This window comes from Triticum aestivum, chromosome 3A, assembly GCF_018294505.1.
Source record: "Triticum aestivum cultivar Chinese Spring chromosome 3A, IWGSC CS RefSeq v2.1, whole genome shotgun sequence".
Classification (NCBI taxonomy): domain Eukaryota; kingdom Viridiplantae; phylum Streptophyta; class Magnoliopsida; order Poales; family Poaceae; genus Triticum; species Triticum aestivum.
Window position 1 is genome coordinate 66,181,718 of NC_057800.1, and position 72,089 is coordinate 66,253,806.

The 72,089-nt window shown below is 44.2% G+C and overlaps 1 protein-coding gene, 1 long non-coding RNA gene and 1 pseudogene across 5 annotated transcripts; 1 reads left to right on the forward strand and 2 right to left on the reverse strand.

The window, feature by feature from the left end:
* Positions 1-21,949: 21,949 nt before the first annotated feature.
* LOC123057934 (uncharacterized) lies at positions 21,950-22,624 on the reverse strand. Its single transcript, XM_044480796.1, has one exon. It carries the CDS (start codon positions 22,544-22,546, stop codon positions 21,950-21,952), a length of 597 nt encoding a protein of 198 aa, XP_044336731.1. The 5' UTR covers positions 22,547-22,624.
* A 37,189-nt stretch (positions 22,625-59,813) lies between these two features.
* LOC123057935 (uncharacterized) lies at positions 59,814-60,437 on the forward strand (annotated as a pseudogene).
* A 6,567-nt stretch (positions 60,438-67,004) lies between these two features.
* LOC123060334 (uncharacterized) lies at positions 67,005-71,623 on the reverse strand. 4 transcript variants are annotated; one of them, XR_006427901.1, is made up of 5 exons: positions 71,076-71,623; positions 70,913-70,949; positions 70,446-70,518; positions 68,632-68,707; positions 67,005-68,005 (listed from the first exon to the last, which is right to left on the reverse strand). It is a non-coding gene; the product is annotated as an uncharacterized lncRNA (long non-coding RNA). The 4 variants fall into 4 exon arrangements; XR_006427902.1 differs by having other exon boundaries at positions 67,005-68,039; XR_006427900.1 differs by having other exon boundaries at positions 67,005-67,308; positions 71,076-71,622.
* Between the last annotated feature and the right edge of the window lie 466 nt (positions 71,624-72,089).

A 72,089-nucleotide genomic window follows, 5' to 3' on the forward strand; every position in this document is an offset into this window, starting at 1 on the left:
CTTTTGGGTTATGAAGAAATGAAACGTATAACTAAGGATATTCCAAAATTTGCCCTTGATAAAGTTCTTGATTTTGATCTAGAAAATATTTATATGTATTGTGCGGTGAATTGCATTGAAAATCCTTATATTGCCATTTACATAAAGAAAAGAAAATAAATAGAGGATGAAGAGAATACTAATGAAAGGGAAGAGACTTCCCAATATCCTCCTATTATTTCTTATGATGAATCAGGTAACAAGAAGGAGCCTCCTATTCAACCAATCTCATTAATAAGGAGCTCCAAAAAGAGAATTGAACCCACGCATGATGTGGTGAAGAAGAAGAAAAGAAAAAGGAAGAGAGGTAAAAAGATATCTCTCCCAAATAATGTTGCTCCTATTACTATTGTGCCTCATGAAAATATAATTGTGGAAGATAATGATACTTCTTATGATCTTGAAAATCTTTTTGGCACTTTCTTGGAAGAATATAATAATTGCTATACTATTGGTGCTATCCATGCTATTAATGATGAGAGTGATTATTCTTATGATACGAAAAGGCCCAAGCTTGGGGAAGCTATGTTTGATGAAGATGATATTTTTTGTCCCCCAAGTTTTGATGAGCAAATTTATTATGATAAAGCATGCCTCCTATTTATGATGATTATATTGATGAAAGTGGATTTGGAGAGGTCATGACTTTATTTTGTGATGAATCCACTATTCCGGAAGAGGTCCCAATTGATTATGAGAACAAAGTTGCTATCTATGATGATTATTGTCATGACTTGTATGCTATAAAGAGTAATAATATCTATGAAACTTGTCATCATGATTTTAGTTTTCAATTGGATTATGCCTCACATGATAATTATTTTGTTGAGTTTGCTCCCACTATTATTCATGAGAAGAATTTTGCCTATGTGGAGAGTAGTAAATTTTCTATGCTGGTAGATCATGAAAAGAATGCTTTAGGTGCTGGTTATATTGTTTAATTCATTAATGATGCTACTGAAAATTATTATGAGGGAGGAACATATGCTTGTAGGAATTGCAATAATATCAAGTTTCCTCTCTATGTGCTTAAAATTTTGAAGTTATGCTTGTTTTACCTTCCTATGCTAGTTGATTATTGTTCCCACAATTTGTTTGCTCACAAAATCCCTATGCATAGGAAGTATGTTAGACTTAAATGTGCTAGTCATATTCTTCATGATGCTCTCTTTATGTTTCAATTCTTATCTTTTATGTGAGCATCATTGACATCATCATGTCTAGCTAGGGGCATTAAACGATAGCGCTTGTTGGGAGGCAACCCAATTTTATTTTAGTTCCTTGCTTTTTGTTCCTGTTTAGTAATAAATAAATCATCTAGCCTCTTCTTAGATGTGGTTTTATGTGTTTAATTAGTGTTTGTGCCAAGTAGAACCTTTGGGAAGACTTGGGGAAAATCTTGTTGATCATGCTGTCAAAAACAGAAACTTTAGTGCTCACGAGAACTGCTGCCATTTTTATTTGGAGAGTGCTATTTAGTTAATTCTTTTTGAAGATAATTAATAGATAAATTCCTGAGGTCCAGCAATTTATTTGGGAATTTATGAGTTCCAGAAGTATACGTTTTATTCAGATTACTACAGACTGTTCTGTTTTTGACAGATTCTGTTTTTCATGTGTTGTTTACTTATTTTGATGAATCTATGGCTAGTAAAAGAGTTTATAAACCATATAGAAGTTGGAATACAGTAGGTTTAACACCAATATAAATAAATAATGAGTTCATTACAGTACCTTGAAGTGGTGATTTATTTTCTTATACTAACGGAGCTTACGAGTTTTCTGTTAAGTTTTGTGTTGTGAAGTTTCAAGTTTTGGGTAAGGATTCGATGGACTATGGAATAAGGAGTGGCAAGAGCCTAAGCTTGGGGATACCCGAGGCACCCCAAGGTAATATTCACGGACAACCAAAAGCCTAAGCTTGGGGATGCCCCGGAAGGCATCCCCTCTTTTGTCTTCGTTCATCGGTAACTTTACTTGGAACTATATTTTTATTCGCCACATGATATGTGTTTTGCTTGGAGCGTCAATTTATTTTGTTAGGATTTGCTTGTTGTTATTTATAACAATGGTTTGCATCTTTTATTTCAATAAAAATGGCATTGATAGCCTTTACTATGCCTATGTTACAAGTATACATGTTGCTGTTTGAAAACAGAAAGTTTACCGCTGTTGCAATAATTCCCTAGAAAAGTCAGAATGTGATAAAATGTTGAAACCTTTTGCATATTAAGCTCTGATAAATTTACTACAGTGGGAATTTTCTTTCATAATTTTTGGATCTAGGGAAGTATGGATGTTGCATCATTCTTTACAGACTATCCTGTTTAGGCAGATTGCTGTTATGTTTGCATTGTTTGCATATGTTTGCTTCTTTAATGATTGTATTTGAGGATAGGACTATTAAATATGTAGAGGAATTTAGTATGCAATTTTGAATAATAATTTTAGTGATTTGCTACAGTAGAGTATGATAAGGTTTTTGCAATGGTTTATACTAACCTATCTCACGAGTCCTTGTTGAGTTTTGTGTGGATGAAGCTTTTGAGATTTAGGAAGACCGTGATATGAGAGGAATTAAGGAGACACAAAAGCTCAAGCTTGGGGATGCCCAAGGCACCCCAAGATAATATTTCAAGAAGTGTCAAGAATCTAAGCTTGGGGATGCCCCGGTTGGCATCCCACCTTTCTTCTTCAACTATCGGTTAGTATCGGTTGATCCTAAGTTTTTGCTTCTTCACATGATGTTTGCTATTCTTAGAATGTCATTTTCTTTTGCTTTGCTTTCTGTTTGAATAGAATACCAAGATACGAAATTATTAAATCTTAGAGAGTCTTCACATAGCTAAATAATTTTTTAACTACTCATTGATCTTCACTTAAATCTTTCGGAGTAGTTTGTCATTTGCTCTAGTGCTTCACTTATACCTTTTAGAGCATGGTGGTAGTTTTATTTTGAAGAAATAGATGAACTCTCAAGCTTCACTTAGATTATTTTGAGAGTCTTGATAGCATGGTAATTTGCTTAAAATCCTAATATGCTAGGTATTCAAGAATAATAAAATTCTCTTATGAGTGTGTTGAATACTAAGAGAAGTTTGATGCTTGATGACTGTTTTGAGATATGGAGATGGTGATATTAGAGTCATGCTAGTTGAGTAGTTGTGAATTTGAGAAATACTTGTGTTGAAGTTTGTGATACCTGTAGCATGCACGTATGGTGAACCGTTATGTGATGAAGTCGGAGCATGATTTATTTATTGATTGTCCTCCTTATGAGTGGCGGTCGGGGACGAGCGATGGTATTTTCCTACCAATCTATCCCCCTAGGAGCATGCGTGTAGTACTTTGTTTTGATAACTAATAGATTTTTGCAATAAGTATGTGAGTTCTTTATGACTAATGTTGAGTCCATGGATTATACGCACTCTCACCCTTCCACCTTTGCTAGCCTCTCTAATACCGTGCACCTTTCGCCGGTATCATACACCTACCATATACCTTCCTCAAAACAGCCACCATACCTACCTATTATGGCATTTCCATAGCCATTCCGAGAAATATTGCCATGCAACTTTCCACCGTTCCGTCATTATGACACGCTTCATCATTGTCGTATTGCTTTGCATGATCATGTAGTTGACATAGTATTTGTGGCAAAGCCACCGTTCATAATTCTTTCATACTTGTCACTCTTGATTCATTGCATATCCCGGTACACCGCCGGAGGCATTCATATAGAGTCATAATTTGTTCTAGTATCGAGTTGTAAATAAATAGAAGTGTGATGATCATCATTAATAGAGCATTGTCCCAAAAAAAGGGAAGGCCAAAAAAAAGAAAGGCCAAATAAAAAAATAAAAAAAAGAGAAAGACCATAAAAAAGAGAAAGGCCAAATAAAAAAATAAAAAAGGGGGACAATGCTACTATCCTTTTTCCACACGTGTGCTTCAAAGTAGCACCATGATATAGCGAGTCTCATATTTTGTGCTTCAAAGTAGCACCATGTTCTTCATATAGAGAGTCTCATATGTTGTCACTTTCATATACTAGTGGGAATTTTTCATTATAGAACTTGGCTTGTATATTCCAATGATGGGCTTCCTCAAAATGCCCTAGGTCTTCGTGAGCAAGCGAGTTGGATGCACACCCACTAGTTTCTTTTGTTGAGCTTTAATACATTTATAGCTCCAGTGCATCCGTTGCATGGCAATCCCTACTCATTCACATTGATATCTATTGATGGGCATCTCCATAGCCCGTTGATACGCCTAGTTGATGTGAGACTATCTTCCCCTCTTTTTGTCCTCTCCACAACCACCATTCTATTTCACCTATAGTGCTATGTCCATGGCTCATGCTCATGTATTGCGTGAAGATTGAAAAAGTTTGAGAACATCAAAAGTATGAAACAATTGCTTGGCTTGTCATCTGGGTTGTGCATGATTTAAATACTTTGTGTGGTGAAGATGGAGCATAGCCAGACTATATGATTTTGTAGGGATAACTTTCTTTGGCCATGTTATTTTGAGAAGACATGATTGCTTTGTTAGTATGCTTGAAGTATTATTATTTTTATGTCAATATGAACTTTTGTCTTGAATCTTATGGATCTGAATATTCATGCCACAATTAAGAAGAATTACATTAAAATTATGCCAAGTAGCACTCTGCATCAAAAATTCTTTTTTATCATTTACCTACTCGAGGACGAGCATGAATTAAGCTTGGGGATGCTTGATACGTCTCCAACGTATCTATAATTTTTGATTGCTCCATGCTATATTATCTACTGTTTTGGGCAATATTGGGCTTTATTATCCACTTTTATATTACTTTTGGGACTAACCTATTAACCGGAGGCCCAACCCAGATTTGCTGTTTTATGCCTATTTCAGTGTTTCAAAGAAAAGGAATATCAGACGGAGTCAAAACGGAACGAAATCAACTGGAGAAGTTATTTTTGGAAGGAAACACACCTGATGAACTTGGACCCCACGTTACGGGAGACACGAGGTGCTCACGAGGGTGGGGGCGCCCCCCCCTAGGGCACGCCCCCTGTCTCATGGGACCCCCGTGGCTCCTCCGACGTCCTCCCTGCACCCATATATACCCACGTGACCTAAAACTTCTAGAACACACAATAGATCGGGAGTTCCGCCGCTAGAAGCCTCCGTAGCCACCGAAAACCAATCTAGACCCGTTCCGGCACCCTGCCGGAGGGGCCAATCCTTCTCCGGTGGCCATCTTCATCATCCCGGTGCTCTCCATGACGAGGAGGGAGTAGTACTCCCTCGGGGCTGAGGGTATGTACCAGTAGCTATGTGTTTGATCTCTCTCTCTCTCTCGTGTTCTTGATTTGGCACGATCTTGATGTATCGCGAGCTTTGCTATTATAGTTGGATCCTATGTTTCTCCTCCCCCTATTCTCTCTTGTAATGAATTGAGTTTCCGCTTTGAAGTAATCTTATCGGATTGAGTCTTTAAAGATTTGAGAACACTTGATGTATGTCTTGCCGTGGATATCTGTGGTGACAATGGGATATCACGTGATTCACTTGATGTATGTTTTGGTGATCAACTTGCGGGTTCCGCCCATGAACCTATGCATAGGGGTTGGCACACATTTTCGTCGTGATTCTCCGGTAGGAACTTTGGGGCACTCTTTGAGGTCCTTTGTGTTGGTTGAATAGATGAATCTGAGATTGTTTGACACATATCGTATAATCATACCCACGGATACTTGAGGTGACATTGGAGTATCTAGGTGACATTAGGGTTTTGATTGATTTGTGTCATAAGGTGTTATTCTAGTACGAACTCTAGGGCTGTTTGTGACACTTATAGGAATAGCTCAACGGATTGATTGGAAAGAATAACTTTGAGGTGGTTTCGTACCCTACCATAATCTCTTCGTTCGTTCTCCGCTATTAGTGACTTTGGAGTGACTCTTTGTTGCATGTTGAGGGATAGTTATGTGATCCAATTATGTTAGTATTGTCGAGGGAGCTTACACTAGCAAAAGTATGAACCCTAGGCCTTGTTTCAACACATTGCAATACCGTTCACGCTCACTTTTATCACTTGCTACCTTGCTGTTTTTATTATTTCAGATTACAAAAACTATTATCTACTATCCATATACCACTTGTTTCACCATCTCTTCGCCGAACTAGTGCACCTATACAATTTACCATTATATTAGATGTGTTGGGGACACAAGAGACTCTTTGTTATTTGGTTGCAGGGTTGCTTGAGAGAGACCATATTCATCCTACGCCTCCGACGGATTGATAAACCTTAGGTCATCCACTTGAAGGAAATTTGCTACTGTCCTACAAACTTCTGCACTTGGAGGCCAAACAACGTCTACAAGAAGAAGGTTGTGTAGTAGACATCATGTACCTGAGCATGAACAGGAACAAATCATACGCAAGTGTCACTCCGAAGCCTATGGAGGACACCATGCTGGAGATAGAACTGCACAAAAGGTATTGCAATCCGGTTTTTATTGGCCCACTCTCTTCAAGGATGCCCGTCAGTTTGTCTTGTCTTGTGATGAATGTCAAAGAACTGGTAATATTAGTAAACTTCAAGAAATTCCTATGAATTATTCACTTGTTATTGAACCATTTGATGTTTGGGGCTTTGATTATATGGGACCTTTTCCTTCCTCTAATGGGTATACACTTATTTTAGTTGCTATTGATTACATTACTAAGTGGGTAGAGGCTATTCCAACTAGTAGTGTTGGTCATAACACCTCTATTAAGATGCTTAAAGAAGTTATTTTTCTGAGGTTTGGAGTCCCTAGATATTTAATGACTGGTGGTGGTTCACATTTCATTCATGGTGCCTTTCGTAAAATGCTTGTAAGTATGTTGTTAATCATAGAATTGCATCTCCATATCACCCACAGTCTAGTGGTCAAGTAGAATTAAGTAATAGAGAGCTCAAATTAATTTTGCAAAAGACTATTAATAGATCTAGAAAGAATTGGTCCAAGAAACTTGATGATGCATTATGGGCTTATAGAACTGCATATAAAAATCCTATGGGTATGTCTCCGTATAAAATGGTTTATGGAAAAGCTTGTCACTTACCTCTCGAACTAGAACATAAGGCATATTGGGCCATTAAAGAGCTCAATTATGATTTCAAACTTGCCGATGAAAAGAGGCTACTTGACATTAGCTCACTTGATGAATGGAGAACCCAGGCCTATGAGAATGCCAAACTGTTTAAAGAAAATTTAAAAGATGGCATGACAAAAGGATACAAAAACGTGAATTCAATGTAGGTGATTACGTATTGCTATACAACTCTCGTTTAAGATTTTTTGCAGGGAAACTTCTCTCTAAATGGGAAGGTCCTTACGTTATCGAGGAGGTCTATCGTTCCGGTGCCATAAAAATCAACAACTTCGAAGGCACAAATCCGAGGGTGGTAAACGGTCAAAGAATCAAACATTATATCTCAGGTAATCCTATAAATATTGAAACTAACATTATTGAAACCGTGACCCCGGAGGAATACATAAGGGACACTTTACGGAACGTTTCAGACTCCGAAAAGGAATAGGTACGTGGTACGGTAAGTAAACCGACTCCAAAACAGTTCTAATGGCAATTTTTCTCCGTTTTGGAATATTTAAGAAAATAGGAAAATAAGAAGTAGTTCGGGAAGGACACGAGGCTTCCACGAGGGTGGAGGGCGCACCCCCTGCCTCGTGGGCACCTCATGTGCTCTTCGGACTCCGTTTTATTGCACGATACTTCTTTTGGTCGGTAAAAATTCATTATATAATCTCTCGAAGGTTTTGATCACCGTAACACGCAAAAATCCCATGTTCTTGTTTCAAGCTATTTTCTGCCAGGGTTGTCAAGGCCAAGCATCATGTCGTCTCCCTCCTCCTCCAACAATGAGGGCAATGATGCTTGGCTAATGAAGATAGAGCTGAAGAGAGAAGAACCCAGAGAGATCAACAAGGATGATGGGAGATCAAGTTCCGGCAGTAGTAGAAGAAGACATCTTTCAACCTCACCACAATCTCTTTACCCTAACGGAGATTGAAGCTTTCAAGATGATTGAGTTAGCTCGCATTCAAAACAAGTATCTCACAAGTGAAAATATTTTGTTGAAGGAGCATATCATCGCACTCAAGGGAATTATCCGCAAATTGGAGAATCTCTTACGCTCGATGTGCGACTACCCATCATCACCAACACCTTCACCAACAAAGAAGAACTGAGCATCGGGTATGGGCACTCCCCTTGGCAACTGCCAAGCTTGGAGGAGTGCCCCGGTATCGTATCACCATCACAACTTTTATCTTTACTGTTTTTCTTAGCTCGATCCTTTTGGTAATATCTTGATCTAGTAGAATAAAGTTTTAGTATGATCTAGTTGTGAGTTTTGCTTTATGATCCTTCTATGTAATTGAGTCCGTGAGCTATATATAATAAAGATTAGTGTTGAGTCAAGGGCTTGGTTACCTTGCTATGATCTTGAGGGGATAAAATAAAAGAGAAGAAATAAAAAGAAATAAAGAGATCATATAGATCTTATGGAGAGTAATGAGCTCACATATAAAGAGTATGATGAATAAAAGTTGTTGAGAGTTGACAAACATAGTTTTGGTCATTGTTGCAATTAATAGGAAGTAATAAAGAAAGAGAGGTTCACATATAAATATACTATCTTGGACATCTTTTATGATTGTGAGCATTCATTAAAGTATGACATGCTAAAGAGTTGACGTTGGACAAGGAAGACAACGTAACGGGTTATGTTTTCTTACATCTGAGATAAATTATATTGTCATGGATCATCCAACATGCTGAGCTTTCCTTTCCTTCTCATGCTAGCCAATTTCTTTGCACCAAGTAGAGATACTACTTGTGCTTCCAAATATCCCTAAACCCAGTTTTGCCATGAGAGTCCACCATACCTACCTATCGATTGAGTAAGATCCATTAAGTAAGTTGTCATCGGTGCAAGAAATAAAAATTGCTCTCTAAATATGTATGATTTATTAATGTGGAGAAAATAACATTTATACGATCTTGTGATGTGGAAGAAATAAAAGCGACAGAATGCATAATAAAGGTCCATATCACAAGTGGTAATACAAAGTGGCGTTTTTTTGCATTAAGATTTTGTGCATCCAACCATAAAAGCACATGACAACCTCTGTTGGCTAATTGTCATAGCTTGTTTCTGGTTCTTCTATGTTGTTCCTTATTCCTTCTTATGTGTGTTGGGTGCTACTTACTGTAGCCGTTGTGTTGTATCTCAGTCCCTTTTATGACTAGTAAGTGTGTACGTGCAACGCACGTCGCACGTCTCAATCAAACCATATCAAATTTTGTGGGTATAAAATTTTGAATTCAAACTTTAGGATGACACAAATCAATGGCAATAGACTGGCTGAACAACTTCTCCACAAAGAATGTAAGGGCGTAGCGTATTTAGTCTATTCCTACAAAGATTTCAGAATGTTTATTTTCTTGGGCGAAAATCAAAGTAACATATGAACATTGTCCAAGTGGACATGGCGTCAATGCAAAGTTGGAACAAAGATGCACAAAAAATAGGAGTGTTGGCTGAACTAAATTAGTTTTGTTCTTGGATTCAAGCTGCTTGTTATCTTCAGAATTTGAAGGCTCAGCGGCTGCGGTAAAGCCACCCATGCCACATCGGGCACCGCCTGCGAGCAGGAAGAGTCGGATTTTTTTACCCCATTCTCAGTTTATCTCAGCTTTTCATGGAGTGGAACTACAGTTCAGACAAACAGTATCTATTGTGTATATAGTTTCAGAACATCTAGAAGCTAAAAACAGATCAATAAAGCGTTAGGTTCATTGTAAGGAATTGGAGAGAGGGAATATAACATTTTCTCTATGACATGAATGGCATGCAAGCAACCCTTTCTCTACCTAATGCTTAGTTCTGTCAATATTAAACATGAGTTAAAAATGTCGCCGTGCTTCAACATCTTAGCAGAGCAGAAAGGCTACTATTCTAGAATGGGACACTATACGGTATAAGAAAATTGGGCATGTGCAGATCAAGGATTATAATAATTATTGTTTCGCAAAGCTAGCCAGGACTAAAAAAAGAACCCACACAAAATTTAGGATGACCAAAGCCACCCTTCCTAACTAAGATGAATATACAAGAAATGATAAATTAACACCGGATACATAAGTAAGTTTAATGGCTAAAATGAAGGAAATGTGTAATGTCATGGCGCTTTTAGTTATTCATGTGCAAATTCAAAGCATGATTTGATGAAAGACGCAAAGATTCGAAGTTATCAGTTGATACAAAATGTGCTGAATTGTATCAACTATGCGAAAAAGAAATTAATACAATGTAGCCTTTCTGCACAATTCAACAGCAAGCAGGATGCACCTTATTAGAAGAAAAGCAACTACATAAAATCCTGGCAAATTTAAGAAGAGAGAGATGTCGCTAAGATCTGTTGAAAGATCTTACCAGTGCTTGGAAAGGAGCCAATTGTAGTAGCAGTTGGGATGATACACTAATCTCTTCAGAAGCTTTCTTGCTTATTCACACTTCTTGAGTTCAGTATAAAACACATGAGGATTTAACAATCTGGTTGGTTGTAGCTGATTTTCCATGTGATGTTTTACCGAAATGTTGAAGTTCAGCAATGTTGTTTCATGGTTCAATAGGTCAGTGTAAAATAATTATGTGGCGGTCAAGTCTCCATCCCATGTTATTTACAATCTCAAACAACGAAAGCTCACTTTCTACAGTTCACAAAAGGTTCTAAGTTACTACTTTTTACTCAAAGATCTAATGTCTGCTGATCTCTCTCAATCTTATGGCTGAGATTAACATAATTGCAAACGGCAACATCAACTCAAATTTTAGTCTGCATTGGAAACCATCAAACAGTTTCCAGCAAGATGTTTTTCGAAGGACAGAGGGAGTATATGACTTCCATTTGTCTAAGAATAATGCAGGTAAACCTACACAAAGAGCACACATACAAGCGTCCATACATGGTAATTTCTAACTGCTCAGGATGTGAAACCAGAGGCATAAAAAGGTATAATTTCCATATACGGATGAACTTCCCATCAAAGTCTAGTTTCAAAACGTGTCTGCAAGAAAAAAGAATAGATAGGAAATTAATACTAACTGAGCGACCAAGTGGAACATATATGTATATAATTGTCACAACAGTATTCTTCCTGTAGTGAGTGTGAAGTGATCCTTACTCTTTGTTGCCATGAGTTAAACATGACAAGTGATACTTACTCTTACCCCCACCTGCACATCATTCGCGTTGTTGCTCTTCCGTCGTGGCCGTGCAGCCGCTGCCGCTGCACGCTACACATGTATTGTTGTCCGCCGATGTGCCGCTGCTCCCTGCCGCAGTCGCCTCCCCAGGCGACCCCACAAGTCACAACCATTCAAATCCTCTGAAACATCATTCCGTTTATTCACAAATTTTACTTCAGAAAATATTTAATAATAAAATGGTGCTTCATCTTATGCGAAAAATGAAATATCCGTAAATATAACTTCATGGACTGTAGTGTTAATAAAAAAAATTACATCGCAATAACTTTTTAAAACACAGAACTGCACCGGAAAAACCGGATCCTTCCATCTAGGAAGGTGATCTTCGTGCCCTTCTTCCACCCCGGCTTGACATCGATAGTAAGGATCTCCTCCAGTCGGATGGTCTTTCTAAAAATAGTCGCCATCAGGAATTGGCGTTTAGTGTTTATTTTAGCACCTAAAATAAGTTTGTTGTTCTATTAAAGACATGCATCCAAAACTGAAACTACTCCAAAATGACCGAGCAGGCTAAAAATTGAAGGTGGCTTAAATATTAGTAAGAACCGACCAGGCTGAACTATTTGATTAAACCAACAGAGATGTTGCACTGCTAATAATCTATCTTTAGTATAGATCATGAACAATGGTGGTTGTCGCTGCATCTACTAAAGAAATCAAACGTACCCAAGTGGTCAACCACACATTTCTCAAGTTTAATCTTGGGAACACATGTACCTCATACTAACATTAAATAATTCAGAATGATTGAGGAAGCTAAAATCCAAAGACGGCTTAAAATTCCTGAAAACTGTCAAAATCAATAGTACAACTGAATTGTCAGATGAAAAAAAAGTAAATAGCATTTATCAAGTTTAACCTAAACCAACTAACACAGTCTCAATATTCAAGAATGTAGTGGCCCTTGATTCTCTTAATCAGAGATAACAAATAACCACATGTGTACAACAGAGGGAAGCAAAGCATACTCATATGTGTACCACACTTGAATTTCCTGTAAATATAAGAGGGGGTAGGGAAAAAAGATTACTTACAAATATTCATTCGGTAAGAACTGAGCGGTGAAAAGTTTCCACTTATTATCCCATATCTCACCATGAGCACCATACATCAGTGACGGACATGAAATTGCAACCACAAGCATCGGTCAATATCGATCTTGGTATATGTATGTATGTACCTTAGCATGGTCCTCGCGGTTGGTTCGGATGAAGCTGACCTTTCCGTGATTCCGTCCTTGGTGGTGAGGCTGAAGCTGTCTTCACCGGCGGCTTGCCTTTTCCATATGTGTGTGTGCTCCTGTAAGAAAAATCCATCCAGCTGTCTGCATGTCTACTTCTTGTGTATGCGCGTATCTTGACGAACTGGTTTTCTGGATCCGCCGCTCGTTCTGGGCGTCCGGGGGAAGAGGGTGTCGGATCTTTAACCTTTGAAGGGCGAGGGGCTAGCGAGGAGATGAATCGGCCACTCGCCGCTGCCGAGCCGTCATCGTCGCATAAATGTAATCGAGCCACCGCCGCCTCCGTCGCCTTCCGACTGCTTCTCCCTGTCAACCCCTGACTGTTGTGGGCGGCGGCAGGGCAACCCTAGCGTCCGATCCAACCCCGTGCCCTGTGCTGCCGCCGGGCCTCTCATTCTCCCCCCTCTCCTGAAGATGCGCCTCGGCAGACCGAACGAATGCATGCGAACGCCATAATGCTGAACGTGGGCCATGCCGCTGCATGCAGGCCTTTAATCACGCGAATCAGTTAAATTTTTGCTCGCAGCGGAACGTTTCGTCCTCTCCATGGGTAGATGGCAGAGTTTCGTCCGCTTCTCTAAATTGCTAAACGTACACAGATGAGGGTTATTAACGGTTAGATCTAATTAGGTGGATCGAATCGTGAGGTGGTATTTTGTCTTGGTTGTTTCGTGTACGTGTTTTTGGGTGCGTTTAGAGAAGCATATGTTTGTTTGTTTAATAGTAGTAGAGTAGATAGATTAATAGTAGTAGAATATGTTTCGTCCTCTCGATGGATAGATGGCAGAGTTTCGTCCGCTTCTCTAAATTGCTAAACGTACACAGATGAGGGTTATTAACGGTTAGATCTAATTAGGTGGATCGAATCGTGAGGTGGTATTTTTTCTTGGTTGTTTCGTGTACGTGTTTTTGGGTGCGTTTAGAGAAGAATATGTTTGCTTGTTTAATAGTAGTAGAGATAATGAAAATGGTCCAGACCGGCGTAAGCCCACCGTAGCACCGTCAAAAAAACATGTATACCTGTTTGGATCATCTCAACAATGCTTGCAGCAGTAATGAATTTTTTGTGTGTGCGTGTTGTTCGCTGGCCGGGTGAGCATGCGTGTGTGTTGTGTGCCGTCCGGGTGTGCGTGCATGCACCGGCCGGTTGTGCTGGTGCTAATCCTCTCTCCCAGTTGATTCCAAAGGCACTGTACCTGTACTAATCCTTCTCCTTTGATTGCAGGTGCACAAAAGTGAGGCCGCCACCAGGAGCTAGGCGGCGGTAGACTGGAGAATTTCTCTCTGTTAATTCCGTCTCTCTCAATATGTTTCTCTCTCTACTCTCTGTGTTAACTCTCTCCCTCTCTCTGTTAATCCTCTATGAAGAATCAACAAATTGTGAATTTCAGACTTTGTGTGAAAGCAACGGGTTCAGTGGGCATGCGTGACTGTATCCTACTGGTGCATTTAATCTATGTAATTGAGCTATTTTTGGCACTCGAAGTGAGTGATTGTTAAGAAGAAGTTGCATAATGACAATTTTTTTATTTTCCTTCTGTAGAGTTTTGTTATCCAATGCATAGAATTATTCAGAAGAGGGAGCTTTCTGATGCAGGTACAACTAAACACTATATGTATATTTAGAAGATCAAAGCCGTAAGGTTCTATCGGGACTAATGACATTTGTATGACATTTGTTTATCTCTTGTTGTGGGATTGATTAAAGTAAATGTACATGAGTGTTATGATGCAGATTGCGCACAATCAAGACTTGGGGTTGTAGCTAGGTGTTCAAGTTTTAGCTGCAGCTTGATAGTTTATTCCACTTGCAGAGATAATGGAGATGGTAGCATATATTGAAAACGTTTAACCATTCTCTTTAGGATTGGTCGTCTATTGTCCAAGCTTCGAATGATATAAGTTGGAGGTTTGATCTTACTTACCTATCTATCATTCTAAAGTGTGTTGAAATAAGAATCATTTATTCATCATTTTGTATTTTTAGGAAAGTCAGTTGATGAGTAAAACAAACTTTAGGCAATATTTCCCACACTAACGTGCAAGATATCATCTAGTTTATTTAATATCTAAGCTACTAGGAGCATTTGGCGGAAAGCTAGCCTACTCATAAGCATTTGGTGGAAAGCTAGCTTCGGCTAAATGCTGCTCATAAGCATTTGGCGGAAAGCTAGCTTCCGCCAAATGAAGCTACTAAGCTCCGCCTAATCTAGCAATGACCGCCTGTATTCAAGCATAATTAGCATCTTCCATCAAATACGCAAACGTCTTCCACACCACCTTCCGGCAAATGTAACGGAATTAACACAAAGTATTCCGCTAAATGCTAGCCATTTTGCATGGACACAGAGTAGAGATGGTATGTTGTGCCTTTTGATTCGCCAGAAGGATGTCCGGACTCGCGCAAAACCAACTCACGTTTGGTTCCAGTTTGCCGGGAAAATGTGTCCCGAACCGCTTGACGGACCGGTGCAGAACAATGTTGGATGATAAACTACGTCCGCATAGCGTGGTCCAGACCGCTCGGCAGACCGATGCAAAACCGCGTTGGATGAAAAACTGCATCCAAACATCATGGTTCGGACACTTGCGGGACGTTTGAAGGCCCGCCTTGAAGATGTCGTTAGGCCCTATATATATGGATAGAGGGAGTATTTAAGTTGCTTGTTCCTCTTGCCTCTTCAAGGTCGCCAATGGTCACTCGCAAAAAAAAGGACGCTGATATCCATCACACGTGTGGCATAATAAGCATTCGTCCACACACCGTGTGTGGCATGAGCAGGGAGCAGCCCACACGGGTTGTGTGTGGGCGCACAGTAGAATTGCTCACATGTGTGGGCGCAGTTACTTTGTGCCACACACACCCAACAAGTACTACTCATCCTCACCACGCGCGTGTGGCACGAAGCAAATATGCCCACACGTCCTGGCGCAGCTATAATAGGTACCTGCGGGATGACGATATAGTTGGCATCCGGGATGGCAAATGTAGTTATCTGGGATGGCAAATATGATTGTAAAAGCATGACAACTCTCTCTGTTTTGGTTAACTATAGTTGCCATGTCTAATTTAAGGTAGTTGCCGCGTGTAATCAAACCATAGTTGTCGTATGTGATTAACTACTTGTCACATGTGGTCAAACAATAGTTGCCATGTGTGTTTATCTAGTTGTCATGTGTGGTTACTCACAGTTGCCATGTATGCTTACCTGATTGCCACGTACGCGCAACTGCAGTTGCCGTCTAGCAAACGAATCATAGTTGCCATCTAACAACGTACGACTGTCATGTGGGCGAAAAGCAGTTCGCCCATACACGCGTGGACTAGGTGGTGGCTGTGTGGGTAGAAACTAGTTTGCCCACACAACACAGCTGGCAACCGCGTATTGTGCGGCGTGTGGGCGACCTCTCCAACGCTCACACACCGCCCTTGTCCTACGTGGCATGCGAAAACTGCCTCGATGTGTCAAGATTCATGCAAACTTAACTGGACAGTGATTCAGGGGTGTGGGCGAGTTGTAATGTTGCCATACGTCTGGGTGTTAGTGTTTTCGAAAAAGAAAAGGTCGCCAATGGTAACATATTCAAACTCAAAGCCACCATAAAGTAAAACATTACTTCGATGGAATGTGGTCCAAGAAATACTTATTGGTGCTTTTGGCCGAGACGCACACGCACACGTCCAAGGTCACTTCCAAGCAATCAGCTGATAGGATGATTGATTTGCCGACAAGCTCACGTACGAAATTAGCAATTACAGTAGATCTATTCCACTGGCAGACACAAGTATACGGTGCTAATCACTACTTCATTTTATAATTCTTGTTGCGGTTTTAGTTTAAATACTAGTGACAAATCACACAAGTACGCGCGCAAGCACGCACGCATGCGAACACAGGCTAAAGGACCGTGTCACTTCTGTCTTTTGCCTTGCTTCGATCTGAGTCGAATCTGCAACAGATCCACCATGTGGGATCTGCTTTCGCCCCTACGAACTACCGCGCGCAGTGTTATGTCAATATTCCAATTTTACTCCTCCAACCAAGAATACTACCATGGGTTAATCTAGTCCATCAGATGGATAAAATGGATGGCTCATATTAGTTTGACGTACGTACAAGAAACTCGTCCTCTCCCCTGGCTTGTTTCCTGCTCCCCTAGGGTTCAAGTTAGTTCATCGATGGGACTCACCACTTCACCTCATCTTCCTAAAACGGCAAGAACAAGTTAAACGGGAGCTGTGCCCGAACAATGGCGGGGATTCCATGGATGCTACAGCTGGAGCAGATCCATGGCGGTCTCTACAGCGGCCTCTCGCAGAACCTCGTTGGTCATTTTGCCGCATCTCCAGCTCCGTCCTCTCCTGCCCTGTGGTCGGCCGGACGTCCGCGAACTCACACCAAGGACCTGCGAAGCAGCCAGACGACACGGCAGGATTGACGAGGTCCCTATCCTCGGGCACCCGGTCCTTCCCTTCTGGTCCGGTGATGGCCCATGCACTCACCTACGTAGGTCGATCAAGAGAGAGAGAGAGAGAGAGAGGAGAAAACCGATGTGTTGAGAAGTGTTTCAAAAATATTTCGAATACACATCGAAAATTGGTGTAAATTTTACAGCCCAGAAACGACGATCCAAGCACATATTCGATGCCCTACCCAACTTTGTGTTTTACCGGGCTGTGTTTTACACGGGTAGTAGTACATTTGGAAACGACAACCCAGTCAGGCCATAATTCCGGCTTCAATAACACTTCGTCCTTGATTGTTGGCTGTACGCCTCTTTACATCAAAATGTAGCCGCTTCTCGCGTCGCCTTGCCCTACTTAGAGTATCTACAATCGGACCCATCAAACCCCATCTCATAGGTGAACTGTCCGGTCACTATCTGGTCATGATTTTTTGACCCAGACGGATCCCTCAAACAACCCACGAATGCCCGGACTGACCAGCATCCCCGCATATCCAGTCCAAATATGGGGTGAATATGGGGTGCCCTGGCACGCCCGCCACGTCGGGCTGACGAAGGGGTCCCAGCCGGAAACGCCCTCAAACCCGGCGGTCCGAAACTCGTCTCCTCCGTCGGACTGATAGCGGCGTGTGGCGCAGTTTCGGCGGGCCGCGTAGTGCATTGCCCGGCTATTTAAGTCGACCGGCTGCACCGAAACCCTACCATCGATCCACATTTTCCTCCTCCTATCCGTCGCCGCCGCCACTTTCCTCTCCACCCGTCCACCTAGTAGCCATGCCCCCACGCCGCCGGGTGAGGAGCAAGCCCTTTCTGACGCCGGAGTGCCGGCTCGAGCTCCTTGAGCAGATCCGGGCTAGACGCGAAGCCCGGATCACCCCTGTGCTACCTTCGGATGCAGTGGATCCAGAGGAGGAGTTGGAGGAGGATGTGGGGGATGCAGGCGACGGGGATCTGCAGACAGAGCAGCAGGCCATCCTCGATTTCCTCTAGTCGGAGTCAGCTGCGGAGGCAAGACGCCGTCACCGAAAGGAGATGTAGGTGCAAGAGGCCGCAAAGGAGGCGGAGATGTTCGCCTACATGGATGATGTCCGCGGGCGTTTGAGAGTCAGATTTGCAAAGAAGTCCGGCTGCAGATGCTCTTAGGGCATCTCCAATAGTTGATATAATGCAAAAAGAACTAACTTTTGCATCAAAAACCCCTCTCCAATACGTGATGTGGATGTAAAAAAACATTACTTCTCCATCTTTAGGAGATATAAAATACAACACCTGAAGATGCAAATTAACATCTCCACCTCCAGGAGATGTAAAACTGGCGGCCACGCGTTAACCGCCCAACCGCCTTCATTTCACTTCCGCCCGCCTGCATGCTACCCGCTCGTGCCCCCGGCAATTTCTTCCTGGAAACGCCGCCGCCGATCCGCCAATTTGAGTCCGCCCCACAGACGAACGTCCGCCTCCACCGCCGGCGATTTGTGCCTGGAAATGCCGCCGCCACCGCCCGTCCTCCATCCCCGCCCCCGCCGCAACCCCACGGCCTATCCCCCTCTGCCCTAGCCGCTGACGACCCGTCGATTTTAGTCCACCCCACCAATGACCGTGCGGCCGAGTCAGAGATTCGTCGGAGCTGCAGTGGCCGTACTGGACGTAGCAGCTCATGGCCGCCTTCCCTGGTAGCCGTTACCCGCCGCCGAAACTAGTAGGGCAGACGTACGACCACTGCAACCCGCTGAGCCGGCGGTTTCTCCGTCGTTGCCGCTGTCGTTGCGTCTCTTGTGAGCGGAGTCCTCCGGCAGCCCTGCCGTGTGGCCGTCCAGAGGCTGTTGAAGTAGCCGCCGCCCACCCAATACCCTTTGTGCTGCTCATCAATGCTCCGACCCGCCGCCAGCCAATTTCTTCCACCTCACACGCAACGTGTTTGCCAAAATTATTTGTTGGAGTAGGAGGTTTACATCGCCAAATATGCATTATCTATTGAAGTTGCACTTTTACATCATCAATATACATTATTTGTTGAAGTGGCCTCTTTTTTGAGATGTAAAGTGTATTTTTTGGAGTTGTAAATTTTTATATTTTCTGATTTACATCTTCAAATTTTCATCGTCTATTGGAGATGCTCTTACTAGTTACTATACCAAAGTACGTTTTGGAGTAGTGCATGCATGCACCTGCAAACAAGTTTTGCCATCTGTTCTGACTATGAATCAAAAAAGTTCTGAAGCTCACGGCAAGTCAATGATGATTCATCGATCATGCATGTAACTCACGAAAGGGATTGGGTTTAAAGAATATTGTAGAAATAAGTTACAGTTCTGCAAGTGCGTGCAAGTGCAGTTCTGCCAGCGTACGTCCAATCTTTGAGCACGTTCGTCTACGCCGTAATCACAGATCGACGTAGCATCTGAACCTTGATCGACGGAAAGCAGAGGCCGGGATGGAGTCAATTCGTGCATGCAGGTATCCAAGTACTTTTTGGTGCTTTTGGCCGAGACCCACACGCACACGTGCAAAGTGACTTCCAAGCAATCACATACTGAGATAGGATGATTGATTTTCCGACAAACTCCCGTACGAAATTAGCAATTGGATCTCTTCCACCGGCGGACGTACTACAGCATCTTTAGCAGACCCCTTATATCGCGAACTCTTATATCACTTTTACAGGTCACGGAAAATCGGTTTTACGGGTTGATGAGGGCGGTGGCCGAACAGACCCCGCATAATCAACCCGTAAAAAATATATTCTCTGAATATACATCTTTCTCTTCCTTTTCCTCACGCCAATTTGAAATCGATCATCGACCGACATGCGGACGAGGAAGACACGGCTAAAGTGGAGGCTGGCGGACGGACGGGCGGACGAGGGAGACACGGGACGGCTACAACGCGCAGGCAGAGGCCAGGGCGGCGCGGGCAGCGGCCGGATTCAGCTAGCTAGCTAGCTTGCTCGCATCGACGATTGGCGGCCGTGCGGACGGGCGGCATTCGGGCGGATGGGCGCGGCGTCCGGGCGGCCTGGCGGCGGCGGTGAGCTTCAAGGCGTTGACGGGAGCTGAAATTCCCCAATTGCTAACATTGACTGGTATTCGGGCCCTGGCAAAATTGCCTCCGAAACTGAGGACACACGAGTCTCGGGCATGTGTTTACAGGGGTCTGTAAATTTTTTTAAAGGTCGGACGATTTTAAAGGGTTTATTCGTGTTTGTTTTTCGACTAAAACTATAAAAAACGATTATTTTACGGGTTTAACCATTTATACAGAGTCTGCTAGAGATGCTCTTAGCATAGTATGCTAATCGCTGCATCTATTGTGGCAAGAAAACACACAAGTACCCACGCACGCATACGCTGCGAAAACAGGCTAAAGGACCGTGTCACTTTTATCTTTTTCCTTGCTTTGATCTGAGTTGGATGTTCGCCGGATGCACCATGTGGGATCTGCCTTTGCCCCTACACACCTTTTCTTCCTAAAACGGCAAGAGCAAGTCAACGGCAGCTGTGCCTGAACCATGGCAGGGATTCTACAAAAATGATGCAAGTGCAACAGGAACAGATCCATGGGGATCTCTACAACGGTCTCCCGCAGAACCCCATCGGCCGTCTTGATGCCCGTCTCCTCCGGGACAGAGCAGGACTGAGATCCCTACCGCTGGTGAGAGAGAGAGAGAGAGAGAGAGATCGAGATCGCGGAAAAACCAGTGTGTTGAGAAGTGTTTCAAAAACTGTTCGAATACACCAAAAGTTGGTGTAAACTTTACAGCTCGAAAACGACGATCCAAGGACCTATCGATGCCTGCCCGACATTGATTTTACCGGCCCGCGCTGTGTTTTACACGGGTAGTCTACTTGAAACGACATCCCAGTCAGGCCATAATTCCTGCTTCAATGACACTTTGTCCTTCATTGTTGGTTGGTATATATGCCTCTTTACAGCAAGTATAATAGGGTGATATAAACGGACTATAAGGGCATGTACAATGGTGCTATCTTAAGAGTGCCACGTAAGATAAACGATGAGGTGGAGGAGAGAGAACTCGTAAGAAAAGGCTTGCCTTCTCTTATTTAAGAGAAGACAAGAGATGATCCCTTATCACAATATGTCTCACCATGTTTTTAGGAATAAGGGCATGTACAATGGTGCTATCTTAGGAGTGCCACATAGGATAAATGATGAGGTGGAGGAGAGAGAATTCATAAAAGAAGGCTTGTCTTCTCTTATTTAAGAGAAGACAAGAGATGATCTCTTAGCACAATATGTCTCACCACATTTTTAAAAATTGCTAATTATTAAAGATAAGGCTAAGAGATGACCCATTGTAGACATTTTTCTTTGTCAATTCTAAATTACATGTAAAATTTAAGATAAAATTATCTTATCAACCATTGTACATGTCCTAACTAGTTATTGAAGATAAGGCTAAAAAATGACCCATTGTAGACATCTTTTTTTCTCATCTCTAAATTACATGCAAAACTTAAGATAAGATCATCTTATCAACCATTGTACATGCCCTAAGATTTTAAACATTGTATTTTCGCTGACTTAAAAGAGAGAGAAGATGAGAGAGAAAAGAAACGGGTTACTAATTAACAGCCGGCTACAACACGTGCTCCTAAACATGCCATCTTTTGTGACTATGAATCAAAAAGTTCTGAAGCTCACGGCACGTCAATGATGATTTATCGATCATGCACATGTAACTGACAAAAGGGATTGGGTTTAAAGAAGATTGTAGAAATAAGTTGCAGTAGTAGCCACATACTCCTACGTACAGACGGTACGTGCATGTAGGTATCGATGAACACAAACATACGAGAGAATGGTGATCGGACGACTGGTTGCTTGGCCGCCGCGCGCGCGCGCTATCAGCCATGCAGAAGCATCGAGGCGTCGAAGAACTGGGCGACAATGGCCGGGCGCATCCGCTCCACCGCGGCCTCCGCCATGGCCAGATCGTCCATCGCGCCGCGCAGGAGCTGCTCGGCCGCCGGTGCCCAGGCGTGGGCGACCGCTCGCGGCGATGGCGGCCTGAGCATGACGTGGAAGACGCCGAGCGCCGCATGGCCGTGCGACTTGGCGGAGTGTAGGCAGTGCAGCGCCGTCTCCGCGTGGCGGGCAGCGTCGGCGTGGTGGAGCTGCCACCTGTCGCGCCACAATGGCGCGTTGCCCTGGAGCCCGATGTGGTCAGCGCAGAGGGAGAAGACGTTGCCCATTACGGCGTGGAACCTGCTGAAGCGCTTGATCCGGCCGAGGGCGAGGTCGATGATGTCGCCGCCTGCTGAAGCGCCCTGGCCGGCGTTGGGCAGGGGATGCACGCCCGGGCGGAACATGCGGCAGTCCTCGGCGGCCAGGCGGTACTGCTGGCGGGCGCCAGTGATGGCGTCGACTATTGCATTCGTCCCGTTGATGTTGGTGAAGCTGCGAGACGACGCCTCCGCCGCTGTGCTCCTCCACTGCTCCATTGCCCGCGTCGGTAGGCTCTCTCTCTCTCTCTCTGTGTGTGTGTGTGTGTGTGTGTGTGTGTCGCTGTTAATAGGAGGGGACGTGAGGCCCACTGCAGGATGAACCACACGTGCAAGTGAAACTGTCGTTGCCACGCAGAATCATCTCGCTCCCACGTAAGAGTCTATCGCGGGGGCACGAGTAGCGAGCTAACCTAGCTTCTGACCCACTGAACCTCTGGTCCCATCTACACCGGGCCCACATGTCAGTGCACATGTTGTGTCATGGCACTGGCAGGTTGCTAAGTTGGGGGGCTGGCCATTTCAGCGAGAAGGGCCTCGAGGACGGAGAAGGGAAACAAGGGGGCGTCTATATGTCACTTTCCTTAATTATTTTCCTCGTACATGTGCTCCTCAAGTACATAGAAAAATCAACCCAACACCAGGACCCCGCTGTGCTGAGCTGATTTCAAAGGGCTCGTGTGACGCATCCATTGAAACAAAGCCTGGTGGCTGGCCCACCACTAGGCACAAGCCATGCACCCGCACGCTCGGCCTACACTCATTTTGCCCTGACTTTCATAATTGTACTACTTTGACTTAGTTAGAAATGAATTTGGAAACATGATAGATAATCACAAATATTAATTGACACTCGCTGCTGGCACAAATCTCCGTCTCCCTTTTCTACCTAACATAAAATGTATAACCGTATTTTCTGTTCCCGGCAAGAAAAGAACATACTTTATAATTCCAATAGAAATCATCTGGAATATGTGTAAGCACGTAATATATTTGCTGTTATCCGAGATGAATTTGTCTGCATTGTTCTTTCTAAGGAAAAGATTGACAGAAAAATGTCGTGATGCAAAACAACAAAAACAAAGAAAAACTGTTGCCATGACGAATGAACTACGGGAATAGTTTACCCCTTAAAGAAACAACAAGAAATTATTTTTAAAATATTGTACAGCTACGCCTAACATGTACAAATCATAAAGACCTATGTCAAAGTCTTCCCTTTTTATGGGAATTAGAATTTATTGCAAACTTGCACACAAAATATACAAAACTGGCACTCTTCTATACTGTGAAAATAATAATTGTGAAGTGTTGCAACTTCACTAATAGTTATTTTACAAATAAATTCAAGTTAAACTCTCAAACACCAAATTCTATAGTGTCACGCTATTGCAGCATCAACAATGCTGCATGAACAAATGTAAGGAGAATAAAATCCAATGACCAAAAAATCTACTAAGCAACAACTAAATAACACGAGCCAAAAAAAATAGATTTTTTCTTATTAATAAACAAAGATATATACTAAAACAAAACCAAAACAAAAGCATATGTTATTCTAAGGTAGAAAGAATTAAGGGTGCTGATATTACCGTAAAAGATGAAAGAAACCAAAAAACATACTTTTCCCTATTGTGCAAGACGAAATTTAGACTAGTGCAACTTTTATAATATTTTGTGATTTAAGTAAATTTAAAAAATAAGTTTTATTTTAAGAAAGAAGGGAGAATGAATTTTGTTCACCATGTTACCTGGCAGAAAAAAAGAACAACGACAAAAACAAAGGAACACTTTCTTTCTAAGGAAGAATGAATATAATTATGAGAATGGTTTACTTCTGAAAGAAACAACAAGAAACTACTTTCAGAAATATTGTACAGCTATACCTAACATGAACAAATCAGAAGGACTTATATCAAAGTCTTTTTCTTAATGCGTGAATTAGAATATGTTAACATGCATGCAAAATATACAAAACTTACACTATTTTATATTGTGAAGTAAAAAAATGAATTCAATTTAAAGTTTCAAACACCAAATTTAATAGTGCCCTACTGTGACATCAGGATAATTAAGCTACAGTGAACCTCTGCTAATGATGCCACGTCACCTCAGTTATTGTTGATAAACTCTCGTTAGTTCAAAACAGAAACAAATTCAAAATTTATTTAAAGGCAAACATCAAAAGTTTTCAAACTTCAAAACTAAAATGTTCAGGTTGTGCCAAATAATGCATAGGTAATTATGGTGGAGGAGCGAAACTTTGATAAAATGTTTCAAGTCTCTAAGATAATTAAAACAATAGTTAAAACAATTAAATAAATGCCTATTGGATTTTATAAACTATTAAACTATTTTATTTTGGGCTGAGAATTAATGTGGCAGTAGTATATTTATAAATACAAATTTAGGTGCTAGTGTTCATTTTTATAAAACTGAAATAAAAAGGGAACTTAAAATAAAATAGAAAAGAAATAGAAAACAAAAGGAAAAGATAAAATAAAAATAAAAACAAAACTAATCTACTTGGCCATGTGGCCCATTAGCCAAAAACGGCCCACTTAACCCCTTCCCCTTCTCCTATTCACCTCCCCATCGCGCTGGACGCGCGCACCGCGTCCATGGCCGAGGATGGCCACGTGGCAGCCATCCGGTGACCCCCGGCTCCTTTAGGTCGACGACGACCCCTCCCCGAACCCCCCTGACGAACCGTAGCTCAGTCTCCCATCCCCCTCATGCCGCTCTGTCCTTCCCCGCACGAACTCGAAGCACTGCCGCCATGCCCTCCGTCGATCCCGCGGCCACCGTTGCCCCCACGCCTCGAGACCGCGCCTAGGAAATGCACCGTCGTCCACTACGTCCTCTACGAGGACTCATTCGAGCTGTGTGCCTCTCCGTCGCTGGATTCGCATCGTCTTCTACCTCCAGCCACCGGAGCTCCGCCGCGTAGATTCTCCACCCCCATGCGCTCCGAGACCTCGTCGAGCCTCCTTGAGCTCCCCGGTGAGCACCCTATCCATCCCCATCGCTTTGCCCACCGCTGAGTCGCTCCTAGATGCCCCGACCACCATTGCCGAAAGCTTGCTCCGCCGCTCACCTCGCCGTCGCGACCACAGCTCACGCTGCTCGCGCCTAAGCACATAATCATGCTCAACGTCTCCGTGGGATGCCATAGCACCCACCGACTCTTTCCCTCGTGCCCCCCTGCATCTTCCCCGTCGGTGTCGTGCTTCAGCCGCCGCCTCGGCTCATCGCCAGTGCCGTTCCCGGCCACCTCGGCACCTGCAGCTTGCCCCACCAGACGCGCGCGAGCGTCAGCTCACCGTAGGACCTAACCGCACACCAAATGGGCCACTGTGGCCGATTTCCGCCGCTGTCCCCCGTCGCGCCGCCGTCGATCTGGTCACCGGCGCGCGCGTCGGCGTTTAAACGCCGGCAGGACCCACCCGTCAGGCCATTAGCCGCTAACTGCCGTCCATAACACCCACTGAACGGTAGGCCCACCTACTGTAGAGTTTAAGTTAATTAAACTAACCCTGTTATTGAACCGGGACACTGACAGCCGGGCCCCACCCTATTGACTAACTAATTAAATTAACTAAACCACTATTGTTTAGCTTACTCGCTGACTACTGGGCCCGACTGGTCAATTTGACTAGTCACTAGTAGAAAAAGGGCCTTTAGTCCCGGTTCGTAAGGGCCTTTAGTCCCTGGTACTAATGCCCTGACCCTTTAGTCCCGGTTCAAACCAGAACCGGGACTAAAGGCCCTCCACGTGGCCGGTCCACCTTTAGTCCCAGTTGGTAACACCAACCGGTACTAAAGGAAATTTTCTGATTATTTTTGAATTTTTTTTTGAAATTTTTTTATTTTCAAATTTCTGAATTATTTTAACCTCTAATCTCTAATCACCCCTCATCACTGCTCAATTTAATCTCTAATCACCCTTCATCATTCCAAATCATCTAACTTTCCGGACGGTCACCCATCCTCCCACTCCCCCAGCCTGAGCACGCTTAACTTCTGGGTTCTATTCTCCCTCGTTTCCAAGTCTGCACTCGTTGTTTTCCTGACAATAGTAAGATGTAAATCCTATTAACCCTCAGGAGTTTAGCTTGAGCATGAAGTCACACATTTCACTGTATGAGTTTGAAACTATTGTTCTAAAAAACAATAATTTTTTAGTAACATTAATATTTCTTGAATAAGTAGTTTGACCATAGTTTGACCAGATTTGACCAAAATTCAAAAAAACTGAAATAATTATTTAATAACACTAATATTCTTGAATAATTATTTAGTAACACTAATACTTCTTGAATAAGTAGTTTGACCATAGTTTGACCAGATTTAATGAAAATTTAAAAAAACTGAAATTTGAGCATAACTTCTTTTCCTTTTGGAATTTGAGGATTCTACAAATTTGCAAACAGGTAGTAGGCGGTCTTCATCGGATGTAACTTTTCGAGTAGATGATTTTTCATATAAAAAACTTTTTAATCCGAGTTCGTATGCAAAAGTTATGCCCATTTTACAAATTCCAGAGAGATTTTGTAAATAAAGTCGAAATTCATATTTGTAAATTTTCCCAACATCTAGACCACATATCACATGGGAAACTTATTTTATTTTATTTTATTTTGACATTTCCATCATTTTCTTTTGTTTTTTCTAAAACTGAAAAGGCGGTCCACCGGGGGGGGGGGGGAGTTTGAAAATGGGACCTTTAGTACCGGTTCGTGCCATGAACCGGTACTAATGCCTCAAAGCCCATTAGTCCCGATTGGTGGCACCAACCGGGACTAAAGGTCTAACCTTTAGTACCGGTTGGTGCCACCAGCCGGGACTAATGGCATCGCAGCCTTTAGTCCCGGGTCGTGGCACGAACCGGGACTAAAGGGCCCAGGTGAACCGGGACTAATGCCTTAGCCGCATGAACCGGGATAAATGCACCCATTGGTCCCGGTTCTGGACTGAACCGGGACTAATGGGCTTACCCGGCCTGGACCAAAGCCCCCTTTTCCATGAACCTGCTGACTGGGATAGTCCCAGTCTATGCCAGGTGGGCCCCATGTTGACCTGTTTACCAGTCAACTGGTCAACTATTGACCTGCTGACTCAGCAGGCTGGCCCCACCTGTCAGCCTATAATGCCACCACTGTGTACACTTCTCTGTGTACACCTAGCACTTACTATTTAATATATTTTTGAATTAAGTAAATTCTAGAAATTCAGAAAATGATTTAGAACTTTGAAAATTAATATAAAATAATTCATAACTCGGATGAAAATACTTTGTATATGAAAGTTGCTCAGAGCGACGAGACGAATTTGAATACACAGTCCGTTCGTTCACCACACGTCCCTAGCATAGCGAAAGTGCAACAATCCACCTTCGGTTCGTTTGTCCGAAAATGCGGAACACCGGGAATACTTTCCCGGATGTTTCCCCCCTCGCCGGTATCACCTATCCCTGCGTTAGATCACCCCTGGCACCGCGTATTGCCTTGTTATGCTTTGTGATGCTTTGATTGCTCTATTATTTATCGTGTTCCCCCTCCATTACTTCTTTCCAGTAGACCCCGAGATGTTGCCGATACCCCTGTGATCGACTACATCAACGACGACTCCTCCTTCTTGCTAGAGCAACTAGGCAAGCCCCCCCTTGATCACCAAATATCGTCTATTCTTCTCTCTACTGCTTGCATTAGAGTAGTGTAGCATGTTACTGCTTTCCATTAATCCTATCATGATGCATAGCCTGTCTTTTCTACTACTGTTGTTACCTTTACCTGCAATCCTAAATGCTTAGTATATGATACGTCTCCGTCGTATCTATAATTTTTGATTATTCCATGCCAATATTCTACAACTTTCATATACTTTTGGCAACTTTTTATACTATTTTTGGGACTAACATATTGATCCAGTGCTCAGTGCCAGTTCCTGTTTGTTGCATGTTTTTTGTTTCGCAGAATATCCATATCAAACGGAGTCCAAACGGGATAAAAACTGACGGAGATTTTTTTGGAATATATATGATTTTTGGGAAGAAAAATCCGCGCGAGATGGTGCCCGAGGAAGGCACGAGGCAGGGGGGCGCGCCCCTGACCCTCGTGGCCACCCGTAAGGCGGTTGATGCCCTTCTTTCGCCGCAAGAAAGCTAATATCCGGATAGAGATCGTGTTAAAATTTCAGCCCAATCGGAGTTACGGATCTCTGGGAATATAAGAGACGGTGAAATGGTAGAATCTGAGAACGCAGAAACAGAGAGAGACAGAGAGACAAATCCAATCTCGGAGGGGCTCTCGCGCCTCCCACACCATGGAGACCATGGACCAGAGGGGAAACCCTTCTCCCATCTAGGTATGAGGTCAAGGAAGAAGAAGAAGGAGGGGGACTCTCTCTCCCTCGCTTCCGGTGGCACCGGAGTGCCACCGGGGGCCATCATCATCACCGCAATCTTCACCAACAACTTCACCTCCATCATCACCAACTCTTCCCCCCTCTATGCAGCGGTGTAACCTCTCTATTACCCGCTATAATCTCTACTTAAACATGGTGCTCAACGCTATATATTATTTCCCAATGATGTATGGCTATCCTATAATGTTTGAGTAGATCCGTTTTGTCCTATGGGTTATTTGATGATCGTGATTGGTTTGAGTTGCATGTTTTATTGTTGGTGCTGTCCTATGGTGCTCTCCATGTTGCGCAAGCGTGAGGGATCCCCGCTGTAGGGTGTTGCAACACGTTTATGATTCTCTTATAGTGGGTTGCGTGAGTGACTGAAACACAAATCCGAGTAAGGGGGTTGTTGCGTATGGGATAAAGAGGACTTGATACTTTAATGCTATGGTTGGGTTTTACCTTAATGATCTTTAGTAGTTGCGGATGCTTGCTAGATTTCCAATCATAAGTGTATATGATCCAAGTAGAGAAAGTATGTTAGCTTATGCCTCTCCACTACTAGGAAAAGGCCTACTAGTGGTGCAGCTGTTTTGCCTACTAATGGCGCACTACAAGTGCGTCACTAGTATCACGCATTAGTATTATTTTACTAATGGCGCATCTGTGGTGCGCCATTAGTATCTGGTATACTAATGGCGCACCATGCAGTGCGCCATTAGTATAGCCTACGATGCGCCATTAGTATGCCTCCCAGGGGCCATATTTACCCATGTGCTTTGGCATACTAATGGCACACTAGTGGATGATGCGCCATTAGAGTCCTTTTTGCAGTGCGCCATTAGTGTGCTGAGTGGTGCGCCACTAGTATGAATATTAGGGATTTTTTCTTTTCTGATATTTGCACAGGTTACAAAACATATTACTGCACATAATATAGAGAGAACAACATATAAATAGCAGATTCATCGAATACAATAAAAGATTAGTTTGCGAATACAATTCATCATATTAGTCTCCGAATTCAAAAGACCGAACAAAGATAGAACATTACAAGTCTCGAGACCGCGAGCAGCGAGTTTTTCGGAAGTAATACTAATCCTAACAAGTCCTACTAATCATCATCATACAACTTCTACTCGTTATTAATAACAAGTCATATGATCATCATCCTCATAGTCATCGAACCAACCTACTTAATTGTTCTTAGCACATGATCATCAGTATTAGGTAGGGCCTAAATACCCTCTTTAAGGTAAAATAGCATAAAACAAAGTAGACCCTGACTCTCATTATGGAGAATGGAGATCATCATCTCTCCAATTCTTGCGCTCCGCATCCTTTTGCTTCCAAGAACCTCCTTACGACTGTCCATGCATTTTTTTCCATCCTTTGATTTGCATGTCTCCACTTCTTTTAGAAATCTGGTATGGACAGTTGAGATTCGTAGGATGACCTGGATATATGTTCAAAACATTAAGGCTACTTTTCTGATACATCAAATGAGGCACACAATTCTCTGGGATTATCTGTTGAAAAACATAGTAATAACTTCATGGTTACCAATGATGTACTACTTTTACAAGTATGCAAAAGATGCACGGATGTCGTAATAGTAAAAAATCTTACTAGGGTATCTCCATGGTAGTTACCATAGTTGAAGACATGCACTAGTGGGACGTATTGACCATAATGTTGAGGAGTTTGATTGTAGATATTGTAATTCTCAATGTCAGTACAAAATCCGACCAGATGATTTTTCTCCTTGTAAGTTAATTCGGAGTCATCGGTGTAGTGGGTTTGTCTACCATCTCCCGCACATTCTTTGAACAATGAAAATAAGCTGTCAATGGAAATAAGTTGTCAACTATTTTGAAATAAACAATATAAATTAGCTAATAACTATGTTTGAGAAACTCACATAGCGGTAGAATTGAAGGCGTATCAACAAGAACCCAAATGTCCATATTGTCTTGCTCGATTTTAGGATCACCAAGATCCATGGTGACAAGTATACCCTCATCAAAACCATACATCTTGCAAAATGCTTCCCAATTTTTGCAACCAAATGGGTTACGCTCCCAGAATTATACAGATTTACTTCAAAATCCACATCGTGATGAGTCCTTAGGTGAATTTTCTTTGTTTCAGAATTTTCATGATCTTCAAAATCCATCCTCTCCAAGACATAGCGTCTTGCATGGCATGGGATAAGCTATACTCGAATTGTAGAAGATGAAAATTACACGTTGAAATAGTTGAAGTCATGCTTAATTCTGAAAATAACACTTGTCGTCGTTGTGTACCGTTTCAACTTCGAAGGTCTCCTCGAGCTTAATGCTGAAGCGCCGATCATCGTCCAGGTGAGGCATGTCGCACAGACCTCGATCGTCGTGGCACTAGCCGCACTCCCCCGGGAGACTTTCATCATCCGATGACGACATATCCTATGTTCATAATTCAAAACTACATCATCTCTTGCGTTGGGTCCAATAAGATAATCCACAGTGTGGTGAAAACACGCCCTTCGAACTGGTTTGAACTATTGGTGAATGGAGATGGTCTAAGATTTTCAGTAGTAAGAAGTGAAAGTGGTAATTTTGAGAGCAAATGGTTAGGATGAGTGGTTCCTCTTTCCTGTTTAGCTTTACAATAGAATATTGTTAGTCATGCACACTTGTGCATTTTCAGCCAGGCCCAGTGGAGTTGGCCTAAAAAGAATTCTTTCTTTAAGCCTGCTACATCCATCTCAAGTATTTATGGTCAAGGGTTAGCAGGGCCATCCAAATAGAATATGTGGTATGGGCTTTTTTAGTAGGTCATCCTACCAGATTAGGGTTTATCGATGACGAGCAACTGACATTAGTAATAACTATGAGTTGATATCACACTTCTATATGTATAACAAAGAGGCAGTTGATCCTACTTAATTAAGTACTAAGATACCCCGGCCCATGCATTAGTCGCAAGTACCCCATATGTCCTATTTTTAGCGAAGTCATGCTAAAATTCACGGAAAAATTCAGCATGAGCTTTGCTCAAAATAGGACATATGGAGTCCCCGAATTTGCAGGAACGGAAGTTAATCGACATTCCAGCAAACTCAAGGGCCTCTCGGGGTACCTGCAAAATCATCACGACACGATGGTCGGAGACATGACCTTTGCTGAAAATTGTTTTCTGTAAAAGATGATCATGCCAGCCAGCCAGCCAGGTGATTGTCACTCAAATTAAGCTGGGCTTAGACTGACTGAAGCATCTGTCTTCCTCCCTTTCTTTTTCTCTCTTCCTTTCACATTAACTTTAATTTCCAAAGGAAATAAAAATACAATGCATACATACATACTAAAACAGGTAGATAGATAGTTAGATAGATGAGCATGTTCAGTTTACAAGAATGAATATAAACAAGCAAAGAGTGCATGCATGCATATCAAGCCTGCCTTGACAAATCTACCAAGCCTGCCTAAAGCATGTCTGCATGATGGGTATCACACTATCAGTTACTACCAGTTAATTACTAGTCATGGCAAATAAGATACTCCTCCTCATCATCATATAAAAAATGACCAATTAGCGCATGCATCAATATGCTCCTCTCCTCTGCTATTACTTCTCTGCTGCTACAAACATAACCACCACAACAATAACAACTAGTGACCACCAACCAATAGCAGTCTCATTCACCACACAATTCAACCAGACAACACAGACAGACTTTCAGGGATGGTTTGATTAGAAGAAAAAACAAGCTTGCAGATTTAAAATATGGTTTGACACAAGGCATGTTTGCTTATTTCAAGATATTGAACAACCTTCATTTGAGCCAAGGCAGATAACTATTAAGCTATGCCACTGAAGAACAAGGACGCCAAACAGAATATAGTCAGCACCATATTATATTATGCTCCAGTGCAGCAGAAAATTTACATCAGACCAATTAGGCTCATTTTTCAAACTCCTGAGCTTGCAACTTTGCACCCCCTGCCTAATAGACTAGACGTACTAATTAAATCTTACACCCTATCCATTGAGTTTCACACTGACAAAAAGAACATCACATTTATCATCAAATGCTAAGCTAACATCATTCAAGCGCTTCAATTGACAAATTTGCATAGCAAAGGAGCTCACCGTCCGGTGACGAGGCAGAGGCAGGTTGGCAGCAGCCGGCGTTGAAGAGGGGGGCGTCGTTGAGGAGGGCGGTGAAGAGGGGGGCGTCGGCGTCTCGCCTGGATGCTCTGCACGACGGGGGAGGGGGCGGCGTCCGAAGGCAGAGGAGATGGTGGGCATGTCGGCGGCGGGCGGAGTCGTCGGCGGCGGGGCTGGATTGGGGGGTGGGGGAGGAGGAAGGCGGTGGGGGGGCTGGATTGGGGGGGTGGGGAGGAGGAAGGCGGCGGCGGCGGTCTGGTGGGGGTCGGGGGTGTCGGGGGCGGTGGGGCGACGGGCAGCGAGGCACTGGGGCGTTGGGGCGGTGGTGGTCGGGTGCGGCGGGGGCAGCGAGCACGGCCGGGGACGGCGAGCACGGGGGCGCGTGGGCGGCTGCGGCGCAGTGGGTCAGAAAAGGGAAGAATTGAAAGGGGATTGGAGATTTTAGTGGGGGAGGCTTAGCAATGGCGCACCCCCTAGCGGTGCATCATTAGAAATTATTATTTTTGGATAGCAATGGCGCATCACCTAGAGGTGCACCGTTAGTAATCTTTTTTTGGATAGCAATGGCGCACCCCCTAGCAGTGCGCCATTAGTAATTTTTTTAGATAGCAATGGCACACCAGCCAGCGGTGCGCCATAAGTAATTTATTATTATTTTTTGTTGCATCTAATAATTTTTTAGAAAATGAATATGAATATGAAACAGTAATAACTTTTTATAAAAACAGTAGTAATTTTTTAAAAAATATCATCAAATTTGTTATTTGAAAATATTTATGAATATAAAAAAATATCATCAAATTTGTTATTTGAAAATATCATCAAATTTTTTATTTGAAAATATAATCAAATTTGTTTTTTATTTTTAGTTGCATTCATTTGTGACGCTGGAGCGGGGGAGGGTGCGGTGGATCGTCGGCGGTGGTGGAGCGGGGGAGGGTGCGGGAGGTTGGCGGCGGTGGTGGAGCGGGGGAGGGTGCGGGGGGTCCTCGGCGACGGTGGAGCGGGGGAGGGTGCGGTGGGTTGTCGGCGGCGGTGGAGCGGGGGAGGGTGCGGTGGGTCGTCGGCGGCAGTAGAGTGGAGGAGGGTGCGGTGGGTCATCGGCGGTGGAGTGGGGAGGGTGCGGGGGGTGCTTGTGGGGCGCCATTAGTAGTTTTGCAAAAAAAATATAGTAACGGCGCACTGTGTGGCAGATGCGCCATTACTAGTTAAAACTAGTAATGGCGCACTGTGCCCTGGTGCGCCATTAGTATTTTTGGAAAAAAAATGTTACTAGTGGCGCACAGTGGGTCTGGTGCGCCATTAGTGTCTATCACACTAATGGTGCACCAACACATGGTGCGCCACTGCTATATAGGAGTGGTGCACCACATGTCTGGTGCGTTATTAGTAGTCATATCATCTATAGCCCTTTTCCTGGTAGTGCTCCCTCAAATAAAATTGCAATAATAATTACCGGTCTAGTTATTGATTGTCTAGGGACAAATAACTTTCTCGTAACAAAAAGCTCTTTACTAAAACTAACTTAGTTGTGTCTTTACCTAAACAGCCCCTACTTTTATTTACTTGCTCTTTATTATCTTGTAAACCTATCCAAAAACACATACAAAATACTTCTAGTTTCATACTTGTTCTAGGTAAAGCGAACGTCAAACGTGCGTAGAGTTGTATCGGTGGTCGATAGAACTTGAGGGAATATTTGTTCTACCTTTAGCTCCTCGTTGGGTTCGACACTCTTAGTTATCGAAAATTGTTGCAATCCCTTATACTTGTGGGTTATCAGTATAGGATGCTAGTATTCTGTTAGTGGCCCTACATTCTTGTCCGTCTGCCATGCTATACTATCGGGCCGTGATCACTCGGGAGGTGATCACGGGTATATACTTATATACATAATATATGATACATGTGGTGGCTAAAGTCGGGTCGGCTCGTAGAGTACCCGCAAGTGATTCCGATGTGAGGGCCTGAAAGGACAGGTGGTTCCATCCCGATAGTGGTGGGCCTGGGTTCCCGATGGCCCTCGACTGTTACTTTGTGGTGGAGCGACAGGGATGGTTGAGACCACCTAGGTGAGAGGTGGGCCTGGCCCTGGTCGGCGTCCGCGGCTACTTCAAAATAACACGCTTAACGAGATCTTGGAATTTGATCTGAGTCTGGCCACTGACCTATACGCACTAACCAACTGCGCGGGAACAGTTATGGGCACTCGACGTCGTGGTATCAGCCGAAGCCTTCTTGACGTCAGCGACTGAGCGGTGCACGCCGGATTGGACTGGAACGCCTGCTCTTGTATTAGGGAGGCTAGGTCTGCTTACTGGTTGCGTTCAATGTGTAAGTGTGCAACGGGCGATGGGCCCAGACCCCTGCGCGCTTAGGATTTAGAACGGCGTGCTAACCTCTCTGTTGTGCCTAGGTAGGGCTGCGACGTGTTGATCTTTCAAGGTCGGGCATGACCCAGGAAAGTGTGCCCGGTGTAACGCCCGGATAATCTTGCTACACTAATCCCACGCTAATCATGGCACGTCATCCCGATTACTGTTGCTATCCTCGCAATAATTCGAAACCGTTCAAGTTCAAAATTCAAATTGATGAAAACAATAAAAGTTTTCAAAAATTTAAAATAAAATTGTTCGATGGTTGACGAATATTACAAAGGTAATTATAGTGCAACAGACATATTTTTATAAAATGGCTAAATGGATTAAATGATTTAAACAGAAAAGAAATAATAAAAGAAAATACAAAAGGAAAGAAAAACAGAAAACCAAAAAGAAAAAGAAGAAGAGAACCCCCCCGGGCTTCGGCCCAGCTGACCACAGGCCCCACTGGGCCACCACCAGGCCCCGGCCGACCCCCCCCACTCTCTCCTTATTCCGCCCACCGGTGAGACCCCGAAACCCTAACCACCCCGTCAGCCACACGCCCCTCCCACTCGCTCCCCCTCCTGATCCAGATCGGATCGGGACCGAACCACCCCGACCCCCCTGCCATCGCCGCCACACACCTCGCCGGCGTCGCCTGTCCCCGCCGCCACCAGATGACACCGCGTCGCCCCCCCCCCCCCTGCGCCCCTCGCCGCCGCCCGGATCGAACCCCATCGTCGCCCCGAGCACCGTCGTCGGCCGGCTCCCCGACACCGTCGCCCTGGACCCCGCCGTTCCTCGGAATCCCTCGCCGGATCTCGACTTCGCCGCCACCCGAAGGCCTTGCCGGACTGCTTCCTCGCCGGATCCCCTCCCCCGCATCGTTCGTCTCCGCCTCCTCCTCGACCCCCGCTGCCCGTGCCCTACAAACCCGCGGTGAGGCACCGACCTCCCCTCTCCCTCGTCCTGCGTACTCTCCGTGCGCCGTCCGCCCCGTCTCGGCTCCTGCGCCCCGCGGTGGCCATCGCCCACGCGCGCCCTGGCCGCACACCCGCGTCGACCAAGCCCGGCCTTGACCTCCACCGCACGCGCCGGTCGCGTCCCGCGCCATCGTGCGCGCGCTCGCACTGGCCGCGCTCCGCGCTCCCCGCTCCTGCTCGCCGTGGTGCCTCGCACCGGGCCGCACCGCACCGGCCTCTGCTGCCGCGCGCCGGTGCCCCGCGAGGCCACGATGTCGCCTAGTGGCCCTCCCGGCTCCGCCTCCTGACGCCGCCACCGGCCGTCGCCCACGGCGGCCGCCCGCACATCGGCCCCTGCATTCGGGCGGCGCCCAGCGCCCGTCAGCACCCATGGCCGATAAGGCCATTGGCCCTATGACAAGTTGGCCCCACCCCAGAACGGTTTTTTTTAAAAGGAGAATTAAAAAAATAAAATTATTAAATAAAAATAAAAATGATTAATAAAATTAATTATTAATTAATTAATTAACTAATGAATTAATTAAGTTAATTAATCCGGTTTAATTAATTTAATTAACTAGTTAATTTTAATTAAACTATAATTAGGATTAAACTAAACCCTAATTAAACCTAACAGTGTATGACAGGTGGGTCCCACGGGACCCACATGTCGGGTTGACCAGGTCAAACGGTCAATGCTGACTGCTGACATCAGCATGACATCATGCTGACGTCATAAATTCATATTTCGAATTAAATAATTAATTAACTAAATTCCAGAAATTAATATAATCTTTAGAAAATCATATCTTTTAATCCGTAACTCGGATTAAAATATTTTCAACATGAAAGTTGCTCAGAACGACGAGGCGAGCCCGGATACGCAGCCCGTTCGTCCACCACACACCTCTAACATACCAAACACGCAACTTTCCCCCTCCGGTTCATCTGTCCGAAAACGCGAAACACCGGGAATACTTTCCGGATGTTTCCCCCCCTTAACCGGTACCACCTCATACCACGTTAGGGCCCGCCTAGCATCGTTACTTGTCATGTCATGCATCGATATGCATTTGTTTGCATTGTATTCATTGTTTCTTCCCCCTCTTCTCTCCGGTAGACTACGAGACCGACGCTGCTGCTGCCCAGTTCGACTACGGAGTTGACGACCCCTCCTTGCCAGAGCAATCAGGCAAGCCCCCCCTTGATCACCAGATATCGCCTATTCTACTCTATACTGCTTGCATTAGAGTAGTGTAGCATGTTACTGCTTTCAGTTGATCCTATTCTGATGCATAGCCTGACATTGTTGCTACATCTATTGATACCTTATCTGCAATCCTAAATGCTTAGTATAGGATGCTAGTTTATCATCATTGGCCCTACATTCTTGTCAGTCTGCCTTGCTATACTATCGGTCCGTGATCACTTGGGAGGTGATCACGGGTATATACTATACATACATACATACTATACAGATGGTGACTAAAGTCGGGTCAGCTCGAAGAGTACCCGCGAGTGATTCACGGATTGGGGGCTGAAAGGACCTTTGTCCCGACGGCCCTCTGTGTGGATCTTTGTGGCGGAGCGACAGGGCAGGTTGAGACCACCTAGGAGACAGGTGGGCCTGGCCCTGTTCGGCGTTCGCGGATATTTAACGCGCTTAACGAGATCTTGGTATTTGATCTGAGTTGGCTACGAGCCTATACGCACTAACCATCTACGTGGGAGTAGTTATGGGTATCCCGATGTCGTGGTATCAGCCGAAGCACTTCAGACGTCAGCGACGGAGCGGCGCGCGCCGGATTGGAACGTAAGCCTGCTCTTGTATTAAGGGGGCTAGTTCTGCTTCCGGCCGCCCTCGCAACGTGCAGGTGTGCTATGGGCGATGGGCCCAGACCCCTGTGCGCTTAGGTTTAGACCGGCGTGCTGGCCTCTCTGTTTTGCCTAGGTGGGGCTGCGACATGTTGATCTTCCGCGGCCGGGCATGACCCAGGAAAGTGTGTCCGGCCAAATGGGATCAAGCGTGTTGGGTAAGTTGGTGCACCCCTGCAGGGAAGTTAATCTATTCGAATAGCCGTGATCTTCGGTAACAGGACGACTTGGAGTTGTACCTTGACCTTATGACAACTAGAACCGGATACTTAATAAAACACACCCTTCCAAGTGCCAGATACAACCGGTGGTCGCTCTACCTCAGGGATATGAGGAGGGGATCGCCGGGTAGGATTATGCTATGAGATGCTATTTGGAGATGTTACTTGGAGATGCTACTTGGAGGACTTCAATCTACTCTCTTCTTCTTGATGCAAGACGGTGGTTGCGAGAAGCGTAGTCTTCGACAGGATTAGCTATCCCCCCTCTTATTCTGGCATTCTGCAGTTCAGTCCACTGATATGGCCTCCTTACACATATACCCATGCATATGTAGTGTAGTTCCTTGCTTGCGAGTACTTTGGATGAGTACTCACGGTTGCTTTCTTCCCCTTTTTCTCCCCTTTCCTTTCTTTCTGGTTGTCGCAACCAGAGGCTGGAGTCCAGGAGCCAGACGCCACCGTCGACGACGACCCCTACTACACTGGAGGTGCCTACTACTACATGCTGCCCGCTGATGACGACCGGGAGTAGTTTAGGAGGATCCCAGGCAGGAGGCCTGCGCCTCTTTCGATCTGTATCCCAGTTTGTGCTAGCCTTCTTAAGGCAAACTTGTTTAACTTATGTCTGTACTCAGATATTGTTGCTTCCGCTGACTCGTCTATGATCGAGCACCTGTATTCGAGCCCTCGAGGCCCCTGGCTTGTATTATGATGCTTGTATGACTTATTTATGTTTTAGAGTTGTGTTGTGATATCTTCCCGTGAGTCCCTGATCTTGATCGTACACATTTGCGTGCATGATTAGTGTACGATTGAATCGGGGGCGTCACAAGTTGGTATCAGAGCCGACTGCCTGTAGGAATCCCCCTTCCACACTCCTTGGCCGAAGTCGAGTCTAGACATTACAAAAAACTTTTACTAACGTGGCTGTGTGCCTTACGGGCCCACGTCGCTATCGGGTGGTACTAGGATCTTTTACTCCTCGACCTTTACTCTGGGACTCTGAACTCTTTTCTACTCGGGTTAAACGAATTTACTAACTCTAACATTAGGATCCCGTTACCACGTTCACCCCGAAGTTGGATAAGCCATAGTTATTCTGTAGGATAGCATTTTGAATAGTGCCCATGTTGTCATTTGACTCCATTGAAACATCTTTGTTTTCAGATGGAACCCACGAGGCAGGTCGTGCGCCACACTGCGGCCATTGGTGCCTCAGGATCACCTGCTGTGCTAGCTGATATGATGACCTATCTGGGTTATCGCTGGCACCCTGAGTACACCGTCTACGAGGAGTACCAGGACTTTAACCAGGAGCAGTACCGTGCCATCATCCATCTCTACTCTCGGGAGTATGAGTCCACTATTGTGCTGCACACCGCTCATGGTGTTGGAGTGACCATCGAGATGGCAGTCCACGATGCTGCTCATGCTGCTCTGACACGTCTTCGTGGAGAGTATCAGGCGTTGGACACTTCCCCTTTCAGACACATTCCTATCGCATCTGACGTTGGCGCGGAGGGATACTACACTGCCGCCTACTCCACCGTCACCCGAGAGCCCTTCCACCATCAGCGCCTGGTTCTGCATGCTGATGGGCTGGACCGAGCTAACAGAGCTCTTCGCCACGAGTTGTACACCACTCGTCAGCACCTTTACAGGGCTCTGACGCGGTTGCACCCCTTTGTCCGGTCTGGACAGCTGCCGCGTTCTACGATCTACCCAGCCAGGACCGTGATGCCCCACGGTGTCGGATGGCCAGAGGTGGGAGGCTACTCTCCCGCACTTGGTCCTCTTCTGCCACCTGAGCGTCGGGTTCTACACCAGAGTATCCGCGGCCCCCAGGCCACTGACGTGGAGGACTATCCGTTGCCTCACTACCAGCTGTCAGGTTACAGCTACCTTCACAGTACCTCCTGGGACTGATGTAGTCTTGCTCATTAGTATTAGATGCATTCGCGAGCCTGCGTGCCGCCTATGATGGCTTAGTCTATGTACTGAACTCTCTGTACTGAACTCTATGTCCGACCCCTTTTGTAAGTTATGCCGACTATCTATGTGGTATCTGTCGTGCTCCTTTCATTATGCATGTTTCATCATGAATGATTCTTGTCTATGCAAATTTCTCGATACTGATCTACCCCTGTTATATACTAGCAGGATGGTTAGACCAGCTGGTCATGGTCGTGGTGGCAACTTCCCACCACCGCCTGAGTACATGGCTGGTATGATCCAACAGCTTGAGATGAATCGCCAGTTCATGGAAAACGTGATGGCTCAGTTTCCTCGCCCCAATATGAACCAGCATCCAAACACAACAACTCTGCAGGATTTCATACGCCTCAACCCAAGTGTGTACCGCAGCTCAACCCAGCCGCTGGATGCTGATGACTGGCTCCGTGACATCACCTATGAGATGGAGTCTGCTGATGTAGCCCCTGCCAGCTATGTCACTTTTGCTTCCTTCTTCCTGAAGGGACCCGCAGCTCAATGGTGGGACAGCCACAGGCGTACTCTGCCAGTTGGAACAATCATCACCTGGCCAGACTTCCAGGCTGCTTTCCGTGCCCGCTTCATCCCACAAGGAGTCATGGACCGGAAGAAGCGTGAGTTTCGCAACCTCACCCAAGGCAACAAGACTGTTGAAGCTTATCAGCGAGAGTTTCTGGACTTGTCTCGCTATGCTGAAGAGGACATTGCAACTGATGCACGTAGGCAGGAGAAGTTCCGTGACGGCCTTCAAGCTGACATCAAGCTCGCACTTCTAGTGCATGACTTTGCTGATTTCGCCACCTTGGTGAATAAGGCCATCAATGTTGAGACTGGTCTACAAGAACACCAGAGCTTTCAAAGACGCAACCGTGACACGGGCTCATCTTCGGGCCCGCCCTCGCAGAAGCGTAAGATATGGATCCCGAACAGCATGTACCGTCCAAATGCACCAGCCCCAAGGCAGTCTTATGCTGCACCTCGTCTGCCTACTGCTCCAACTAGGCTGCCAAGGCTTCCAGCTCCGCCACCCCAAGCTCCTGTTCCCACTCCCAATAATGGCCTGTGCTACAAGTGTGGTCAACCAGGTCACCGTGCTAGGGATTGCATTCAGAATCAGAATCAACTGGCCCTTCCAGCCGCTGGCCGTGGAAACAACCAGGCCCGCAACAACAATGCCAAGTCTTATGGCCGTGTTCATGCCAACCACATTGATCTGAATGAAGCTCAAGACCAGCCTGCTACTGTGATGGGTACACTCCTCGTAAATTCAGTACCACCATCCGTTTTATTTGATACTGGTGCATCGCATTCATTCATGTCTGAAGATTTCGCATTCATGCATGGCATTAAAAGTGAAGACATGAATGCTTCACTATTAGTACACACCCCTGCGGGCCAATGTCGAACCTCCATGATTTGCAAGGACGTCCCCGTTGAAATCGAAGGACTGGAATTCCTTGTCTCACCCATCGTACTAAAGTCTTGTAGCATTGACCTCATTCTGGGAATGAATTGGTTAAAGGCGCATACTGCTTCTATCGTTTGCGCCACCAAGACCGTCCATCTGCTACACCCTTCTGATGAGATAATTAGCTACGATGCTCATCTGGTTCGGAATGCCGAGGCCAGACTTTATGCCTTAAACACATTGAACGCTGCACCACTTGAGGGCATTGAAAACATTCCCGTCGTGCGTGAATTCCTAGACGTCTTTCCTGAAGAACTCCCAGGGATTCCCCCTGCTAGAGCTGTCGAATTCGTCATCGACTTGAAACCAGGCACCACTCCTATAGCCAAGCGACCCTACAAGATGCCGCCGCATGAACTCCTTGAGCTTAAGGAGGAAATCGATAAATCTCTTCGAAGTGGTTTCATTCGCCCAAGTTGCTCTCCTTGGGGAGCACCTTCTCTCTTTGTCAAGAAGAAAGATGGGACAAACCGATTGGTCCAAGACTACCGTCCTATAAACCAAGCTACCATTTAGAATAAGTATCCTCTTCCTCGGATCAATGATCTGTATGATCAATTGGCTGGTTCATCAGTGTTCTCTAAACTCGACTTGAGGTTGGGTTACCACCAGATCCGTGTTCGTAAGGAGGATATCCCCAAGACCGCATTTGTGACTCGTTATGGTTCATACGAGTACACCGTCATGTCTTTCGGCTTGACCAATGCTCCAGCCACCTTCTCTCGCCTGATGAACTATATATTCATGGATTACCTCGACAAGTTCGTCGTGGTTTATCTGGATGATATCCTGATATTTTCCAAGAGTGAAGAAGAACATGCTGAACATCTTCGTCTTGTGCTGGAAAAGCTACGAGAGCATCAACTTTATGCCAAGTTCTCCAAATGTGAATTCTGGCTTCCCGAAGTAACCTATCTCGGGCATGTCATCTCTAAGATGGTATTGCCGTCAACCCTGAACGAGTCCAGGCTATTCTTGATTGGACTCCTCCGAAGAACGTTAAGCAAGTCAGAAGTTTTCTCGGTCTCGCCAGCTACTGCCGTCGATTCGTCGAGAACTTCTCCAAGATTGCCAGGCCTCTGACTAACCTATTGCATAAGGGCGTCAAGTTCCAATGGACAGATAAATGTCAGGAAAGTTTCCAGGCACTCAAGGACAAGTTGACTTCTGCCCCAGTACTAGCTCCTCCTGATACTAAGAAGGACTTCATCATTTACTGCGACGCTTCCCGTCAAGGACTAGGCTGTGTCCTAATGCAAGAGCGCAAAGTGGTTGCTTATGCCTCTCGGCAATTGCGCCCTCACGAAGAGAACTACCCAGTTCACGACCTCGAACTTGCTGCTGTCATTCATGCGCTAAAACAGTGGCGACATTACCTACTCGGTAATCGTTGCGAGATCTTCACTGACCACCAAAGTCTGAAGTATCTGTTTACTCAGCCAGACCTGAACCTCCGTCAGCAGAGATGGATGGAGACTGTTGCAGACTTTGATTTGGGTATTTCCTATACCCCAGGCAAGGCTAATGTAATGGCTGATGCCTTGAGCCGCAAGTCTTACTACAACCACCTCCAGGTTCACAAAGTTCAGCCCTCACTTGTTGAAGAATTCAGAAAGCTAAACCTCCATATTGTTCCTCCGGGTGCACTCGCTCCCCCTCCTCCGGAGTTCCGCAAGATGAATCTCCGTGTTGTTTCCCAGGGATCCCTCTATACCCTGGCTGTTGAACCCGATATCGTGGGCACCATAAAGACAATGCAGGGATTTGACTCTGAAGTCTACAAGGTTAAGCAAGACCTCAAAGAAGGAAGTCCCTCATCCTTCACTATTGCTGATGATGCCGCCTTGTACTTCAAAGGCCGCCTAGTGGTGCCCTGTAAGAAGGAAAACCTGAATATGACTCAGGAGGTTATGAAAGAAGCTCATGATACGCCTCTATGTATCCACCCTGGTAGTACAAAGATGTACCAAGACATCCGCCAGAGATTCTGGTGGTCTAACATGAAGCAAGACATTGCTCGTTATGTTGCTGAATGTGACGTTTGCCGTCGTATCAAAGCAGAACATCAAAGGCCTGCTGGAACTCTGCAACCTATATCTATTCCTGAATGGAAATGGGACCATATCGAGATGGACTTCGTTACTGGATTTCCCAAATCGCAAAAGGGTAATGATGCTATTCTTGTCGTCATTGACCGACTCTCTAAAGTTGCACATTTTCTGGCTGTCAAGGAAACGATCACTGCTAGTCAGCTGGCAACCTCTACATGACCAGAATTGTCTCGCTTCACGGTATTCCATTGGTAATCAGTTCAGACCGTGGCAGCTTATTCACTTCAAGATTCTGGGCAAGTTTCCAAGAAGCTATGGGCACTCATCTGTCTTTCAGCACTGCTTTTCATCCTCAGTCACAAGGGCAAGTTGAACGTGTCAACCAAGTTCTCGAAGACATGCTTCGAGCTTGTGTTATTTCCTTCGGCAAGAAATGGGAGGAATCTCTTCCGTATGCTGAGTTCTCTTATAATAATAGCTATCAAGCTAGTCTGAAAATGGCCCCCTTCGAAGTGTTATATGGACGAAAGTGCCGAACCCCTCTGAACTGGTCAGAAACTGGGGAACATCCACTCTTCGGTCTAGATATTATCCAACATGCCGAAGAACAAGTCCGCATTATTCGCGAGAATCTCAAGACTGCTCAGTCACGTCAGAAGAGTCAGTATGACCGTCATCATAAAGACATGGTCTATCAACCTGGCGAAAAGGCCTATCTTCGCGTTACACCAATGAAGGGTGCTCACCGCTTCGGGATCAAGGGCAAGCTAGCTCCTCGCTATATTGGCCCATTCACTATTCTGGAAAGGCGTGGAAAGGTGGCATATCAACTGGAGCTTCCGTCGAACCTTTCTCAGGTTCACGATGTGTTCCACGTGTCACAACTCCGACGCTGCTTCAAGGACCCAATCCGAGCAGTGGACCATGAAGTGCTCGAATTGCAACAGGACCTCTCCTATAAAGAGCATCCGGTCCGCATTCTCGACCAAGCTGAACGCCGCACACGCCAGAAGGCGATCAAGTTCCTCAAGGTCCAGTGGTCGAATCACTCTGAAGACGAAGCCACCTGGGAACGCGAGGATCGCCTGCGTGATGAATACCCCGCACTGTTTCCTTCTACCTCCTAAAATCTCGGGACAAGATTTCTTGTAGTGGAGGAGATTTGTAACGCCCGGATAATATTGCTACAGTAATCCCACGCTAATCATGGCACGTCATCCCGATTACTGTTGCTATCCTCGCAATAATTCGAAACCGTTCAAATTCAAAATTCAAATTGATGAAAACAATAAAAGTTTTCAAAAATTTAAAATAAAATTGTTCGGTGGTTGACGAATATTACAAAGGTAATTATAGTGCAACAGACATATTTTTATAAAATGGCTAAATGGATTAAATGATTTAAACAGAAAAGAAATAATAAAAGAAAATACAAAAGGAAAGAAAAACAGAAAACCAAAAAGAAAAAGAAGAAGAGAAACCCCCCTGGGCTTCGGCCCAGCTGACCACAGGCCCCACTGGGCCACCACCAGGCCCCGGCCAACCCCCCCACTCTCTCCTTATTCCCCCCACCGGTGAGACCCCGAAACCCTAACCACCCCGTCAGCCACTCGCCCCTCCCACTCGCTCCCCCTCCCGATCCAGATCGGATCGGGACCGAACCACCCCAACCCCCCTGCCATCACCGCCACACGCCTCGCCGGCGTCGCCTGTCCCCGCCGCCACCACACGCCACCGCGTCGCCCCCCCCCCCCTGCGTCCCTCGTCGCCGCCCGGATCGAACCCCATCGTCGCCCCGAGCACCGTCGTCGGCCGGCTCCCCGACACCGTCGCCCTGGACCCCGCTGTTCCTCGGAATCCCTCGCCGGATCTCGACTTCGCCGCCACCCAAAGGCCTTGCCGGACTGCTTCCTCGCCGGATCCCCTCCCCCGCATCGTTCGTCTCCGCCTCCTCCTCGACCCCCGCTGCCCGTGCCCTACAGACCCGCGGTGAGGCACCGACCTCCCCTCTCCCTCGTCCTGCGTACTCTCCGTGCGCCGTCCGCCCCGTCTCGGCTCCTGCGCCCCGCGGTGGCCATCGCCCACGCGCGCCATGGCCGCACACCCGCGTCGACCAAGCCCGGCCTTGACCTCCACCGCACGCGCCGGTCGCGTCCCGCACCATCGTGCGCGCGCTCGCACTGGCCGCGCCCCGCGCTCCCCGCTCCTGCTCGCCGTGGTGCCTCGCACCGGGCCGCACCGCACCGGCCTCTGCTGCCGCGCGCCGGTGCCCCGCGAGGCCACGACGTCGCCTAGTGGCCCTCCCGGCTCCGCCTCCTGACGCCGCCACCGGCCGTCGCCCACGGCGGCCGCCCGCACATCGGCCCCTGCATTCGGGCGGCGCCCAGCGCCGAGCGCCCGTCAGCACCCATGGCCGATAAGGCCATTGGCCCTATGACAAGTTGGCCCCACCCCAGAACGGTTTTTTTTAAAGGAGAATTAAAAAAATAAAATTATTAAATAAAAATAAAATGATTAATAAAATTAATTATTAATTAATTAATTAACTAATGAATTAATTAAGTTAATTAATCCGGTTTAATTAATTTAATTAACTAGTTAATTTTAATTAAACTATAATTAGGATTAAACTAAACCCTAATTAAACCTAACAGTGTATGACAGGTGGGTCCCACGGGACCCACATGTCGGGTTGACCAGGTCAAACGGTCAACGCTGACTGCTGACGTCAGCATGACATCATGCTGACATCATAAATTCATATTTCGAATTAAATAATTAATTAACTAAATTCCAGAAATTAATATAATCTTTAGAAAATCATATCTTTTAATCCGTAACTCGGATTAAAATATTTTCAACATGAAAGTTGCTCAGAACGATGAGGCGAACCCGGATACGCAGCCCGTTCGTCCACCACACACCTCTAACATACCAAACACGCAACTTTCCCCCTCCGGTTCATCTGTCCGAAAACGCGAAACACCGGGAATACTTTCCCGGATGTTTCCCTCCCTTAACCGGTACCACCTCATACCACGTTAGGGCCCGCCTAGCATCGTTACTTGTCATGTCATGCATCGATATGCATTTGTTTGCATTGTATTCATTGTTTCTTCCCCCTCTTCTCTCCGGTAGACTACGAGACCGACGCTGCTGCTGCCCAGTTCGACTACGGAGTTGACGACCCCTCCTTGCCAGAGCAATCAGGCAAGCCCCCCCCCCTTGATCACCAGATATCGCCTATTCTACTCTATACTGCTTGCATTAGAGTAGTGTAGCATGTTACTGCTTTCAGTTGATCCTATTCTGATGCATAGCCTGACATTGTTGCTACATCTATTGATACCTTATCTGCAATCCTAAATGCTTAGTATAGGATGCTAGTTTATCATCATTGGCCCTACATTCTTGTCAGTCTGCCTGGCTATACTATCGGTCCGTGATCACTTGGGAGGTGATCACGGGTATATACTATACATACATACATACTATACAGATGGTGACTAAAGTCGGGTCAGCTCGAAGAGTACCCGCGAGTGATTCACGGATTGGGGGCTGAAAGGACCTTTGTCCCGACGGCCCTCTGTGTGGATCTTTGTGGCGGAGCGACAGGGCAGGTTGAGACCACCTAGGAGACAGGTGGGCCTGGCCCTGTTCGGCGTTCGCGGATATTTAACACGCTTAACGAGATCTTGGTATTTGATCTGAGTTGGCTACGAGCCTATACGCACTAACCATCTACGTGGGAGTAGTTATGGGTATCCCGACGTCGTGGTATCAGCCGAAGCACTTCAGACGTCAGCGACGGAGCGGCGCGCGCCGGATTGGAACGTAAGCCTGCTCTTGTATTAAGGGGGCTAGTTCTGCTTCCGGCCGCCCACGCAACGTGCAGGTGTGCTATGGGCGATGGGCCCAGACCCCTGTGCGCTTAGGTTTAGACCGGCGTGCTGGCCTCTCTGTTTTGCCTAGGTGGGGCTGCGACGTGTTGATCTTCCGCGGCCGGGCATGACCCAGGAAAGTGTGTCCGGCCAAATGGGATCAAGCGTGTTGGGTAAGTTGGTGCACCCCTGCAGGGAAGTTAATCTATTCGAATAGCCGTGATCTTCGGTAACAGGACGACTTGGAGTTGTACCTTGACCTTATGACAACTAGAACCGGATACTTAATAAAACACACCCTTCCAAGTGCCAGATACAACCGGTGGTCGCTCTACCTCAGGGATATGAGGAGGGGATCGCCGGGTAGGATTATGCTATGAGATGCTATTTGGAGATGTTACTTGGAGATGCTACTTGGAGGACTTCAATCTACTCTCTTCTGCTTGAGGCAAGACGGTGGTTGCGAGAAGCGTAGTCTTCGACAGGATTAGCTATCCCCCCTCTTATTCTGGCATTCTGCAGTTCAGTCCACTGATATGGCCTCCTTACACATATACCCATGCATATGTAGTGTAGTTCCTTGCTTGCGAGTACTTTGGATGAGTACTCATGGTTGCTTTCTTCCCCTTTTTCTCCCCTTTCCTTTCTTTCTGGTTGTCGCAACCAGAGGCTGGAGTCCAGGAGCCAGACGCCACCGTCGACGACGACCCCTACTACACTGGAGGTGCCTACTACTACGTGCTGCCCGCTCATGACGACCGGGAGTAGTTTAGGAGGATCCCAGGCAAGAGGCCTGCGCCTCTTTCGATCTGTATCCCAGTTTGTGCTAGCCTTCTTAAGGCAAACTTGTTTAACTTATGTCTGTACTCAGATATTGTTGCTTCTGCTGACTCGTCTATGATTGAGCACCTGTATTCGAGCCCTCGAGGCCCCTGGCTTGTATTATGATGCTTGTATGACTTATTTATGTTTTAGAGTTGTGTTGTGATATCTTCCCGTGAGTCCCTGATCTTGATCGTACACATTTGCGTGCATGATTAGTGTACGATTGAATCGGGGGTGTCACACCCGGCCAGAGGGATCGAGCGTGTTGGGTTATGTGGTGCACCCCTGGAGGGAAGTTTATCTATTCGAATAGCCGTGTCCCTCGGTAAAAGGACGAACCGGAGTTGTAGCTTAACCTTATGACAACTAGAACCAGATATTTAATAAAACACACCTTTTCAAGTGCCAGATACAACCCGGTGATCACTCTCTCACAGGGCGACGAGGAGTTGATCGTCGGGTAGGATTATGCTATGTGATGATTGATGTCTACTACACAACCTTTTTCTTGTAGACGTTGTTGGGCCTCCAAGTGCAGAGGTTTGTAGGACAGTAGCAAATTTCCCGCAAGTGGATGACCTAAGATTTATCAATCCGTAGGAGGCGTAGGATGAAGATGGTCTCTCTCAAGCAACCCTGCAACCAAATAACAAAGAGTCTCTTGTGTCCCCAACACACCCAATACAATGGTAAATTGTATAGGTGCACTAGTTCGGCGAAGAGATGGTGATACAAGTGGTATATGGATAGTAGATATAGGTATTTGTAATCTGAAATAATAAAAATAGCAAGGTAACAAGTGATAAAAGTGAGCGTAAACGGTATTGCAATGTGTTGAAACAAGGCCTAGGGTTCATACTTTCACTAGTGTAAGTCCTCTCAACAATACTAACATAATTGGATCATAAAACTATCCCTCAATATGCAACAAAGAGTCACTCCAAAGTCACTAATAGCGGAGAACAAACGAAGAGATTATGGTAGGGTACGAAACCACCTCAAAGTTATTCTTTCCAATCAATCTGTTGGGCTATTCCTATAAGTGTCACAAACAGCCCTAGAGTTTGTACTAGAATAACACCTTAAGATACAAATCAACCAAAACCCTAATTTCACCTAGATACTCCAATGTCACCTCAAGAATCCGTGGGTATGATTATTCGATATGCATCACACAATCTCAGATTCATCTATTCAACCAACACAAAGGACCTCAAAGAGTGCCCCAAAGATGTACCGGAGAATCACGACGAAAATGTGTGCCAACCCTATGCATAGGTTCATGAACCCGCAAGTTGGTCACCTTAACATACATCAAGTGGCACGCGGTATCCCATTGTCACCACAGATATCCACAGCAAGACATACATCTAGTGTTCTCAAGTCTTTAAAGACTCAATCCGATAAGATTACTTCAAAGAGGAAACTCGATTCATTACAAGAGAATAGAGGGGGGAAGAAACAATATAGGATCCAAATATAATAGCAAAGCTCGCGATACATCAAGATCGTATCATCTCAAGAACACGAGAGAGAGAGAGAGAGAGAGAGAGAGAGAGAGAGATCAAACACATAGCTACTGGTACATACCCTCAGCCCCGAGGGAGAACTACTCCCTCCTCGTCATGAAGAGCACCGGGATGATGAAGATGGCCACCGGAGAGGGATTGCCCCCTCAAAACCACCTCAAAGTTATTCTTTCCAATCAATCCGTTGGGCTATTCCTATAATTGTCACAAACAGCCCTAGAGTTCGTACTAGAATAACACCTTAAGACACAAATCAACCAAAACCCTAATGTCACCTAGATACTCCAATGTCACCTCAAGTATCCGTGGGTATGATTATACGATATGCATCACACAATCTCAGATTCATCTATTCAACCAACACAAAGGACCTCAAAAAGTGCCCCAAAGTTCTACCGGAGAATCACGACGAAAACATGTGCCAACCCCTATGCATAGGTTCCCAATGTCACGAAACCCGCAAGTTGGTCACCTTAACATACATCAAGTGGCACGTGGTATCCCATTGTCACCATAGATATCCACGGCAAGACATACATCAAGTGTTGTCAAGTCTTTAAAGACTCAATCCGATAAGATTACTTCAAGGGGAAAACTCAATTCATTACAAGAGAGAAGAGGGGGAGGAGAAACATAGGATCCAACTATAATAGCAAAGCTCGCGATACATCAAGATCGTGCCAAATCAAGAACACGAGAGAGAGAGAGAGAGAGAGAGAGAGAGAGAGAGAGAGAGATCAAACACATAGCTACTGGTACATACCCTCAGCCCCGAGGGAGAACTACTCCCTCCTCGTCATGGAGAGCGCCAGGATGATGAAGATGGCCACCGAAGAGGGATTGCCCCCTCCGGCAGGGTGCCGGAACGGGTCTAGATTGGTTTTCGGTGGCTACGGAGGCTTCTGGCAGCGGAACTCCCGATCTATTGTGTGTTCTGGAAGTTTTAGGTCATGTGGGTATATATGGGTGCAGGAGGTATATCTGGGGAGCCACGAGGGCCCCACGAGACAGGGGGGCGCGCCCTAGGGGGGCGCCCCCACCCTTGTGAGCACCTCGTTCCTTCCTTGATCTGGGGTTCAAGTCCATCAAGTGTGTTTTCTTCCAAAAATAACTTCTCCAGTTGATTTCGTTCCGTTTCGACTCCGTCTGATATTCCTTTTCTTCGAAACACTGAAATAGGCATAAAACAGCAAATCTGGACTGGGCCTCCGGTTAATAGGTTAGTCCCAAAAGTAATATAAAAGTGGATAATAAAGCCCAATATTGCCTAAAACAGTAGATAATATAGCATGGAGCAATCAAAAATTATAGATACGTTGGAGACGTATCAATAATACTTGGTTAACTTACCATCTAGTCTCTTCTACTGTTTCAAGATGGAGGCTGCCAGAAGCGTAGTTTTCGATAGGAATAGCTATCCCCTCTTATTATGGCATTCTGCAGTTCAGTCCACATATACTACCCTTTTCACTTGATACCAATGCATATGTAGTGTAGTTCCTTGCTTGCGAGTACTTTGGATGAGTACTCACGATTGCTTTGCTCCCACTTTGTCCCCCTTTCTATACCTGGTTATTGCGACCAGATGTTGGAGCCCAGGAGCCAGACACCACCGTCGATGACGACTCCTACTACACTGGTGGTGCCTACTACTACGTGCAGGCCGCCGCCGATGATCAGGAGTAGTTTAGGAGGATCCCAGGCAGGAGGCCTTGCCTTTTTGATCGTTGCTACTTTTGTGCTAGCCTTCTTAAGTCAAACTTATTTAACATTATCTCTGTACTCAAATATTATTGCTTCCGTTGACTCTTATGTCTTCGAGCATTTGTATTCTAGCCTTCGAGGCCCCTGGCTTGTAATATAAAGTTTGTATTATTTATTTATGTTTGGAGTTGTGTTGTGATATCTTCCTGTGAGTCCTTGATCTTGATCGTACACATTTGCGTGTATGATTAGTGTACGATTAAATCGAGGGCGTCACACATACGAGTGCGGCATCAAACATATGATGTGTGCATAAATATAAGAAGAAAATCTAGTGACCAGAAAATCAACTAAGCAACAACTAAAAAAAGGAGCCAAAAATATTATGAAAAGAAAAATATTTTTCTTTATTAACTAACAAATATATATACTAAAAAATCAAAACAAAAGCATATGTTATTCTAAGGATGAATTAATTATAATAGTTGGTATTACCCTAAAAGGGAAAAATAGATATGTATTCTAAGGTCGAATGAATTACGGGAAATGATTCCCCTCGACCGGCTGATTTCTTGGCTACGTCCGCCGCCTCGCTCGCACCACACGTGTCCCATGTGACGTGCTTCTGACTGCTGGCAATTTAGTTGGCAACTTCTGCAACATCATCATTGTTGTAGAAGTTTCTGATGTTGTAGAAGTTTCTCCCGCAACATCAGCTATGTTACAAAAAAGTGAAGACAAAAAAATAAATTGGCAACAATGCCTCCATTGCAAAAACAATATGCAACAAGCCCTTTGTTGCAAAAGAACTTACAACAAAACCCCAGTTACAAAAACTTCTGCAACAAGATCATCATTGTAGAAATTTTCTGCAACAAGACCTATGTTGCAATGATGGAGAGCGTTGATGCGCCAGATCTAACGACCCGCGAGCCGGACGGTCTTTTAAAAAGGTCAGCCATGAGACACATAAGACACCTCATGAATTAAGGGCATTGGTATTGCCCTAAAAGAAGAAAGAAAATGAAAAACCAAACTAAGAAGCAACTTCTTTCCTAAGGAATAATTAATTATGGGACTTGTTTAACCTCAAAAACAACAAAAATAAAAATAAATTAATATTATAGAACTATGCCTAACATGAAAAAAAATCATAAAATAGTAATTTTCAAACTCTTTCCTGCCATGCCTGAATTAGAATATATTGAAAACTTACACATGGATTATATAAACCTAGTACTCTTCACTATCTTGCAAGATAAAATTTAGACTAGTGCCATTTTAGTAATATTTTATGACCTAAGTAGGTTTAAACAAATTTTATTTTAAGAAAGAAATTAGAAAGATTTTCATTCGCATTGCTACTTGACAAAAAAAATGTACAATGACAAAAAATATTTGTAAAAGAACTGCAACTATACATGAGCTAATGTTTTAACCCTTCCTACTATGAGAAAATAATCTTAAACTAGTGCAAATACAATAATATTTATTATATAAAAATGAATTCAATTTAAAGTTCCTAAGGAAGAATGAATTATGGGAGTGGTTTAACATTAAAAGAATATAAAAGGAAATGAATATTATACAAATATACCTACCATGAAGTAAAACCATGAAGTGTTATTGCCAAAATCAGTCCTGCCATTCATGGATTAGCATATATTGAAAAGTTGCAGATAGGGAGAAGATATCCCTTGGGTCAAGCTGATCTGGGTGAAATACTATTCTAACAGCACTCTTGATGACAAGTTAGAGGGATCCTTTTGGTGGAAGGCCCATTCGGCTCTGCTCTCTGATTTCAAGGAGACACTGCCTGCAAGGCTGAGGTGGTGACTCAATGCAACATAAGTTCTCTGAGTTGCATTCTTTTGCCAAGGACACCCTAAGCGTATTTAATTCTCATGGGGATAAGATTGATGACTTCCATACGCCTCTTTCCATTCAAGCATATGAACAACTAGGTCAGCTCGAAGCTATATTGCTAGATCTAAGAGAGGAACAAAAAGATAGGTGGATTTGCAATGGTTAGACAGTCAAATACTCTTCAATGAAGATGTATAGGCATCTGATAGGATAAGATAAAGGTTACCCAATCTTCAGACTCATTTCGAGCAGTTCTAGCAGACGGAACACATAAAATCTTCTATTGTCTCATTTCACATAACAGAGCTAACACTAGGGCCTTCCTAAAAAGGAAAGGTATGCAATTAGATAATCCTTTTTGTCCTAACTGCAACCTGGACACCGAAGAAACCCCCTGCAACTACTTTGGGGCTGTGACTTTGCCCAACAATGTTGGAACACCTTGGTTCATGTAAAACGAGGGGTACTTTAATATGTGAGGAAACCATATTGACAGCAGCTCTCCTTCCAAAAAAGATCAGTACAGAAATTATAATCCTTGTCTACTGGAATATCTGAATTCAAAGTTATGGCAAAGTTTTCAAAGGTCAACACCCCACTATTCAAGCTTAGAAGTATTTTCTAAAGCAAGATTTGAATTTGCTCCAATTTAAGATAAAAGAAAAGCTAGTGGGGGCCTTCAGTCAATGGATAGCAAATAACCTCTAATTTTCACGTGTTCTATACCTAGAGCTGGTATCGACTGATGGCCTCTTGTTTATTATTTTAATTCTCCCCCTCTACCATACCTTTTTAATTAATTAAAATATACCATAGAGCAAATTTTCTATAGTTTGCGGGTAAAAAAAACTTGCAGATATATTACACAAAACTAGCATTCTTTCATGTATTGTGCAAGAGCAAATGTAGATTAGTGACACTTCGGTGGGTTGATTAATTAAAAAAATAAATTCCATTAAACTTTGTAAAAATTAAGGGGTGCCACATGATTTAGCATCAAAGTGTTGACACATGCACAATTATAGGAGAAAACCCAACAACCAAGAAAAGAGTAAGAAAAAAACATTGGCACAAAAAATAAACAATTTTCCGGTGCCAGCCACTTTTTATCAGCAAAAAAGACATATTAAAACAAATAAGTAAACCCCCCTTTCAGTTCCTAATAGAAATTACCACATTTGTGAATACAAGAGAAAATCCGATCACCAAAACCAGCTAAGTACAAGATATTTTTTCTTGCCAGACTTCTTTTCTTATCATAGAAAGTACACATATATAATAACAAAAACTAAAACAAACCAGAAAGAAAGAACAACAAAATTACACTATTTCTCTTGGTCCACTCTCTCTCTCTCTCTCAGAAAACACACGCACCGACAACACACACTACATTAATTCACCCCTCTCTCCTCCCATGCTGGAGGTGAAAAACTTCATAGGGTAGCCCTCCCTTAGTCCACAATCCATGTCTCTCTCAGAGTCGCACTCCACGACTCTATCTCTCTCAAAAAGCAAAGTCTTGCAAACGCCACCAAAAATAACTTGATCTGAACGGACATCTAGTGGACAGAAAAGTCGACTAACACAAACTAAAAAAAATAGGCACCAGACGACCCACACTATATATACTAGTTGACTGCCCATGCATAACCACAGAATAAAAAATATATATACGTATGCATCAATGAAATAAGTTCTCTAATTCAGAAATATGGGTCGAACATGATAAATGGTGTTTCAATTCGTACTGCAAGAAATACCAGCTCTCATGCTTCTTTTCTCCTTGGTGGGCTTCATCTCTCTTTATCCACCACCTTGTTTGAATAAGACAAACTATCATCTTTCTACCAATATACCCCTTACTTAACTTCACCCATCTCATTGTACTATCAACTATCATATGAATCCGACTAAAAAACTATCATATGAATGATTTTCTTAGGAGACTCCCCTGTTGTTGCTAAGTAAGAATGTATAAGTTAAAAAACAAATATATTCTAAAATGTTGTGTGCCCTTTCTGTACTATCGCATGCGTACATCTCATTCTTGTTTTGAACATTCACTCTCAGGTTTCATCTTAACCTGCATGTACAAATAAATAAAGAGTGTTCCCAAAAAAGAAAAATAAGAGAAATCACATATGCTAAAAAATTTACCCTTTAAATCTAAAAGCAAGGATTTAAGCAGAGAAACACAGGCTAATGATCCTATGAAAACTCTTGCCTAAAGATGCCTTCCAGTTCCATTTAAGGAGCCCCCTAATATTATGCTTGACAAAGTTTACCAAGCCATTTTCACCAGCCTGAGAAATAATTCCCCTGGAATTAATGACGAAATAAATAAAGAGAGATCATGGACACTACATTACGGGATTTGATAGTTCAGATTGACGCATATAGTCAAAAGTTGCACATCTCTCCATTTCAGTGTTCAACATGTAGTTCTTTAAGCTTGACAATTTCATCACTTCTCTCAACAAATTGGCAAGTTGTCCCATGGGAAAAGCATCTGCATTATATTAGTCACTAATTAACACTTTAACATACTAAAAAAGATAGCTTTTAGATAAGTGATGCAACAACATGTAACTCCAAATCGAATATAATGAACTGGAACAAATAAATACAACAACAAATAACTTATATCTCAACCTGACCACTCCTTTCAATAAGTGTCAAATTATACTTTCTTGGATGTATCTATTAACATATTAAATAGATACAACCAACATTCTATTAGAAGGACAAAGAAGAAGAAAAACATGGTAGTCGTTGTGTTATGTCAAACAATAGTTTAACCCACCACTACAATAGAAGGCTATCATGTTTACTCTCACCAAAATGGCTCGCCTTTATTTCCTCCATCCTAATGCAGGACCTCTTTAAAGTTGCATACAATATCTTACTAATGTGGAAACAAAATTGTAACATTACAACAACAATGGATTAGTTAAAATTAGCAAGTTGTTTGTGCATGAAAACAATGTTGGATCAAGAAGAAAATAAAATAAATACTGGGACTAAATGTTAAATCTGGATAGGAATAGAATAGAAGGGTTTCTTCTCTCGCAGCTATCTCGTGTCTTGCGAGATCGTTGATGAATAACTCCATCATCATTGAGTCTAACTATGCCAACGTTGTTAGAAGTGTGCAGAGTGATGTTCAGTGCATTTCTGAACTTGGGAAATTCATTCTAGTATGAGATGACACACTCGTTGAACCGAATTGTTGCAGCTAGAAGAGGATAGTCGCACATGAGATAGTTGTGCATAGTCGTCTGAAGGGCGTCGGTGGCACCTCGAACAATGGTTTTCCTCCAAGTATTTCTCATGCAATTGTGATTGATTATAGCAGACTTGATCACCTGTAAATATGAGCAAAAATGTTGCATTATCTAGGCACTACTAATAAGATCACGCACGAGGACATGAGTTTACAAGTTCATAGGTTTGTACCTGACTTGAAGAGACATTCAACAGCCACCCTAAACTATGCTATAATGTAATCATGTTCATGATCTCAAAAAACTAGTATAAAACACAATGACTCCTCCCTACCCTACAAAAAAAGCACTTCGGAGATGTGCAAAATCGAACAAGGATAATAATTCTCTTGTTTTCCTTTTGCTCCCTGTATTGACATTTGAGAAAGCAAAATGAAGAGGGAAGGCACCCACATCATTCATTTAGAGATGATCATATTCTTATATTCACTTATTGTAGAAAGGGATATTTCTCTAAGCTTGAGACCAAGATAGCCCTCTGATCATTCATTCAAAATAAGGGTCGTACAACATTACTTGAAATTGATGCAACATGAACAACAAGTACCTGCGATGATACAATGGAACAAATATTCTATAATAACTTTTTATTAACTCTTGTACTATCAACAAGTTTTTTTTGGTTTTCTGAATTTACAATTCTTGCCACATATGTGAGTAAAATGCTTAGCTTGAATTTATTAGGTCAGTTGGGCAAGATACAGCCAACAAGAATTTCAATTGTATTGTGTGATCGAAAGAGGAGGAAATGAGGGGCAACATAAAGTATCGATTCTATATTAGATGGATCAACTAATGTAGACAATAGCTATTGAACGTACCTTGCTAATTCAAACATTGGAGTAACAAGTATCCTCTTCGATCCATATTAATTGTCACTGACTTAATACAGATTTTTATACTTCATCTGATCTATGTAATTGTGGCTGACTTAGTACAACTTTAGTATGCATCGCAGGGAGTAGGGGCATCTCCAAGGCGGACCCACAAACCGCCCACATCCGTCTGGACCACGTAGTCCGTACCGCGAAAGCCATCCAGCGCCGACCTGTATCGGTTCCCGGGAAAATCCGGACGCGATTTCCCCCGCAAATTGAAGACAAAGTGGGGGGGGGGGAGGTTTGCGGGAGTTCGTACACCCAAAACGTAGGACCCCGACACCCCGGCCCATCCAATCCCCCTCCTGGTCACATTTCTTTCCACTCCGCCTTTCTCTCCCTTTCTTTGCATCCACGTACCCTCCACTTCTGCCGCCACTGTTGTATGTCTCCGGCTGCCACAGAGGCATTGCCGCACGTCAGCAACCAGTAGCACACGCCCGCTCGACGTTACGACAGAGCTGCCCACCCTAGGGCCGTTTGTACCCAAGTACACTCCGCCCCTTGTCGACGACCTCCATGGCGGACACTATCCCCGATAGGTGTTTGGTCAAATGTCTTTGAGCTTATTTTCAAACGCTATGTCGTTTTTAAAACTACAAAGGATGGTGAGCTACTTGACCATGGAGGATGAGTTGTTGTGCGATGCGTGGCTGGTCGTATCCGCGAATTTCATAGGCAGGAGCAGAGGGGAGCCCTTTTGGGAGCAAGTGTAAGAAAAGTTTCACGCACGAAAGCACATTACGCCCTACGACACGTACATCATTCAACCATGCAACATGGGGTCGTTGTCGTATCGCTGGCACGCTATCCAGATCAGCGTCATCAAGTTTTGCAACGTGATTTATCAGCTCGAGGCAAGGTGGCCATTGCATGCGGCAGAGGACGAGATCATAAGTTTTACTTCCTCTTGCTCAACTTGTTGATTGATTTATTCACTCAATGTCGGTCTACACATTATATGTAGCCCGCACGCGTCGCCGTGGTGTACCACAGGACAGAGAGACGGTCATTTATGTGCACACACTGTTGGATGAAGCTGGAGGAGGAGTATGTGTGGAACGACATGATCCGTTCATTAAAAACTTGTTGAACATCCCAAATCTAGCCGAATTAGAGACATTGTTGTGCTAGACTTAATTTGGATGCTATGTATGGATGATTTGTGCTATTTTCTATTTGAACTTTGATGAATCTTGGCCTCTCCTGGTAAGTTAAAATGCGGCTTGAAATGTATGCGGCTACGGTTTGATGGCGTTCTCCCGCATCCGTGTCCTCAGATTCGTTCCCTGCCCGCGAATGGATACGGGAGGAAATTTGTGGGGTGCCTATGAAGATGCTCCAAGAACACATACATTAATAGAAAGTGGAAGGTTTCAGAATCCAAGGGGAAAAAGACCTCACTCATCATATTCCGTGGTGGAGCAGTGCCGCTGCGTGGGCTCGATCGATAAGATGACGGCAGTCACGTTGTGGGGCACTGTGTAGGGTTTGAACCACATGGCTGTACATCGCGACTGCTTCATGTCCTTTCCTCAATGTCTCCAATGAGCAGCTAATAACGTGCATGAACATACGGAGTCACCAAGAAGAACATCACATCTTTACCACTTACTTTTACTGGACCACATCTTCGACCTGTCGCTGCTCGAGGCCCGAGAAGAGCTGCGACATCAATCGATCCGGCAGCGTGAGGAGGAGGAGTTTTCTGACTCTCCTGCGAAACCGCGCGCTGGGCTGTCCCCCAAGGAAAAAGCGGACAATGCCGCCGACCTCAGGATGCTTGTACTGGGAGGCGCCCGCCGTGGCCTCGTTCCCCAGGTGTCCGCCGGGGTCTTCGTCCGGGCGGCGTGCTCCACTCGTGGGTGCGGGACGAGCTTGACCTCATGTAACGTTCGCGAACTCTCTCTCATGAGCGGCGACGGTACGATCTACCGCGCCGTGGTAAACCGGCGAGGGATGGTAATTTTTGCTGTTGACAAAGGCCAGACGCGGTAGCGGGAGGGCGCACGAGGAAGTGGTAACCATTACGCGCGCGCGCGAGAGAGAAAGAGAGAGAGAGATGGCGCAGCCACCGCAATGGAAGGCGATGTACCAGTATGTGGCGATACGGGCGCACGACGGCTGCGCCCGCGTCGAGGAAAGTGTCGCCGCCGCGCGTAGGGAGCTGGCGTCCCCGCTGGTGCTGGACACCCGCAACGCTGCTGGGAGTTACACCTTGTTGCATTCCGCGATGACCCACGTCGAGCACGCATCCGGCTGCCTCTCCGGCGTCATATTCAGCATGCTGGTGGCCGAGCTCCTGGCGCTCCATGGCTGCGGGGCCGTCCCGTCGAGGCCGGTGGCTGGCATGTGACCTCCGCCGCGACCGCGACGACCACGACGAGTGGCTCGCTCTGAGCAGGCTCGAGGCCGCCAGGGAGCAGGCCCAGGACGCGCTCCGCGGGGTGGAGGGTACCTTCACCCTCCTGGCCTCCGTCCGGTTCATGCTTCACAGCCGGACCGCCGACGCTGCCGGGCGCCGGCAAGTCATGGAAGAGCAGCTCCACGCCGCCGCCGTCGAACTCCAGGCCGTGGTGGGCAGCGTGGCCAACATGTCCGCGCTGGCCTTCTTGGCCACCCAGCCTGCCATCCGCAACCGCATCCAGTGACAGGTCTCTTGCCTTGATTAGCTCTGCACGATCTGCTTGCTTGATATCGATTGTTCGCGTTGGCTAGGGCTAGCCCTGCATGATCTAGGACCTAATTAGATGGACTGATGATGCAGTAGCGATTCGAACTACTTTGCTGTTTGTCGATCTGAAATCCCAGAGTTGTTTGTTGGTAATTAGGTTTGGTTAATCACTTTATTACTACCATGATGTATCATGACGCGTCGATCATGCCTGCGTGTGGGTTCCTACGTTTGTTGCAACTTGCAACGTACATTGGCAGTGCCGTTTTACTTTGTGGTGGCATTGCACCTTGCAGTTGTTTGAACTACGATCAGCGAGCGATAGAAAGGTGCACAATCGCGGACGTGGTGTTTCTGTGCCCCAGCTAAATGAGCACGGGTGAACAATAAAATTCATAAATATATTAACAAAATGAACTATTTTTTGGTGAAAACATCGACAAATGTTTTCAGTGCTCACAAAATTTCATTGTGAAATGACATTCGTGAAAATCGTGGTATAAAAACAAAATCGATGCTTCAAAAGTGCTATTTCCAAAAGCATTTGGAGTGCTGATTTTTTTTTCTTTTGCCATGACTTCTGCAAATGTTATTTCACCATGATTTTTTGCAAGCACTAAAAACATTTGTCGAAGTTGACGACAAAATTTTGTCAGATTTTTAAGTCTATTCCCATGATTTTACTGTTCACAAGGTCAAATGAGCTCCCGAGCAGAATATGACTTTTGCACAGTCGCCTGCTTTTTACCGTGAGGGGTTTCTTTTTATTTTGGTGAGCCAGTTTCTTTATTGGACAGGACTATGGAGCAGCTAGCAGCGTCGCGTCTGTTCTTTCCCCGTGCGGCCGTGCTGTTCTGAGCCCTTTCACGTGTGGTAGCGAACGAGAAAAGGGCTCAGTGGTCCATCTCCCGCCCGCATGGGCTGCCCAAACCCCGTGCTTTCAGCCTTTTATCATGGGTGAGGACGTCCTGGTCTCCTGGACAAGGTGGACACGGCGACCACTGGTTGCCGGGCAATCTCATCGATAACTTTTTCATGGCGATTCGAGCTAGACATGATATTTGCAAGTGTAGTTAAGGAAATACAGTGATTTTTTTAGAAGAAGTAAATACAGTGATATACGCTAGGCTAGTACACTGTCGTTGGCCCACTTGACTTAATGATGCGGCCTCTGATGGCCCAACAGACCCACAGTACGCCTGACCTTTCTTACCATGCACTTTTAGTTTTCTCCCCTGTGCCAAACCACCAGAATGCACTCTTCCTTGTCTATTTCTTACCATGCACTTTTTTTGCGTAGTAATACGTGTTTTATTATTTAATAAGATAAAGATTCAGTTACAAGCCATGTAAACATTGATATTACAGGACTGAAAAGATAGGACAATTCTATGGAAAAAAAACTAGCGTCTGGCCCTCTTCACTAAGGAAAAGGAGACATATCACCTCTTCAGCCGAGCTCGACGCAGCTCCATCGCTGATCAGTAGCTTTACGGACCTCCAAAGTAGTTTGCTTGAAGCCAAACCATTGCCGTTGAAAGAATCAGACCGCGGCAACGTGTCCCCGGACATGCCATCGAAATCCAGAACTGGCAACCCCCGCACGACTACGACGTCGGAGTAGGAAACCAGAACTGTCAGCCTCCAACCACAAACCCAACACAAGATGCACCATCTTCTAGCTATCACTTGCGTAGACAAGCGTCTGCGCGTACTCCTGAACGACAAAACCTCCCTGCTCCACCAAGATGTCGGAAACAACGCCGCAGCAACGGGGACAGAGCAGAAGGACAGACACGCCTGATGGAGTCGTCGCCGCCGCCTCGCCGACACCATGCATGAACCCTAACATCGCCGATCTGAAGGATGGACAAACACACGATGCCACCAACTCCGAGACGGCGCCATGAAGAACACCGCCGGTGTGGGAGTGGAGTTGAGGCAGATTTATTCGTCCAGGTGCCGCTCCCACCACCCCAACGACACACCACGACCTACAAATCCAAACCCTAACTACAGAGCGGAGGAACGGGGTCCCCCCTCCCTCCTGCCGCCGGAGCAGCAGCCGGAGAAAGAGGGGGCCAGCGCCCTCGCCGGTGGAGATCGGTGGGAAAAGATCGCCTCCCTAGTCGCCTCGCCCGTGGCGGCGGCTAGGGTAGGGAACGCTTCATATGTGTATATATCTACGTAGCTATCTGTATATGCTTTAATACAGTACAATCGAAGTTGCTCATATATACGAGTATACACTCATCCTTACGAACGCAATTACGCACATCCTACCCTTATGAGCACATTTGAAAGACTGAGCCAGCATAGTATCTTGAGATTTTTCATTTTGCTATTAGTCAGGTACCTGATTTTTTTTTGTCCTTCAATCAATTTCATAGTCTTTTTTTAGACAAGTCAATTTCGTAGTCGTACGTTAGCAAGCGATGTATTGCCAATTTTTTCAATCGATCAATCGATTTCTTCTTTGCCCCATGTCTGTTTCAACGTTTTCTATTGCAGGCCTGAGTTTTTCATTTCTGGGCCTTGTAGGAGGTCGTCCGGTACTAGGCTTGAAGCTTTCTCGATCGTGGTGGTGTGCACGACTCTATGCGTATGGATCCCCTAAAAAAAACTATGTATGGTTGTTTTTATTTCATCGTGTTTTGTTATTTTTAATTTCATTTTTTGTATGTGTTTATAAATTGTTGATATCTCCGTTGTGTGTGTGTGCGCGCGCGGCACGAGCGTTAGTGCCTCTGCATGTGCGTGAACAAGAGAGGGGGAGAGATGGGGAGGCAGCATCAGCAACGCAGTTTATTTTCGATCGAGAGACAATTATTATTTAGTACACATGCAAGGTTTATGTAATTTGTGTGAAAATTTTATTGTTGTGACAAAGTTGCACTAATAAATAAATGTCCTTTCGTATTTTAAACAATGCAAGTTCTATGTATTATGTGTGCAAATTTTGTCATCACTTTTATTTATTTTCTTAATTTCGTTCTTCTTGGAGGACAATGCTAATGCCCTGATTCATTCTACATTAGATTAAAAAATGCTATATGTACTTCTTTCTTTATCATGGCTCTATTTGTTTTCTTTTTCTTTCTATTTTTTCTATCATGTTTTTTGACTATTTACTGTAGAGCAACAGCCCCACAGTCCTTTTATTCCGATTTTTTTTTTTGCCTAGGCCTATTTAAATCCGCTCCCACCGGGAGTCGAACCCAGGACCTAGGATGCTACTAAGGTTGCTGCAACCACTAGGCTCAGGCCCATTTGCTTTTTTCTGTCATTTTAATGACTTGACAAGCTTTACCAACATGGTGAACTTCATGACACTTAGCATCGTTAGCCTGCATGACCGGCTTACATACTTGGGGCGAGAGAGAGAGAGAGAGAGAGAGAGAGAGAGAGAAGAAGAGAGTGGAACATTGATTGAAGATCAAAGAGAGAGAGAAGAAGTCATCCAGCTACTAGCTATGAACTGATACGTCTCAAACGTATCTACTTTTCCAAACACTTCTTCTCTTTGTTTTGGACTCTAATTTGCATGATTTGAATGTCACTAACCCGGACTGATGTTGTTGTCAGCAGAATTGCCATGGTGTTATTTTTGTGTAGAAATAAAAATTCTCGGATATAGCTGAAAATTTACCAAGAATGATTTAGTAATATATAAAAAAATATTGGCCATAGTGGGCCCACCAGGGCGCCACAAGCCCAGGGGCGCGCCTGGCAGGCTTGTGGGCCCCCGGAAGCTGCCGCAACCCTAACTCCAACTCCATAAGTAGCAATTCATCCGGAAAAAAAATCAGAGAGAAGGAATCATCGTGTTTTACAATACGGAGCCACCGCCAGCTCCTGGTCTTCATCTGGAGGGCTGATCTGGCGACCGTTCGGGGCTCCGAAGATGGGGATTTGACGTTGTTGTCATCATCAACCTTCCTCCATCACTAATTTTCTGATGCTCACCACCGGGAGTGAGTAATTCCTTCGTAAGCTTATTTAACGGTGATGGGTTGGATGAGATTTATCATGTAATCGAGTTAGTTTTGTTAGGGCTTGATCCCTAGTATCCACTATGTTTTGAGATTGATGTTGCTACTTTGCTATGCTTAATGCTTGTCACTAGGGCCCAAGTGCCATGATTTCAGATCTGAACCCTTTATGTTTTCATGAATATATTTGTGTTCTTGATCCTATCTTGCAAGTGGTACCCACCTATCACGTGTTATGATCCGCATACCCCAAAGTGACAGGAATTGAGGTTCTTTTCGGTGATTACCGTAGTTTGAGGAGTTCATGTATTCACTATATGCTAATGCTTTGTTTCAGTTCTCTACTAAAAGGATGCCTTAATATCCCTTAGTTTCCTTATGGACCCTGCAGGCATGGGAGGGTAGGACAAGAGATGTCATGCAAATTCTTATCGCAAGCATGTATGACTATATACAGACTACATGCCTACATTACATTGAGGAATTGGAGCTAGCTTTGTGTCGCCCTGGGTTATGACTGTTACATGATGAATATCATCAACATAATTATGCATCATAGATACAATGTGTATGAGCTTTTTGCATGTTGATATTTCCTAATTTCCTTTCATTGATGTTGTTGTTACAATCACTATAAAAGTACTATGGTTGCTATTGCTATTGTTACTATGGCTATCAAACTATCATCTTACTGTGCTACTGATCACTTTGTTGCAGATATTTAATTCTCCAGGTGTGGTTGAGTTGATAACTCAACTGCTAATACTTGCAAATATTCTTTGGCTCCCCTTATGTCAAATCAATAAATCTGGGTTGAATAATCTACCCTCTAAAATTGTTGTGATCCCCTATATTTGTGTGTAATCAAGATTTTTTTTCTAGGGCTGTTGCCGGAGAGCATAGCTCTATTTGCTGAGTCACTTGGGATTTATATTTGTTGATCACTATAAAGAATCTGAAGGATGATAAGACCAAGATCGTTCCCTCTAAGACGAGGGAAGGTAAGGAACTGGCATCTAGCTCTGCGCTTGATTCACCTTCTGTTTTGAATAGGCTCGCGACACCATCACCTACTATTAATTCTAGTATGTCGCAAGTAATTGAGTAATTGATGATGATACTTCTGCTATGAATGATGCTTATGATGATGCTAGTGCTATGCTTGATGAAACTGTACCACTAGTTGAATTTCATAATGAACAACTTGCTAAAACTAAAGCTAAGGAAATTAAGAATGTTGAAACTGATGAAATTCATGAATCACCTATTATACCTAGCTCTCCTAGAATTGAAATTCCTAAGGTACCTGAGGGTTATGTTATGGATGGGGAGATAGCTAGCGAATTTCTTGCTTGTAATGATAGAGAAAATGTTAAGAAACTACTACTAAGCTTAAAGAAAAATATATGATGGAGAAAAAGAAGTATGATCCTAAGTTTGCTACTTCTCCTATCTTTGTTACTAATAAAGATTTTGAATTATCTATCGATCCTGAGTTAATTACTTTGGTTGAATCAGATCCTTTTCATGGTTATGAAATTGAAATTGTTGTGGCACACCTTAATAAATTAAATGATATAGCCACCCTATTTGCTTATGAGGAAAAGATCTGCTACTACTACATTCTTAAGTTGTTTCCTTTCTCGTTAAAGGGTGATGCCAAGATATGGTTTAATACTCTTGCTACTGGTTGTGTGTGTAGTCCCCATGATATGATATATTACTCCTCTGAAAATTATTTTCCTGCTCATAAGAAACAAGTTGCCTTACATGAAATATTTAACTTTATGCAAATTGAAGAAGAGAATCTCCCTCAAGCTTGAAGGAGGCTTCTTTAGTTACTTAATCCTTTGCCTGATCATCCTCTTAAGAAAAATGAAATAATTAATATCTTTTATAATAGACTAACCGATACTTCTAGGGACTACCTAGATAATTATGCTGGTTGTATTTTGAGGGAACAAACTGTTGAACAAGCTGGAGAACTATTGAATAATATACTGAGGAATGATAATGATTGGGCACTTCCTGAACCATCACCTAAACCAACTCCGAAGAAAAGGGGTATTCTATTTCTCAGTACTGAAGATATGCAAGAGACAAAAAAATCTATGAAAGAAAAAGTTTATTAAAACTGAAGATGTTAAGAATTTACCACCTATTGAAGAAATACACGGTCTCGGCACCCCGACTACTACACCACAACACTGATGTAAGGACAGAAAAACTGCCGGGAGAAAGCTATTTAAAGGGCAGATAAACTGCCGAGACAGTAGTTCTCCCGGCAGGTAAACTTCTCCCGGCAGTTTTTCTGCCCCGACCCATGTATTTGCCGGCAGTTTATATTCTCCCGGCAGATACCATTACCGACAGTTTGACTGCCTACATAAGCATGTTTAGTGGGCAGATATTATGCCGGCAAGTTGATTTCACTAGCAAAATGTTCTAGGCATCCATATTATGTAATATCGATCCATTATATATGTCTAAGCAATCAGTTAACATCACACAATTTATACCTTCGACTCAATCAAAGTAACATATAGGCTTCATTGAAAACCTTAAAACTTCATTCGTCCATATATAAGGAGGTTGTGCCACAAAAGGAGTACATATATGTTTGCCACACAACCAAAATAAAATAGTGCCACAAAAGGAGATGTACATATGTTTCTAGATGTGTGCCACACAACCAAAATGAGCTTAATAACCAACAAAATGAGCATATCAAGTCTCTAGGTTCAACAAACAAGACAAATGACATTATCACTCCACCAACTTAACTGTAGGTCTTCCAAATCTTCAGCAACTTGAAGGTCCTCCAAACCTTAGTGAACTTGTGTACCTTTGGGAAATCTGCATTAGATCAGAAGATGTTATTGCATTCAGAACTTTGGGAAATCTGCAATAGATCAGAAGATGTTATTGAGAATTCAGAACTTTGGGAAATCTGCAATAGATCAAAAAATGTTATTGCATTCAGAACTTAAGGAAGATGTTACAATAATCACATACAACCAGGGGCGGATCTACTAGGCATGCTTTAACAGGCTTAAGCCTGCCCTCCAACAAGAGTAATTTCTTTTTTAGTACCAAAGATTAGACCCCAGCGCAGCAAAACTGCTGTTTCCCAGCCCATCTCAATGGCATAATTACAGTTGAGCCTACCTTACATTTACTCCGTAGATTCACCACTGCATACAACAGCCGCATATGTTCTATGTTCTGCAATATAGTGCAATAGTAACATATCTAGAGTAATTTCTACTATAGTAGAGAAAATGTCCATTTCTTATCATCTTAACAAGTAGCAAGCTAATCTTACTTCTCATCAAAATGTAGTGTGCAAAGTCTGTACAAATATTAACAGGAAGGTGTTACAACAATCACATACAACAGCCGCATGGCCACATACAACAGCGCATATGTTTTGAAACCTAGAGAAAACAGTAACATCTCTAGAGTAATCTCTTCTTTAGTAGAGACCATGTCCATTTTCTATCATCTTGACAGTAGCAAGCTTATCTTCTCGTCCAAATATAGTGTGAAAAGTCTGTACAAATATTAACAGTAACCACTAGGTGTACCTATCTTGTACAGAGAAAGTGGTATAAGCAGGTTACATGCACAAAGTTACTGTAGTAGCCAGCGAAAAAAAAGGAAAATGTAAATTGAATCCTTATCAGCTTGAGGATTGTCACTACAAGATGACAGGAATTTTGAGAAGGAATTTTGACAGGCTTGCAAATATCTTAAGGAAATAATAATATAGAACTTCTCAAGATGACGAGGGTGTTACCACCAGAAAAACTTGAATGCTAGCACGTTATCATCAAATGACACTTCTAATAAGGCAAAGACACTAAAGATGTCCACAATTAGCTTTAATTTAAGAAACTGAATCATATTAACAATTCTAAGCTTTCAAAACTGCAGAAGCAGAGTGGTAGTTATATATTAAGTTTCAGGCCAATACTAACAATGAATAAGCATGTGGTTCCAAACTCTGATTCATTGCCATAAGTAATTCATAAACATCTTATGGGAAAATACTTTGTTCCTCAAGCAAACTTCTTTCTCAAGATATACATTGGAATCTGCAACATGCAGAGACAGATAATGCCTGCCAGACATTTGATCTCAAAAGAACATCTTCCAAGAAGGAACTTATTACATTACCTTATGGAGTTATTTGTAAATGATATGGCTGTAAGGCTGGTGTTATTATCACCAAAGTATTATAATCCACCTCCATCTGAAAAAATAAAACAATGACAAGTAGCTTGAATTATATTCCTTGGTAGAATATATCAGTAAGTACATATTACATGGTTCTGTAGCTATGACAATTTTTAGGTGTTTGTTGTAGCATTCTCTTTTATCAGGTTTAGTATTAGTTGGTCTAGAGTGTAAAAGAAGAAATGTATAGCTTTAATTCAAAACCATTGAGTAATAATATATACTAACAATATTAGGTGTACTACTCGAACCAGGATACAGGTTAACAACAATGTCAATAATTATATATTAACAGTGAGAGGCTTGTGAGAAGTCCCTAGATTTAGTTAGATGTTTAAATTTTAGGGACAAGATTGTTTGTAACAATTTCTAGGTAGAACCACCATAAGCCCTAGAGCTCCAGCCCTTTTTCCCAAAGCTTCTGTCACTCCATGATTCTATCCTTCAGCGAAGAAATGTGAGTGCTAAGCAGCAATGATGGAAGGAAATCTGAATTAGTGCTGATTTCTAACACTACCTGCATGTAACAAGTACTGCTACACTACCCATGCGCCAAATTCAGAGCAACAAAGGTCAATGGGGGAAAACCAAGAGCATGCAGTTCACTAAAATAGTAAGGAGTTTTAAACCACATTGGGACAAACATAACTGGAATCTTTGACATATGTTTAGAAACAACTTGCAGCAGGATTAATGAAATTTGAAGGACATAGTAAATGCAGTTTAACACTTTTGTAGTGTAAGTAAAAATAAAGAACCTCAGTACAATCTGTGAAGAAACAGAAACTAAACTGACTATTAGTGTGCATCCTTTACTACTCTTGTTTTGTAAATACTCTGATATTAATATCTGAGATTTTAGTGATAACCAAACACCTAACTAAATAAAATTATAGTATCATGAAAAACTGTAGTATTCTCAAAATACTTAGAAAGTATGTATAGAACCTCAGTACAATCTGTAATGTAAGTAATTTTAAAAACAGAATTGCAACTTGATGAATCTCTGAAGATTACATAAGCCATAGTTCTCATGCATATTCTTTCATAGCTATTAGATGAGAAAAGAAAATTGTGAGCATTCAAGGGGTCATAAACGACTACATGAAACAGCAATAAAACCTTTCTTTCAGGTCAGAACAAAGGCAAGTCAGTATAGCATACAATCTACAAACTACAATTATCTGTATGGCGGGATGTTAAAAATGAACAGAACTGCAGCGGGATGTTAAAAATGAACAGAACTGCATACATATACAGATCTTTCCTTTTCATATGCTGCTTAGCTCGCACGGAAAACTACAGACTTTTTTCTCGGCAGTGAGGTTCTCACAGACAGAAATAAGGTGCAGTCCATGTATGTGAGAACATCCCATATGTGCAGCAAAGTATATACTTTTACATGTACCTAAGATGGTATCGCTCGAAGCTGAGGAAGATACTCTAATCTCGTATGTATAACATTACTTGACACCTAGACGTTGCCCTTGTTTTTCTCAAAAGAAAATTCACATATGCAATTCATATATGTAAGGCAAAACTGGAATAAGAACCAAACATCCACATGAAGGAAGCCCTTGCTTATTTCTAGCTAGCTCTGTACCCCAAAAGAACAAACCTGTATTTATGTATAGCAAAGTTGAATAAGAAAACAACTGCAGGTGCAAGGAAGCACTTACAAATATCTTACTTTACTTCTAGCTAGCTTTCTGCCCAAAAGAGAAAACAAATTCATATCTATATCTGGAGCATACCTCAATTAATTGAATCCATCTTAGGCAAAAGCAGCAGCATGGACACAGCCAAACTGCGAGTGTCTCCTGTCTCCTGCAACAGACAAAGCAAGCATTAGAGGCAAAGCAAATGCAAAAGGATAACCAACAGAAGAGAAAGCAAAAGGAACCCAAACACGGCCAAAACAACACAAGAACTATATTACTGGCTAGAAACTATAAACAAACAGAAGAATTCCCTGCCCAACCTAATTTCTACTTTGACGTTGCTATTACTAAAATGACCATATGTTCCAGGTCAGACAAGATACCAGGCACAGCAACTATTAGTAAAACATGCAGCTGAAAATAGCACTTTGTAAGGCTGACGGTTCCAGATATATTCTTCCATTCGAGTGCTCTGCTATTTTCTTCAAACCAGAGGAAGAACATTTGGCATATGAGCTCATGTGGTGTCATTAATCATTGAAAATTTTAAATGGTATTACCTGTAATTTGAACACCAACATCTGTTGACCTGTGATTCTGCAAGGCACACGCATAAGTAAATGTAACCATAAGTTTCTCACAAGTGTGTCAACTATTGATTATTGCTACGTTAATAGAAAAACTGAAAAGAGTCAAGAGAACGGGAAGCACCAGGGGCAATACCTTAGGCTCGAAGTACAAGAGGGGGAGGCCGTAGAAGCACGAACTGGGGGAGCACGGACAAAGGATGATGGGCGAGCACGACGTCGAGGTGGACCAGCGGCGGAGGAGCAAGCACCGGAGTAGGACGACCAGGAAGGCCGGCGGCGCCAAACCCTAGCCCGGCGCATGCCTCATCTCGGCAGTTCAGGAGAGATGCCAAGTAGATGGTGCTGCGAGAGGAGAATGCGTGGATGGATAGACCACATTTGGGCGGCGCTGGGAATGCAGCGAAGGGCGGACGAGATCTAAGGATACTTGACAGGGGCGAAGGGCTCGGCGACGGGGCCGGCCGGCGGGGAATTAGATCTGTGTTAGTTGGTGCTCGGCGGCGCTACGGTGGGGTGCTGGGGGCGACGCCGGCAATGGTCGGAGTGGCGGTGGTTGCAGGGCGGCGGCGAGGGCACATCGCGGTTGGGGGCGGCGGCGAGGGCACAATAGACTCGATTTGGGGGCGATTTGGAAGAAGAGTCTGGGAGATTGGGGCCGAGTCTATACTTCCTTCGGTGCCAAAAATTTCGCCTCTCGCGGGCCTACCCTCGCTAGCGCGCGCCTTGGCCCAATATTATTTCGGCCTCCCGCTAAAATACTACAGTCCCCGACAGCTAATGGGCCATGGTTTGGTTGTCCCGGCAGATAGTGCGTCCTTTAATGTGGACGTGATTACCGGCAGTTTATGCGCCCTTGTTCGCCAAGTTCTACCGGCAGTTTTTCTGCCCTAAAGTACTTCTACCGGCAGTAACAAGCTTTCCGGCAGATCTTTTGCCCTTATTCACATACTTCTCCCGGCAGTTAATTGCCCCAATTAAGTGGTGTGGTGTAGTGGCAGGTAGTAGAGGTAAATTCTCTTATAAGGTTTGATGAAGGTTATATTCCTTATAATAAATCTTCTAGTCAATACTTGGATGAATTTGATAAGTACATTGTTAAGCAAGAACATTTCAATGCTTATGTTAAGAAACAATTGAAATGCAATGC

Bases quoted from the DNA above. Each gene is read 5' to 3' on its own strand.
- LOC123057934 (XM_044480796.1), bottom strand. From the start codon at position 22,546: ATGGAGCAGTGGAGGAGCACAGCGGCGGAGGCGTCGTCTCGCAGCTTC.